The 72,089-nt window shown below is 36.7% G+C and overlaps 3 protein-coding genes and 1 long non-coding RNA gene across 9 annotated transcripts in view; 2 read left to right on the forward strand and 2 right to left on the reverse strand.

The window, feature by feature from the left end:
* The first annotated feature begins 23,102 nt into the window (after window positions 1-23,102).
* LOC113304442 (elicitor-responsive protein 3-like) lies at window positions 23,103-25,187 on the forward strand. Its single transcript, XM_026553565.1, has 5 exons — window positions 23,103-23,290; window positions 23,795-23,860; window positions 24,220-24,346; window positions 24,617-24,734; window positions 24,883-25,187. The coding sequence occupies exons 1-5, from the start codon at window positions 23,224-23,226 to the stop codon at window positions 24,934-24,936; spliced, it is 432 nt and encodes a 143-aa protein (XP_026409350.1). The 5' UTR covers window positions 23,103-23,223; the 3' UTR covers window positions 24,937-25,187.
* Window positions 25,188-25,222: 35 nt separating this feature from the next.
* Window positions 25,223-34,126, reverse strand: LOC113304441 (methyl-CpG-binding domain-containing protein 13-like). Of its 5 annotated transcripts, none has more exons than XM_026553562.1 (11): window positions 33,905-34,126; window positions 32,823-32,949; window positions 32,000-32,069; window positions 31,018-31,100; window positions 30,500-30,619; window positions 30,233-30,322; window positions 29,704-29,829; window positions 29,433-29,528; window positions 28,868-29,014; window positions 28,524-28,749; window positions 25,223-28,058 (listed from the first exon to the last, which is right to left on the reverse strand). In XM_026553562.1, the coding sequence occupies exons 4-11, from the start codon at window positions 31,093-31,095 to the stop codon at window positions 25,444-25,446; spliced, it is 3,498 nt and encodes a 1,165-aa protein (XP_026409347.1). In that variant the 5' UTR covers window positions 31,096-31,100; window positions 32,000-32,069; window positions 32,823-32,949; window positions 33,905-34,126; the 3' UTR covers window positions 25,223-25,443. The 5 variants fall into 5 exon arrangements, with proteins under 5 accessions (XP_026409347.1, XP_026409349.1, XP_026409345.1 ...); XM_026553564.1 differs by having other exon boundaries at window positions 25,223-28,052; window positions 32,808-32,949; XM_026553560.1 differs by having other exon boundaries at window positions 32,808-32,949.
* Window positions 34,127-37,918: 3,792 nt separating this feature from the next.
* On the forward strand, window positions 37,919-41,276 carry LOC113306799. 2 transcript variants are annotated; one of them, XR_003338842.1, is made up of 8 exons: window positions 37,919-37,969; window positions 38,731-38,804; window positions 39,196-39,313; window positions 39,579-39,719; window positions 40,011-40,089; window positions 40,193-40,243; window positions 40,568-40,742; window positions 41,215-41,276. It is a non-coding gene; the product is annotated as an uncharacterized LOC113306799 (long non-coding RNA). The 2 variants fall into 2 exon arrangements; XR_003338841.1 differs by lacking the exon at window positions 40,193-40,243.
* Window positions 41,277-71,298: 30,022 nt separating this feature from the next.
* Window positions 71,299-72,089, reverse strand: part of LOC113306613 — a 2,240-nt gene continuing 1,449 nt past the window's right edge. Inside the window, exon 5 of the mRNA XM_026555537.1 lies at window positions 71,299-71,630. Within this exon, the coding sequence (XP_026411322.1) occupies window positions 71,595-71,630 (36 nt within the window). The 3' untranslated portion in view covers window positions 71,299-71,594. The remainder of the gene's footprint in view (window positions 71,631-72,089) is intronic.

The raw sequence follows: 72,089 nt of genomic DNA on the forward strand, positions 1-72,089 counted from the left end.
TTAAAAATTGTTTAAATTTGAGTAAATATATAGTTGGCGCAGTTCTGTTTACTTGCTTTTTTTTTGCAAGCTATTTTTTGCAGTTCTGTAATGGACACTATTATTCCGCTATGACTTCAGTAGATATTTTGCAAGCTATTTTTCCTGCAGATACTGTTAGCGGGTGATGCCAAGATATGGTGATGTAGTTACTAATTAGTATTAGTTGATCGGTCTACATATGGTTTTCAATATAATGGAAACACACAAATGATGAACTAGGTTGTTCTAGCTGTGGTATAACTAAAAAAAATTAGGTCATAACCTCTTTGTTCACATTGAAAGTGTAATTTCTTTAATGCACAATTCCTAAAGATGATGGAAGCTTAGCTACATTTGTTGGATTCAGGGTTCGGCGTGATAATTCTCGTGGTCCAATGAAAGGAGGGATTCGTTACCATCCTGAGGTGATTACGCGTGTTTTCACTCAAAAGATTCATGATCTAATTGGGGTTCACCCGGACATTCCTGCACCTAATATGGGAACTAATGCACAGGTATATACGTGTATGGGAACTAGTGTATGACCCGTGCCGTAACGGCCCGGGATTTGATTTGTTCCCAAATTGCACAAACGTCCTTTAATGTCGATTTAGAGACTCCACGAAGACATTGTGTTTTATCGTTATGTGGCAGTAAGTAATAATGTTTATGTATGTAGGTAATTATAAATCACCAAAACATGATTTCTACCTTAAGTTGAGGGATCACCTAGAGAAACGATGAATCACCGGATTCCGGAGACAAAGTTCAGGAAGTGAAAAGTACTTGCATACGTTGTCATAGAATATCTTTATATAACTGGCCCAAGGACAACCCTCTCTAATATAACCCCAAGCTAAAAGTAATGTCGGTGCCTAAAATAAGCTAACAGTTTGTCAAGAACTTTGTTTTTTTTTAATAAGGAGTTTGTCAAGAAATCAGTATGTACATTCACGAACTTTGACCTCTACTAAATTACACAAATCTATTAATCTTCATCTTTTCGCAAGCGTTTAGGGAGTTACCACTGCCAACATTTCAAACTTTGATTTAACCATGCGAATGCAAACCTCTAATACCCCCATATTCGGTAGTAGTTGACCTAATGGAATATAAGTAATGGTTTTTCCTTCCCGAACATCGAGGCCTTTTCAACACAATTGGTTCCAGAGTTGGCAGAAAATTCTGCAGTTAACCGTGCTCGGGAGGGAGAAAGCCAGGGATGGGCGACCAGGGAAGTTGTTGCTGGATGACCGCAGCGATGCCCGTTGAAAACCCCACACTGCCGGATGACCGCAGTGGCTAAGTGGGGACATTATCGGAGGAAGGACGAGTCATTACAAATGGTATCAGAGCTGGCGATGGTTCACCTGCCGAGGGTGGGAAGGTACGCTGGACCGGGTTTGTCTAGGTGCTTCTCATGAGGGGCAGGAAACGTCGGAGATCTGGGATTGTATATATATTCCGGATCCGAGGACGACTCAAATTTAAGGTGGTGTTATTCTAATACCCCGATATTTGGCAGTGGCTGGCCGAACGGGATATAAGTAATGGTTTGTTCTTCCCTAACACCGAGGCCTTTTCAACACAATTGGTTCCAGAGTTGGCAAAAAACTCTGCAGTTAAGCGTGCTCAGACGGGAGAAATGCAGGGATAGGTGACCTCCAGGAAAGTTGTTGTTGGATGACCGCAGTGATGCCCACTGAAAATCACACACTGTCGGATGACCGCAATGGCTAAGTGGGGACAGTATCGGTGGAGGGAAGGGTCATTACAAAACCTGTGAACTCTGAGAACACGGCTACATCCAGGCCCGACACTACCCTTACTGCATGATAGCTGTGATCTTGGTCGAATTATTGCTTTGCTATTGAATTGCAGAATGCATCATTTTTAAGTTTACCTTGTTGTGTTGAAAGATCTAATAGTTTGTAGGAGACCTTTAAAATGAACCATATACCCGCAATTCCACATTGTCTGTTGAGTTTATGGATGGGTCAAAACAATTTGACAACTTATTAATTGGTTTTTGAGTTTTTTGAGTTGATATGTTTTCTACTACGGCAGGCGATGGTTTGTGGGTAAGGTAAGCATAACATTTTTCTTAGTCAACAATCTCATATAACATGGATAATTTTAATCCATATGTGAGATCCTCGACATTAAAGTGCTTAACAGTTGGCAATTTATATAAAATGGAGCTTGACGAAATTCTGTTCCACAACATTCGGAAGTTCTAAATAAAGGTTAGCCACCTTCAAACTGAAACATGGTACGTCACAATCAGTAAGTATCTTTGTAAGATCATGTGTTACAATCAACGAATTTTGAGTTCTTCATTTGCCCACTTGATGGTAGCTATTGCATCTATACTCTCAGCCACAATGGTAGAACCTGATGTTAGATATAATTTAGACCCATACGCTAATTAGGTGATAACGAATTAATTATCTTCGATCAGGTCTGTAAAATACCACCATATCTTTCCTTGGAGATGGTAACCAAAATTACATTGCAAGTTTAAAAGATAACAGGATTGATAATTCTTAGCTTTTGTGAACAACTTTGTCACTGAGATGCAGGACTCTAAGTATGTCTTCGTGAAAATCTGTTGAACAGTAAAAAAGTAAAATCATCCTTAGCAGCTGACTTGAACCCGGCAAGCAAATATAGAAGTTGGAGAATTATAAATAAAAGGAAAAATATAAATAAGAAATTGAGAAAATACTAAGTTATAAAAGAACCAAAAGCCAAATATGTGAAACTACTAAGATATAAAGGTATAAATATTGAATCTGGCAAGCAAATACAGGTGATCACGTAAGGTCATAATAATTCACGAAATAAATATAAAATTGAGAAACTACTAAGGTATAAAATAACCAAAAGTCAATTATGTGAAACTCGAAAACTTATGTCATAGCTTGCAATAATGAAGATAAAAATACAAATATCGTCGCCACATTTTACAGTGACCATCCAAAATTGCTTTACCAAACAGAAATCCACTAACAACAAAACTCAAGCACAGTAATTCATAAGATGCAACATGGTTTTGGACTAACTTAAGGTCTGGGTCATAGAAGATGCAGTTGATGCATTAGGGTCGTAGACTAACTTTGACCGTCTGATATCTTTACCAGAATACCCTTATCAAATGATTTAATGACATTAAATCAAAACTCAGTTAAGAGACAAATTGTTTAAACATACATTTCACCGAACATGTTACCTGCATATTCAAACATGCTCATTCAATAATGGAGACCAATTTATGGACGAAAGGTAATATCAACACTGGCACAAAGTATGAAATATCAAATTTCAGCTTCATCCACTACTATAAAATTGAAGTTCGTGGTGCAGCAATTACTGAAATGTGTAATGACATATTTCTCTTAAATGTAGAACGATGTAGATGTATAAGGAAACTTATGTTTAAAAGAAAAGCCATATGTAACCTTTATTTAACCACCCATTGGTATCCATCTGGAAATATTTCCCACACACCAAGATCAACATGATTACCACTTCACCAAAGAAGTCGAAATCGGTCTCCTCGGCCGAGTACTCGGCGAGTACTCACTACAAGGTAAATGAGCGAGGCGATTTCTGAGTCCAAGGTCATTCCGGTGAACAGTCGAGTGATAGGCACATTTTTGTGTCTTATATAATCTCAATTGTATATATTGTTAGTGATCGATTTTATATTTATTATGGCTTTTTATGTCCCTGCAGGTATTTTTGGAAAAATAAGCTTTTGCGGCGAAATTGGCTAAAAAAAGTGGTTTTTGCGCTCGTGGGAGAAAATTACTATACGGACTCTCACTTTGGATAAGGGGTAACCTAATTACTAAGGGGTGATCCATTTCCAGGCATCTGCTAAAGGGAGACCGGAACTGGATAGGGGGAGGTCATCTTCAAAATTCAAAACAGAAATTGGCGGGAAAAAAAAGGCAACAACGACAACAGTTTTTGAGCAGAGATTTGAGCGACTTAGGAGGAGATTCAATGGGCATATTTGGTACCTACGGACTCTAGAAGACATTACAAGCCCAGTACAATCAATTGGACCCGGAAAATTGGGCTGGAATACCCTTGAGAAGCAAAGAATGGGAAAACAGAGTACGTGTTCTCTGTTGGGTTTTTAGAATATTTTTGAGAGATTTCTGGAGGACTTTGACGCTGGATTAACATGTACATGGTCCTATTCAAGATTATGGAAGAGTTTGGTAGCTATTTTATAGCTAACAGCACGTTAAAAAGCTCAACAGAAGCGATTATCGTTTCAACTGCATGAGAAGAAGAAAAAGAATAATCGCATATTTAGTCGAGATTTATGGATCTATTGGGCTATATAAGTGTTGGTTTACATCAAAGAAAAGTTTAGAAAAAGTTTAGAGAGAAATAGGAGAGAGTTCAGAGCCAAAACGAGGAAGACACCATTGATTGTTGCTGCTGCTGCTGCTGTTCAAGGAGGAAGACGAAGAACGAAGAATAGACGCTTCTGGAGCGTCGTTCTTCAAAAGTAACTACAGCAGAATTACTGCGTCGTTATTTTGCTGCAGTTCAGAAGTATCGTTTACAGGCAGTCTTATTCGAACATTGTAACAGTGACGCTGTAACATTTATACAGCGTTGCAAAAATTCTGTTAAACACCATATCATCAATAAAAACATCTATTGAGCCATTTTGATCAAGTTTTTGATATGAGGAGCTAAACCCCTTGGCCAAGGCGACGGAGGAAGCCATTGTTTCATATTTATTGGTATAATTCTAACTTTATTATTTATTTGCAATATTTTTACATGATTATTTGCATGGAATTTATATTGGATAATTGATTTTTATTGAATAATTGTGATTCGTTTTGATGGAGCATGCTTAGTTTAAGACTTTTGATGTTTCATGCTTGGTGTTTACATTTATTACTTCAAAAATCTACAAAAGGCATAAAATTAGAATCACTCTAAAAGAAAAATTGCATGAATATTAATTATTAGAATTTATCAAATAATGGGTCAATGGTGGAATCCAAGTCTTGGTGTTTTTCTCTATAACTTTGAACAACTCTTTTTATTTGCTTGTTTAATTTAAATCTAAAAATTATTTTCTTCACAAATCTGAAAAGACCCCTTTTTTTACCACTACAACTACAATCACTTTTGAAATACCATCAAATTTTTGGCACCGCCGACGCGGGTTTGTGTTTAGGTAGCATTTTTTTAGATTTATTATTATTATTTTTTTATTTTTTTGTTTATTTTTATTTGTTCCTTTTTACGTTTCTTTTTGTCTTTGATTTACAGGTTTTAAGTGAACACTAAGGACTTGGAAAAAAAAAAGCTTAAAGCGTAAAGCGTAAAGAGAAGACAAAAAGAAGAATTTTTTTTTTGTTAGGATTTAGTTTTATTATTATTATTTTTTAGAATTGTATTAGCAAATATTTTGTAATTTACTTTTTGTTTTTGCACTTTATTTTTGTGGACTGTGGACTTTAAACTTTGGACATTTTTATTTTTATTTTATACCCTACGGAAGGGTAGTTTAAATACAAACTGTTTGCAGGGAAGGACGACGATTACGATATCGTCTCGGACCCTCGGGTTTGCACACTGACAACGGACTCGGTGGCCCGAGTCGACTTCAACGGTTCATCGCCCGTCTGGTACGGGAGGTAAGTCCAATCGAAACACTCGCGAATCTCCTGCAAGCGGGTTACTGTATTCCTTAAGGTGATAATTGTTTGAGGACGAACCGGACTGTTTTTATATTCCTAGTTAAGGGAAAGGCCTGGCCTAAACAAGATAAGGGTTCGGATTTCATCACCGCTCCCTTCTTGCCCGCCTTAGGAAAACGAAACCTAAAGCGAACCTAAGCCTAAAATTTGGACTAGAAAGAGACCTATAGGGTATCGAGCTTAACAGGACAATCATTCGAAAAATATTGGTTACTCTTTTAAGCACACCTCGAAGTTCTTGACGGTTTCTGTGAGTTGAATGCGTGACTGCGCCGCATTGGATCGGTGAGGTTTTGGGTATCAAAGCTCCACTGAGCTTCCCTCGCCTCGATTCAACTTGCTTTAACTCGGATTGATTCCAGAGGGGTTTGCTTAAATTGTAACGAATTCCCTTTCGAAGGATTAGAAGCTTGTCTAGAAACAATCTAAGTGGAGCCATCATGCTTGTTGTTTGCTAGAAATCTTTAGGTTTGCTGTGGTAAAGTCGAGTCAGTCTGCTGTGTGATTGCTAGAACCTTCCTGTTAGGATTTTTATTTCTTTTTGAATTCTTTTTCGTGTATGCCCGATTTTGTTAATAGGGCTTGGAAAAGAGATACTCTAGGTCGATTGATTAGCGAAAAACCTAGTAGTTCTTCTGATTTAAGCAGGGAGCTCGAAGACTCTTCTTTGGAGAGCCCTGTTTTTGGAAACTTCAGTTTTGAGAATTTATCTCTGAGTGATAAAAGTACCCCTAGTACTCCAGTTGTGCCAACGATGGCAACTTTGAAAGATTACATGTTCCCAACTAGGACCAACCGAGCTTCATGCATTAAATTGCCAGCCACTACGGCTAATTTTGAGATAAAACCTAGTATTCTTCAGATGATCCCTATATTCTTAGGAAAATATGATGAGAACCCTTATTTCCATATTAGGGACTTTGAGGAAATCTGTGGGACAATTAGAATAAAAGACCTTACTGATGAAGTCTTGAAACTTAAGATGTTTCCCTTTTCCTTGAGAGATAAAGCCAAGACCTGGCTGAACAACCTACCATCTGAATCCATTGAAACATAGCAGGAACTTATTGCTGCTTTCTATATGAAATTCTACCCTAAGCATAAAACTGCAGCTGTTAGGCAGAAAATTAGTGCTAGTGTGCAACAAGAGGGAGAGTCTCTTTATAGGTTTTTAGAGCGATTCAATGATCTCCTATCTCAGTGTCCTCACCATGGATCTGATAATATGAAACTCGTACAGATTATTTATGATGGTTTAGACTATTCGACCAAAGCCATGGTTGAGTCTATGTGCGCTGGTGAGTTCACTAGTAAAAATGCTGATGATGCTTTTACCTTCTTAGGAGCTATCGCTGAAAAATCCCAACAGTGGGAATCTTGTGTTGAACCCCCTAAAAGACTCTTGGTCAATAGAAGTAGCACCAATATGGTAGATACGAGTTTTGCGTCAGATGCTAAGTTTGCTGCTTTGTCCAGAAGGTTAGAAGCTTTAGAAATGGGTCAGTCTAAAAATAGGTCCCTTGTTGAACCTAATAGAGCCTCTCAAGTCTCTAGTTGTGGAATAGAGCCCGATAATTCATTTTGGGAAGGTCAAGTTAGTGAAGAACAAGCCCATGCTGTCAATAACAACTCTAGGTTTGAGAACCGTCAGAAGTTTGACCAATACTCAGAAACCTACAACCCTGGTTGGAGAAACCATCCTAATTTCTCTTGGTCTAAGGGCCAGAATCAAGGCCAGTCTAGTAATTCTCAGCCTCCCCCAGGTTTTGGTTATACTAAGAACTCTTCAGGTCAGACCCAGAACCCATCTGAGAATATAATATCTAGCTTAGAGGAAACCCTTAGTATATTAAGGAAGAGCCAGGAGATGCTATCACAAAGCCAGGAAATGTTAGTAAAAAGCCAGGGTAATTTTCAAGAGGAAACCAAACAGAATTTTAAGAATAGTGCCCAGTCTTTTGCTAAATTAGAGCTTCAAGTCGGCCAAATAGCTAAGTATATCAATGAGATAGAAGAAGGAAGGTTCCCTAGTCATACTGATCCTAACCCCAAAGGAGAGAAATCGTACAATCATGTGAATGCTGTCACAACCCTGAGGAGTGGAAAGAAGGTTGACAACAAGGTTGCCATGCCTGATAGTGAACATGCTGTAGTTCACCCTGCTGAGCCAGAGAATGAAGAGACTGATAGAGTCTCTAAAGAGACCAATGAGGGTACTGATGAGCCCGGCTTTGTTCCCAGAGCCCCGTTTCCCCAGCTGCTAGTTCCGACTAAGAGGGAGTCCAACTTTAATGATATATTGGAGATTTTTAAGCAGGTTAATATCAACCTTCCATTATTAGATGCAATTAGGCAGATTCCCTCTTATGCCAAGTTCCTTAAGGACTTGTGTACGCGAAAGCGTAAGCTCAGTGTCCAGAAGAAAGCCTTCATAGCTAGTCATGTGAGTTCTATTATTCAGAATACCACTATTCCTAAGTATAAAGACCCAGGGTCCCCTACCATTGCTTGTACAATAGGTAAGTACCGTGTTAAGAAAGCTTTGCTTGACTTAGGAGCCAGTGCGAATTTACTTCCATATCATGTGTACCTTAAGCTAGGACTTGGTGAGATGAAACCTACCAAGATGACACTTCAGTTAGCTGATAGGTCCGTTAAAATTCCTCGTGGTGTGATCGAGGATGTTCTCATAGAGGTTGACAAGTTTATTTATCCAGTGGATTTTGTTATACTAGATACCCAACCTGTCCCTGACCCAGAGAACCAAATACCAGTGATTTTAGGTCACCCGTTTTTAGCTACATCCAATGCGATCATTAACTGTCGAAATGGTATTATGAATTTGTCTTTTGGTAATATGACTATTGAGCTGAACATTTTTAATATTAGTAAGCTACCCTCTGAACTAGATGACTCGAATATAGAAGAGGTGAACATGATAGGAACATTAGTCGAGGAGTCATTACCAAACACTTTGTTAGAAGATCCATTAGAGAAATGCCTAGCTCACTTTGGAATTGATTTTGATGATAATAATGTGATTAATGAGGTGAATGCTTTGTTATATTCAACCCCTTTTTTAGATACTAGTAATGGATGGAAATCTAAGTTCGAACCACTACCAGTTTCTAAGTCTACCCTAGTTCCTTCTTTAGAAGAGCCTCCTAAGTTGGACCTAAAACCATTGCCAGATACCCTAAAGTATGTGTTTTTAGGCCCGTCTGAGACTTTACCTGTGATTGTTTCTTCCGACTTGGATAGAGATCAGGAAAGTAGGCTATTAACCGTCCTTCAAAACAACAAGGAAGCTTTAGGGTGGACCATAGCATACATTAAGGGTATAAGTCCTACTGTTTGTATGCATCAGATCTATTTAGAGGAAGACACCAAACCTTCTAGGGAGATGCAACGTCGACTAAACCCTAATATGAAAGAAGTAGTTCGAACTAAGGTTCTTAAGCTATTAGATGCAGGCATTATCTACCCTATTTCAGACAGTAAGTGGGTCAGCCCCGTTCAGGTTGTTCCCAAGAAATCTGGTATTACTGTAGTCCAGAATGATAACAATGAGTTAATCTCGACCCGAGTGACTTGGCGTGTTTATATTGACTATAGGAAATTGAACAAGGTCATTAGGAAGGACCACTTTCCCCTTCCCTTCATCGACCAGATGCTAGAGTGATTAGCTGGACATAGTCACTACTGCTTTTTAGATGGCTACTCTGGATATAATCAGATCGTTATTGCACCAGAAGACCAGGAGAAAACCACTTTTACCTGTCCCTTTGGTACCTTTGCGTATAGACGCATGCCTTTCGGGCTATGTAATGCCCCTGCGACTTTTCAGCGTTGCATGATGAGCATATTTTCTGACATGGTAGAACGTTTTTTAGAGGTCTTTATGGATGATTTTTCAGTGTTTGGTTCGTCTTTCGATGAGTGCTTGCATCATTTGTCATTAGTTTTGACTAGGTGTAAGGAAAAGAATTTAGTGCTTAATTGGGAGAAATGTCACTTTATGGTTCGTTCAGGAATTGTTCTAGGGCATATTGTATCTTCAAAGGGTATAGAGGTGGATAGAGCCAAAGTTAACCTTATTAAAACTTTACCGGTCCCAAAAACCATAAGAGATATTAGGTCATTCTTAGGGCATGCTGGTTTTTATCGTCATTTCATTAAGGATTTTTGCTTGATGTCTAGACCTCTTTGCAATTTGCTTGCAAAAGATGTTAAGTTTGTTTTTGATGATGCTTGTTTAGAGGCTTTTGAGAAGCTTAAGTCATTACTCACTACCTCCCCCATAGTCCAGGCACCCAACTGGAACCTACCCTTTGAGATCATATGTGATGCTTCAAATTATGCTATTGGTGTTGTGTTAGGTCAGCGAAAAAATAAGTTACTTCATGTGATTTACTATGCTAGCAAAACTTTGAATGATGCCCAGTTGAACTATACCACTACCGAGAAGGAACTATTAGCCATTGTGTTTGCCTTAGACAAGTTTAGACCCTATCTCTTAGGTTCTAAGATCATCATATATACTGATCATGCTGCTTTAAAATATCTTTTGTCTAAGAAGGATACTAAACCTAGATTGATTAGGTGGATTATGTTGTTGCAAGAGTTTTCTCCAGACATTAGAGACAAAAAGGGTGCCGAAAATGTTGTAGCAGATCACTTGTCTATGCTAGTTGTTAGTTCCCAGATGATTCCCTTCCTATAAGGGATAGCTTTCCTGATGAACAATTGTTCTTTTTTACTCAATTACCTTGGTATGCGAATATAGTGAACTATCTTGTTACTGGTCGAATGCCCCAACATTGGGGTAAACAAGATCGTTCTAGATTTTTAGCTGAGGTTAAGCACTTCTTTTGGGATAATCCTTATTTGTTTAAGTATTGTCCTGACCAGATTATTAGGAGATGTATACCTGAGAGTGACCAGTCCAGTATTATTTACTTTTGTCATGATCATGCTTGTGGGGGTCACTTTAGTGCTAAGAAAACTGCTGCTAAGATATTGCAGTGTGGATTCTATTGGCCTTCGTTGTTTAAAGACTCGCACAGTTACTGCGTTACTTGTGAACGATGCCAGAAATTAGGAACCATTTCCCGTAGGAAGATGATGCCCTTGAACCCTATTTTAATTTCTGAGGTCTTTGATGTGTGGGGTATTGACTTTATGGGTCCGTTTCCTAATTCTCTTGGTAACCTATACATCCTTGTCGCCGTAGACTATGTCTCTAAGTGGATTGAGGCGGTTGCGTTTAAAACCAATGACCATAGGGTTGTGATTGAGTTCTTGAAAAATAATATACTTACACGTTTTGGTACACCGCGAGCTATAATTAGTGAAGGAGGGTCGCACTTTTGTAATGGGACTTTTAGGCTTCTGATGAAGAAATATGGTATTACACATAAGGTATCTACCCCGTATCATCCACAGACTAGTGGTCAGGTAGAGGTTTCCAATAGGGAGATAAAACGTATATTAGAGAAAACAGTTAACCTTAATCGGAAGGACTGGTCGTCTAGGCTTACTGATGCCTTATGGGCTTACCGTACTGCGTTTAAGACCCCCATTGGAATGTCGCCTTATCGGCTTGTTTATGGAAAGGCATGTCACTTACCTGTTGAGTTAGAACATAGAGCTTATTGGGATGTTAAGCAGCTAAATTTTTCACTTGACGAGGCAGGAGCCCATAGGAAACTCCAGCTCAATGAGTTGGACGAGATTCGCATAGATGCTTACGATAGTGCGAAGGAGTATAAGAACAAAATGAAACTTGTGCATGATAGAAACATTTTACGGAAGTCATTTTCTCCAGGTCAAAAAGTTCTTCTGTATGATACCCGTTTGCATCTTTTCCCCGGGAAACTGGGCTCTCGGTGGACCGGTCCTTTTGTGGTCCAAACTGTTTTTCCTCATGGCGCTATTGAGATCGAGACACCGGATGGTATTATTTCTTCGAAGGTTAACGGTCAGAGATTGAAGCCCTTTTCAGAGCCTTTTCCTACAGGTGATGTTGAGGAGGTCCCTCTGGAGGACCCTGTTTACCCTTGATTGACCATCGAGGCGATTTGTATGTTGTATAATTTTTGTATTCAGTTTTTGGTTTCACTTCACTCAGGTACTATCTTTCCGAACTCTCTCTTTACTATTTCCTCATGTTACTTATTTTTTTGGTACTGTACTTTCATGCGAAACATTGAGGACAATGTTAGATTTAAGTTTGGGGGTGGGGAAGAAACTTTTTTGTTAGCTTTTAATTGCAATAAATAAACTCCAGAGCCTAGAAATTTATGCATATAAAGGATGGTGCTAACCAATCTAAGTGGATGGAAGCATTTTGATTGTAGGAGTTGAGGAACCAATCTGATTAGATGGCAACATCTAAAGAGTCTATTCATAAAAGCACAGAGCTCAGGTGTTAGAAATAACATGATAGTTTCACCATATCTCGTTGAGTCCTTTTCACTTCTATTTTTATTTTATTTTATTTTAAAACCATGTTTCTCTAAGTGATTAGGTGGGGCTCACGATTCAAGTTGTTACCAATGCTAGGGTGAATTAGAGTGATTGAGATACCATAAAAAAAAGTTGAAAAAAAAAAGTTGAAGAAAAAAAAAGTTGAAGAAAAAAAAGAAATTGAGACCAGACCATTTGACCAAAAGGAATAAATTCAATAAAGTCGACCACTGGTACCCTTGTATATGCCGGTGTGTTGATATTAGTCAGACTAGTATCTCAATCCATTAGGATAGGTTCATTTTGGCGGAGGCCTTCAGACATATATGGGAAACGCCGTTCACTTATTAAACATCAAAACCATCTATGTTTTTCTATATCCATCTTCTTGATCTATCCATGTGATTAGTTTTGACTCCGGATATTGATGTCCATAGTGCGACTATCTGAGTAGAGCTCTGTCACTTTATATGAATTTTAGTATGCTTGAGTGCAAACTCGTGTACATCAATTGGAATTTCGCATCAGGGTACTTCCTCTTGTAGTCAATAAGTATGCCAACCAAGGAGATTCTTTAATGCCTTCCAAGGTTCGTTGTAGATAGCTAGGGTCTGGAGTATTAAGGTTTTGTGGGTATATCTCTTGTAAGCCCTCCCGAGACTATAACTCGGCCACTAGGGCCACCTAGGGGTTTAAAGGCTTGTTGCATACGCTAAATGCAATCGAACGATGCCTGCGACAGTTAGGGCTGTCAATGGATAAAAATCCATCGAATATTGACAATACCGATAAGGTTAAGGTTAAGGGTTATCGGATATCCGGTATCCGATAATATCCGTCGGAATTCAAAAATTCAATATCGATAAGGTTAAGGATAAGCTATCGGATATCGGATATTATTTCGTTAATTTCCGTTATCTACTCATGATACAAAAAACTTCCAATAATTTCCGTTAATATTCAATAATTTCCGTTATTTACTTAGGAGAGACGTAATCAAATGACTAAAGAGTAAACCTAAAGGGTATTAGGTATCGAAAATTTCCGAAAATTTTATGATATAGTTATACACTAACGGTATCGGATATTAACCTAATGGAAACTCCCTTAACCGGTACCGTTATGTTAATAAACGGATATCCGTTACGTTAAGGTTATCGGATATCGGATAGCCGTTATGTCGGATATTAACCTAACGGAATCCGGATATTCGGAAACGGATACCGGATATCGAATATCCATTGACAGCCCTAGCGACAGTGAGTTAGGATTTTATTTTCTATTTGATTTGCCCGAGGACTAGCAAATAATAAGTTTGGGGATATTTGATAGGCACATTTTTGTGTCTTATACAATCTCAATTGTATATATTATTAGTGCTCGATTTTATATTTATTATGGCTTTTTATGTCCCTGTAGGTATTTTTGGAGAAATAAGCTTTTGCGGCGAAATTGGCTAAAAAAGTGGTTTTTGCGCTCGTGGGAGAAAATTACTATACGGACTCTCACTTTGGATAAGGGGTAACCTAATTATTAAGGGGTGACCCATTTCCAGGCATATGATAAAGGGATACCGGAACTGGATAGGGGGAGGTCATCTTCAAAATTCAAAACAGAAATTGGCGGGGAAAAAAGGCAGCAGCGACAGCAGTTTTTGAGCAGAGATTTGAGCGACTTAGGAGGAGATTCAATGGGCATATTTGGTACCTACGGACTCTAGAAGACATTACAAGCCCAGTACAATCAATTGGACCCGGAAAATTGGGCTGGAATACCCGTGAGAAGCAAAGAAAGGGAAAACAGAGTACGTGTTCTCTGTTGGGTTTTTAGGATATTTTTGAGAGATTTCTGGAGGACTTTGACGCTGGATTAACATGTACATGGTCCTATTCAAGATTATGGAAGAGTTTGGTAGCTATTTTATAGCTAACAGCACGTGAAAAAGCTCAATAAAAGCGATTATCGTTTCAACTGCATGGGAAGAAGAAAAAGAATAATCGCATATTTAGTCGAGATTTATGGATCTGTTGGGCTATATAAGTGTTGGTTTACGTCAAAGAAAAGTTTAGAAAAAGTTTAGAGAGAAATAGGAGAGAGTTCAGAGCCGAAACGAGGAAGACACCATTGATTGTTGCTGCTGCTGCTGCTGCTGTTCAAGGAGGAAGACGAAGAACGAAGAACATACGCTTCTGGAGCTTCATTCTTCAATAGTACCTACAGCAGAATTACTGTGTCGTTATTTTGCTGCATTTCAGAAGTATCGTTTACAGGCAGTCTTATTCGAACATTGTAACCGTGACGCTGTAACATTTATACAGCGTTGCAAAAATTTTGTTAAATACCATATCATCAATAAAAACATCTATTGAGCCATTTTGATCAAGTTTTTGATATGAGGAGCTAAACCCCTTATCCAAGGCGACGGAGGAAGCCATTGTTTCATATTTATTGGTATAATTCTAACTTTATTATTTATTTACAATATTTTTACATGATTATTTGCATGGAATTTATATTGGATAATTGATTTTTATTGAATAATTGTGATTCGTTTTGATGGAGCATGCTTAGTTTAAGACTTTTGATGTTTCATGCATGGTGTTTACATTTATTACTTCAAAAATCTACAAAAGGCATAAAATTAGAATCACTCTTAAAGAAAAATTGCATGAATATTAATTATTAGAATTTATCAAATAATGGGTCAATGGTGGAATCCAAGTCTTGGTGTTTTTCTCTATAACTTTGAACAACTTTTTGTATTTGCTTGTTTAATTTAAATCTAAAAATTATTTTCTTCACAAGTCTGAAAAGACCCCTTTTTTTACCACTACAACTACAATCACTTTTGAAATACCATCATCGAGTAATCGACCGGGGAGACCGATTAACTGACCGAGGAGATCGAGTAACCGACTGAGGAGATCGAGTACTCGCCGAGTAATTGGCCATCCTGAGGTGATTACGCGTGTTTTCACTCAAAAGATTCATGATCTAATTGGGGTTCACCCGGACATTCCTGCACCTAACATGGGAACTAATGCACAGGTATATCCGTGTATGGGAACTAGTGTATGACCCGTGCCGTAACGGCCCGAGATTTTATTTGTTCCCAAATTGCACAGACGTCTTTTAATGTCGATTTAGAGACTCCACAAAGACATTGTGTTTTATCATTATGTGGCAGTAAGTAATAACGTTTATGTATGTAGGTAATTATAAATCACCAAAACATGATTTCTACCTTAAGTTGAGGGATCACCTAGATAAACGATGAATCACCGGATTCCGGCGACAAAGTTCAGGAAGTGAAAAGTACTTACATCCGTTGTCATAGAATATCTTTATATAACTGGGCCAAGGCCAACCCTCTCTAATAAACCCCAAGCTAAAAGTAATGTCGGTGCCTAAAATAAGCTAACAGTTTGTCAAGAACTTTGTTTTTTTTTTAATAAGGAGTTTGTCAAGAAATCAGTCTGTACATTCACGAACTTTGACCTCTACTAAATTACACAAATATATTAATCTTCATCTTTTCGCAAGCGTTTAGGGAGTTACTACTGCCAACATTTCAAACTTTAATTTAACCATGCGAATGCAAACCTCTAATACCCCCATATTCGGTAGTAGTTGGCCGAATGGAATATAAGTAATGGTTTTTCCTTCCCGAACATCGAGTCCTTTTCAACACAATTGGTTCCAGAGTTGGCAGAAAATTCTGCAATTAACCGTGCTCGGGAGGGAGAAAGCCAGGGATGGGCGACCAGGGAAGTTGTTGCTGGATGACCGCAGCGATTCCCGTTGAAAACCCCACACTGCCGGATGACCGCAGTGGCTAAGTGGGGACAGTATCGGAGGAAGGACGGGTCATTACAAATGGTATCAGAGCTGGTGATGATTCACCTGCCGAGGGTGGGAAGGTACGCTGGACCGGGTTTGTCTAGGTGCTTCTCATGAGGGGCAGGAAACGTCGGAGATCTGGGATTGTATATATATTCCGGAGCCGAGGACGGCTTAAATTTAAGGTGGTGTTATTCTAATACCCCGATATTTGGCAGTGGCTGGACGAACAGGATATAAGTAATGGTTTGTTCTTCCCTAACACCGAGGCCTTTTCAACAAAATTGGTTCCAGAGTTGGCAGAAAACTCTGCAGTTAAGCGTGCTCAGACGGGAGAAATGCAGGGATAGGTGACCTCCCGGAAAGTTGTTGTTGGATGACCCCAACGATGCCCACTGAAAACCACACACTGTCGGATGAACGCAATGGCTAAGTGGGGACAGTATCGGTGGAGGGACGGGTCATTACAAAACCTGTGAACTCTGAGAACACGGCTACATCCAGGCCTGACACTACCCTTACTGCATGATAGCTGTGATCTTGGTCGAATTATTGCTTTGCTATTGAATTGCAGAATGCATCATTTTTAAGTTTACCTCGATGTGTTGAAAGATCTAATAGTTTGGAGGAGACCTTTAAAATGAACCATATACCTGCAATTCCACATTGTCTGTTGAGTTTATGGATGGGTCAAAACAATTTGACAACTTATTAATTGGTTTTTGAGTTGATATGTTTTCTACTACGGCAGGCGATGGTTTGTGGGTAAGGTAAGCATAACATTTTTCTTAGTCAACAATCTCATATAACATGGATAATTTTAATCCATATGTGAGATCCTCGACATTAAAGTGCTGACCAGTTGGCAATTTATATAAAATGGAGCTTGACGAAATTTTGTTCCACAACATTCGGAAGTTCTAAATAAAGGTTAGCCACCTTCAAACTGAAACATGGTACGTCACAATCAGTAAGTATCTTTGTAAGATCATGTGTTACAATCAACGAATTTTGAGTTCTTCATTTGCCCACTTGATGGTAGCTATTGCATCTATACTCTCAGCCACAATGGTAGAACCTGATGTTAGATATAATTTAGACCCATACGCTAATTAGGTGATAACGAATTAATTATCTTCGATCAGGTCTGTAAAATACCACCATATCTTTCCTTGGAGATGGTAACCAAAATTACATTGCAAGTTTAAAAGATAACAGGATTGATAATTCTTAGCTTTTGTGAACAACTTTGTCACTGAGATGCAGGACTCTAAGTATGTCTTCGTGAAAATCTTTTGAACAGTAAAAAAGTAAAATCATCCTTAGCAGCTGACTTGAATCCGGCAAGCAAATATAAAAGTTGGAGAATTATAAATAGAAGGCAAAATATAAATAAGAAATTAAGAAAATACTAAGGTATAAAAGAACCAAAAACCAAATATGATATAAAGGTATAAATATTGAATCTAGCAAGCAAATACAGGTGATCACGTAAGGTCATAATAATTCACGAAATAAATATAAAATTGAGAAACTACTAAGGTATAAAAGAACCAAAAATCAATTATGTGAAACTCGAAAACTTTATGTCATAGCTTGCAATAATGAAGATAAAAATATAAATATCGTCGCCACATTTTACAGTGACCATCCAAAATTACTTTACCAAACAGAAATCCACTAACAACAAAACTCAAGCACAGTAATTCATAAGATGCAACATGGTTTTGGACTAACTTAAGGTCTGGGTCATTGAAGATGCAGTTGATGCATTAGGGTCGTAGACTAACTTTGACCGTCTGATATCTTTACCAGAATACCCTTATCAAATGATTTAATGACATTAAATCAAAACTCAGTTAAGAGACAAATTGTTTAAACATACATTTCACCGAACATGTTACCTGCATATTCAAACATGCTCATTCAATAATGGAGACCAATTTATGGACGAAAGGTAATAGCAACACTGGCAAAAAGTATGAAATATCAAATTTCAGCTTCATCCACTACTATAAAATTGAAGTTCGTGGTGCAACAATTACTGAAATGTGTAATGACATATTTCTCTTAAATGTAGAACGATGTAGATGTATAAGGAAACTTATGTTTAAAAGAAAAGCCATATGTAACCTTTATTTAACCACCCATTGGTATCCATCTGGAAATATTTCCCACACACCAAGATCAACATGATTACCACTTCACCAAAGAAGTCGAAATCGGTCTCCTCGGCCGAGTACTCGGCGAGTACTCACTACAAGGTAAATGAGCGAGGCGATTTCTGAGTCCAAGGTCATTCCGGTGAACAGTCGAGTGATAGGCACATTTTTGTGTCTTATATAATCTCAATTGTATATATTGTTAGTGATCGATTTTATATTTATTATGGCTTTTTATGTCCCTGCAGGTATTTTTGGAGAAATAAGCTTTTGCGGCGAAATTGGCTAAAAAAAGTGGTTTTTGCGCTCGTGGGAGAAAATTACTATACGGACTCTCACTTTGGATAAGGGGTAACCTAATTACTAAGGGGTGATCCATTTCCAGGCATCGGCTAAAGGTAATAGCAACACTTTTATATATCCGCCTCCTCTTATTTCAGCGTTCATCAGATCATTGTTGTGTACCGGATCTGGATTTTGATCTGTTCTCTTAAACACTGTCTTCATGTTCTTCTACTTTCTACTTGTTTGGTTTATTGTCGTCGTGATCATTTACTGGTGGAATGTGCAAGATCGAACCTGAGAAGATGAAGAACATATTCTTTGAATTTGCGTTAACTGAAGTGAGATGTCTTCGGTTGAATCTCAACACAGATCTGCACAAATCTCTTTTTTTCTGTGCTCGATGTGAACACGCCTTTAGATACAGATTAATGTTCGGCTCGAAGATGAAGATATGAGGATATAGAGAAAGATGCAAGATCATTCTATATGCATCTTCAAAATATGTACGATGATGAATCCAGATTCAAAGTTGAAGCCAGATTTGGATTTAGATGTATTCTGACAAGTATAGATAATCTTCCTGGGATGAAGGTATCTGAATCAAGTGTATCAGTCAGACACTCTTACCACCATCACACACTGGTTTCGATCAATGTGAAATGGCGATGAAGTTGGGTCTCAGTCTACACTTAGATAAAATCATCTTATTTCTTTATTAGTTCTTCACTTCTTCCTCTTTAGTTTATCGTCAGATTATTATTATTATTATTTTTTGGATCTGATCTTGTACCCTTCAGATGAGTAGTTGTTCATGATGTACATTGTTGTAGATGAAGATCTTGTAAATTTTTCATTTGTGAATGAAATGTTTTGTTCTGGTGGTGCGTTTGTCCTTAGTTTGACTTGCACTATCTTCTTAGATCGCTGCTGACTCCTGTGGAGAAGTCTTAACTTAGATCCTTCTTTCACAAGTATCACTAAACAAAACTGAAGAGATTAATTAGACAAAACTTATTATGGTAACTTGAAAACTTTGCCTCAGTTACCTATTTGGTATGTGCATGACACGGTATCATCCTAAGGATTTCATCATCGACAAATTTTTTTTTCAAAAACAAAACCTTTGAAATTTATTTTCTTTTCTTTTTCGAAAATAAATAAAAAAACACATTTTTTTTTTGTTTTTTGTAATGACACACTTTTGTAAAACATGCACTTTTTTTTTTTGAAAACAAGTTGATGAAGTAGAAAATGATGATCAAAATAGCGGTAAGTGTTGACAAACCAGTTTATCTTTTGAGAGGATGCCGGGACTATGTATGCTGGAATGTTTCCTTGGATTAGGCATAATATCTCTTGAGTTGATCTGCATTCTTGGGCCTTGGATGTTCTTCTCCATCTAGTCCATCAATTGTACTGCTATTCCCTGAAAAATATTTTTTAACAATGAACGGGCCTTCCCACTTTGGCTTGAACTTGGCCCTTGGGTCGGCATGTTTGATTGGACGAATTTCCTTGAGCACTAGATCTCCTTCTTTGAAGTTGCGTGGTCGCACATATTTGTTGAAAGTGCGTGCAATTATGTTCTGGTATGCTTGAGAACGGTAGGCTGATGTTAACCTCTTTTCATCAATAAGATTTAGCTTCTCAACTCTTACTTTTACCCATTCATCTTCGGGTAACTGACTCTCTTTTAGAACCCTTAGAGAAGGAATTTCCACCTCTATGGGATGCATTGCCTCCATACCGTATGTGAGCGAGAAGGGTGTAGCCCCAGTTGCGGTGCGAATTGAGGTTCTGTACGACTATAAAGCATATGGTAATTTCTCACTCCAGTCTGTGTATGTCTCTGTCATTTTCTTCAAGATTTTGACAAGTGTCTTGTTGGCTTATTCTACCACTCCATTGGTTTGAGGACGATACGGTGAGGCTAGATGGTGCTTAATCTTGTACTTTCCAAGAAGTTCTTCGGTTTCTTCACCGATAAAGTTTGACCCATTGTCTGATATTATTTCATGTGGAACTCCATATCTGCAGATGATGTGGTTTCGAATGAAATCAACCATCGGCTTTCCTTTAAAACTTCTCGTCGAAATGGCTTCAAACTACTTGGTGAAGTAGTCAATTGCAACAAAGATATACTTGTGTCCATTGGAATATGGATTGATTTTACCTATGAGATCAATTCCTCGGGTAGAAAATGGACATGAAGATGATAGAATATGAAGTTGAGAAGGAGGTACATGTATAAGGTTCCCATGTATCTGACATTGGTGAACTATCATGACAAAGTTACAACAATCTGACATCATTTTTGTCCAGTAGTATCCCAGGCGATCTATCTTCCTACTCATCATGTGTGCATTCATGTGAGGACCACATTCACCACTGTGTACTTTATCTAGGATCTTTCTTGCTTCGTGTTCGTTCACACATCGCAACAAGGTTCCGTCTCTTGAAACTTTGTAAAGAACATTTTCAAAGATGGTGTACTGGCACGCCACTCTTCGGATGTATCTCCTTTGTTGTTTTGTCGACTCTTCCGGGTAAGATTGATCTTCGAGGTACCTCCGAATATCAACAAACTAAGGATCATCGTCTAATTATTCAGCGGCAACTTGAATGGCATAACAAAATGCAGGTTCATCTTTTTGGCTTATTTCGATGGGTTTGACCGTCATTCCTTCGGAGACTGAGAGCCAAGAAGCTAAAACAATAAGAGCATTAGCACCATAATTTTTGTTTCTATAGATGTGGTGGAACTCAATGTGATCGAATTTTTTGGTGAGCACTTCAAGGTATGTATGATATTGGGATAATTGTTCGTTAACCCTCCATTCCTTCTGGATTTGCTTGATGATCAGCAGCGAATCTCCGTATACTATGATGTTTTTGACATTGATTTCAATAACAGCTTTCAGTCCAGCTATGCATGCTTCATATTCTGCAACATTATTAAAGCATGGAAAACATAGCCTGATAACAATAGGTGTATGGATACCTTCTGGTGACTTAGCAGTACCCCTACAGCCCTTCCTTGTTTGTTGCGGGAGCAATCAAAGTACATCTTCCATGGACTATCTTCGGCTATATCAGCGCACACCATCCATTCGTCCGGGAACTTGATCTTTAACTTGGTATTATTTAGGAGAGGATGTGATGCCAGATGATCCGCAATTGATCTTCCTTTAACAGATTTTTGTGTGATGTACGCAATATCAAACTCGGAGAGCAACATCTGCCATTTTGACATTCTTTCAGACAGTACAGGCTTCTCGAACAAGTATTTGATAGGATCCATCCTTGATAATAGTTGAACCTTATGAGACAACATGTAATATCGAAGACGTTGGGTTGCCCAGACAAGTGCCAAGCAAGTCTTTTCCAGCATGGTATATTTTGACTCGTACCTTGAAAGAGTTTTGCTGATGTAGTATATGGCCCTCTCCTTGCCGCTGTCTTCATGATACTTCTCCAACATTGCTCCCATAGAGGTTTCGGTGACCAAGAGATATAGAATCAAAGGAACACCAGGGGTAGGGGAAACAAGTACTGGTGGATTAGTCAGATATTTCTGGATCTTTTCAAAAGCTTCTTGACATTCATGATTCCACACAGTAGGCACATTCTTTCTTAGCAACTTGAATATTGGCTCGCATATGGGAGTGAGTTGATTTATGAATCGACTTATGTATTGTAGTCGACCCAAAAATCCCTTGATTTCCTTTTCTGTTCTTGGTGGAGACATATCGATGATAGCTTTAGACTTTGATGGGTCGCATTCAATTCCTCTGTTGCTGACGACGAAACCTAGCAATTTTCCGGACTTGGCGCCGAAGAAACATTTGTTGGGATTGAACTTAAGATGGAATTTTTGAAGACATTGAAACACTTTTCTTAGAACATTTACGTGATCCTTGCTATGTGTGGATTTTTCCACCATGTCGTCGACGTAAATCTCTAGCTATCTATGCATCATGTCGTGGAAGATGGTCGTCATGGCTCGTTGGTATGTGGCTCCGGCGTTCTTCAATCCGAAAGGCATGACCACTAACAAAATATTCCCCACCGAGTGATGAAGGATGTTTTAGTCATATCTTCTTCTGCCATTCTGATTTGGTTATATCTGACGAAGCCATCCATGAATGAAAGACATTCTTTCCTAGAGGTGTTGTCGACCAAGATATCAATATGTGGTAATGGGAAATTCTACTTAAGTAATATATCTGCTTCCTGTTTAAAAAAAACAAAAAAGAAAAACAAAAAAACTAACCAAAATCACTTTTTCACACTATGTACAGCCTTTGATTTGTTCAACTCCCCAAACTACAAAACTCACTAGCCAAGCTAACAATGCCATGCCAGCCAAATTGATCAAATTATCCTAGACAAAAGACTCGGCCAAAAATAAATAGCAAAATGTGAAGCCTCGGCCTCGCTATCAGATGAAAAATGACCTTCCCGTTGACAAGAACATGACCAGTCAAGGTCAAGCAGATTCCATAAGGTCCCACCCCAGTTGAACATAATTGGACTCGAAATGGAAAAGGGAGGACATTATTTCCTATATAAACAGGCCAAAGCTGAAATTTTGCAAAAGTTGTGAAGAAAAAACTTCTGCGAATTTTGTCTTTTCAACAAAAGCGGAATTGGATAAAATATATATCGAATCAAAGACAAAATTTTGCAGAAATTCATTTACAAAGATGCCTTCAGGAACCTTGGATGTAGTTTTAATCAGTGCTAAAGGTCTTGAAAACACTGATTATCTATGTAAGTTTTTTCTTCTTTTTCCCATCATTTTTATCACTCTGAATGTTTGATTCCCACATTAGATTTTATCACGAGATCTTGATTTTTCTTTTATGAGATCTGTTTCTTGCTTTGATTATTTTCATCAGATCTAAGTTATTTATGTAATTGAATTTTGATTGGATCTTTTGAGTATTATTGTTTTGGTCTTTGGTGGTTGACTTGCATAAAGTATGATCATTTTTCTTAAAAGAAAAATTCTTCGCAATTATGATGGTTGAACATAGAGTTTGATGAATTTGTGGTCATGATCAAAGGGCAATTAGAGATAACATTTTTTCTTTTTTGATCGGTAAAGAATTAGAGATAACATTTTGATTATTATTTTTCCCGAAAGAATCGAATGTAAGAATCCATAGTTACCTTTAAAAGTGTTTTTTTGGCATCAAGTAGACCTGTGCTGGCGCTTGAATTTTTATACTACTTGGTTGCCTTGCTTATGAGATTCAATTGTTTATTGAGCAGGTAACATGGATCCATATGCTGTCCTAACTTTGCGAACTCAGGAAAAGAAAAGCAGTGTTGCTGCTGGTAAACTTCCTAGCCATCTAGTTCTCCTTTGTGCTCTCTTTTTCATTTGACGTGCGTCACGTAATTGTGGATTCTGTATGACAATGTAAAACATCCAAACGAAATTGCACGTCTGTACTTTGAGGCCGTAATGTGATGGAACTATAGATATGAATATGAATTCAACAGATTTGGCTATCACGACTCGTCCTGTGTAAAACACTCCCTAGTAATTTTTAAAATTCACGTCTCGTGTAAAACACTCCCTAGTAATTTTTCAAATTCACCACTATGATTACACTGGTGTCGAGGTTGGATTTGTTTTTTCATATTTAGAGGTCATGGGTTTAAACTCTTTGGCATTTTTACTTGTGATGCAGGGAAAGGTTCTGACCCAGAATGGAATGAAAGCTTTGTCTTTACTGTCTCAGAAGGCGCATCCGAGCTTGTTATCAAACTATTGGACAGTGATGCTGGTACTGAGGATGATCTTGTTGGAGAAGCAACGTGAGCATTACCATTACATGTGCAGTAAATTATCAGTGTAAATGCTTATACATAAAATTTCTCGACACTATGATCCAAATAGAATTTCCATCAATTATCTGTAATATCTGTAACAATTAAAATTGATGCGTCAAGAGATATCTGCAGCTGAGCATATGGAAATATGAATTCTTTGTAGTATCGTTATCGCATATAAAATCAAAACTATTATGAATTCTTTGTAGTATCGTTATCGCATATAAAATGAAAACTATCATATGCCCCTTGCAGCATTCCGCTTGAACCGGTGTTTGAGGGAGGAAGTGTGCCAGAAGCTGTTTACAATGTGGTGAAGGACCAGGAATATTGTGGGGAGATTAAACTCAGCCTCGTATTCAGATCCGAGGAGGTTCTGCATCTCTCTCTTTCACACACTGACACACACAAACCCACAGTTGTTTTGGCATGGCAGAGTTCAGAGTCACCTACTTTCCTATTATAAGATTGGACATGCCCATTGTGCTTATAAGTTGTTTATTCTCTATTTGCCATTTCAGAGCAGGGGAGTTGGTGAAGAGGAAGAGACTTATGGAGGCTGGAATCAGTCTTGATAGAGAAAGAGCCAGCACATATTGGATTGGATTGTTTGACAACATTGTGTGCATTTTCTTCCTGTCCAAATGGATTTGATCGTTCGATGATACTGTGTGCATTTTGGGTTAAAAAATCTTTCTTGTAGAGTTAAATTATCCGTGAGGAAGAACTTGTTTGAAAAGCGCCTATTGATGCCGCTTCTTTATCCTGAGTTCATTTATAAGAAATGATTTTAGTAACAACCGATTCATTCAGTCTTTTTCAATCATTGTTTTTTGTTTTTTCTTTGCTGCACAACTCATATACGTACCTCAAGCTAACCACAACTCGTAGTTTGCTAATATGATTACGATCTCTGGCTTACATCCGAGTGGTGAGCAACAGTTGCATCTAAGAAAACATGGTTAAAGGATGAAGCTCCAAAATGATACTCAATAGTTCATCCGAAACACCCTTGCCATTTGTACATAATTCTTTTTTCCTACATTTGATTTACAAAAAAAGAAGAGACTATTTTGTTCACTTTACCTGGAGTTCTGTCCACTACCAGCAATATGTTTTTGCTGGAACCCATTCTTTGCTCCATAAGTTAACCTATTTGCATTACCTTGGGCCGAAAACCCTGGATTCTTCTGCAACTGAAGCTGAGACGCTGACTTTTCAGGTGGATCAAACCTGAGCTGATTGCCAATTTGGCAAGACCCATTTACTCCATTGTCTCTTGCATTTGGGGTTTGACTTGGATGGAAATAATCTTGAATTGTCAAATCACCTTCCATGGGAAAATCCCCTGTAAGCGTTTTGAATGCAAACTCTAAGCATGGATCAGGCCAGGAATCGCCAAATGGCAAGTTCAACGAACATTCTGGTTTCTCTTTGGTCTTCTCCATGTCTCTAGCTGTGCAGGTTGCTTTTTCACACTCTGACTGAACTTCAACACTTCCACTACCTGTAGATATTATGGGTTTGGATCCTCTTGTAAGTGTTTCGAATGCGAATTCTAAGCACGGATCAGGCCAGGAATTTCCAAACAGCGAGTTCATCGAACATTCTGGTTTTCCATTGGTCTTCTCTGTGTCTTTATCTTTACCTATTGCCTTTTCACACTCCAACTTATCTTCTCCACTTCCCTTACCTGCAGATATGGTTTTGGAATCCCCTGTAAGAGTTTTGAATGCAAATTCCAAGCATGGATCACGCCAGATATCTTCAAATGGCAAGCTCATTGAACATTCTGGTTTCTCATTGATCTTCTTCATGTCTCTATTTTGATGGATTGCCTTTCCACACTCCAACTCAACTTCTCCACTTTCATTAGGTAAGATTTGGGGATCCCCTGTAAGAGTTTTGAATGCAAACTCCAAGCATGGATCAGGCCAGGAATCTCCAAATGGCAAGTTCATTGAACATTCTTGTTTCTCAATAGTCTTCTCCACGCGTCTATCTTTATGGATCTCTTGTTTACACTCCAACAGAGTTTCTCCATTTTCCTTGCCGCCACTTAGGATTTTGGTTTCTCCTATAAGAGTTTTGACTGCAAATTCCAAGCATGGATCACGCCAGATATCTCCAAATGGCAAGTCCATCAAACAAGCTGGTTTCTCACTGATCTTCTCCGTGACTCTATCTGTACGGATTGCTTTTTCACACTCCAATTGCACTTCTCCACTGTCCACACCTTCAGTTATGGTTTTGGGCTCCAAAGCAAAACCAATTCCGTTTACCAGCTCATGAGTATTTTCCGTATTTCCATCTATATGATTTGTTCTTTGACAGTCTAACTGAACTTTTCCACTTATTTTACCACTAGTTAAGGATTTTTGTTCCGAAGCAGAACCAATTCGGCGTACCAGCCCATCGATCATCTCCGCACCTCCAACTTTACGGCTTGTGTTTTCACGCTCTAATCGAACTTCACCACTAGTTACAAATTTATGGCTTGTGTTCTCCGCACCTCCAACCTTACCTCTAGTTACAAATTTGGGTTCCAAAGAACCAATTTGGTCTTCCAGCTCATTGGTCTTCTCAGTGTCTCCATCTTTATATCTTGCCTTTTCACACTGCAATCCTCCACTTTCCATACCTCTGGTTAAGATTTTAGGCTCTACCAGCTCGTGAGTCTTCTTTGTGTCTCCATCTTTATGGTTCGCTTTTTCACACTCCATCAGAATTCTACTTTCCCTACCTCTGATTGCGGTTTTCGGCTCCAAAGCAGAACCAATTTGGTCTACAGGCTCTAGTACCTGATGATTGGAATTAGTTGCTTTACCTCCAGTTACTTCACGTACAGATGCCACCACACTCTTTCGACTGCCAACTTCCAAGTCAAGCATGGGTTCAACTTCAACTCCAGACAGTCGTTTAGAAGCCCGGAGAGGGGAACCGGATTCTTCTTTAGTTTTGCTAGTTTTAACACGATTTCTTTTGTTTTGTCTTTTTCCGACCCCGCCTTTAATTTCCTTCAGTTGCTTCTTCGGAGAGTTCTCTTGAGCAAGTGAAGCTGTACCAAGGGTTTTTCCACAACGTAACAGTCGGCCTTTGTTTAAATCATTGGAGTCTGGAGAGATCTTTGGTGCAGGTAAAGCTGTACCATGGGTTTTTCCAGAACGTAGCAGGCGGCCTTTCTTTGAATCATCGGAGTCTGGAGGAATCTCTGGTGCAGGTATAGCTGTATCAGGGGTTTGTCCAGAACATAGCAGTTGTCCTTTCTTTGAATCATCGGAATCAGGAGAGATCTCTGGTGCAGGTAAAGCTTTGCCAAGGGTTTTTCCAGAAGAACATAGCAGTCCGCCTTTCTCTGAATCATCAGAGTCTGGAGAGATCTCTGGTGCAGGTAAAGCTGTACCAAGGGTTTGTCCAGAACATAGCAGTTTCCCTTTCTCTGAATCGTCGGAGTCTGGAGAGATCTCTGATGCAGGTAAAGTTGCCACAAAGGTCTTTCCAGAACGTAGCATTCGGCCTTTCTTTGAATCATCAAGTGAAGCTGTAACATGGGTTTTTCCTGAACGTAGCATTTGGCCTTTCTTTGAATCATTGGAGTCCGCAGAGATCCCTGGTGCAGGTAATACTGTATCAAGGGTTTTTCCAGAACGTAGCACTCGGCCTTTCTTCGAATTATCGGGACTAACAGTTTCTGAACCTACAAAACAGGAAACTTTAATCCAACGCAAATGACCTCAAATAAGGTAGTCTAAATTGTGATGCTAAAAAAATCCTTTCGATCAGACTTTTCATATACCACATACGAGAAATGACAATCCAAATGGCAAAACCACTTGCCGCACTCACATCTTTTTGACTGGTTATAAAACTGGTAACATAGTTCAAGGAAGCAACAAAACGATGACTGATGTAGGATTGACCTCTACGCTAATTATCTTGTATTGCTTCAAGTTATTCTAGGAGAAGTTTTACAGAATACAGCCAAATGCTCAAACAACTCAAACTAGAATGAGGGGCGTACTGTATATTTTTACAGCCAAATGCTCAAACAACCCAACTAGAAAGAGGAGTGTGCTGTACACATCATCCTCGTGGTAATAATGGTTATAAAAAGAAGAAAAAGAGAGCATATATTTTTTCCCCTTCAAAAACCGTTATGTACCTTGAACTGAGGCATGATTCGAGATTGGTTCTTCCTTAATTGCAGGTGGGTCTTGCATCTGGTTGCTGTCCACTGTCATTTCATTCGAGGTTGGCTCTTCCTTAATCGCAGGTGGGTCTTGCATCTGGTTATTGTCCACTGTCATTTCGTTTGTACTCTGGCCTGTGAAAAGGCATCTTGTCACTGTACTGTCTTCTACTTTCCGCCGTTTGGCTGTATTTGATGGCTAAGAAAGAAAAGAGAGAAGGACATAGTTAAAGGCAAAAAAAGATAAAGACATACTATTCAAAACAATAAAATGAAACAGTTGTACTGCAAAGGTCCCGCAGACACGGCGTACTTACAGAGTCGTCCTCATCTGTTAGCTGTATGGTGTCGGAGACTCCATTATATGGTTTTGATGCATGTATTCCAATCTCCCCTGTAGCTAGATAGCGAAAAACATCCTTTCTTGAGTGGAAAATGTATCCGGTTACAGGATCTATGTAATACTGTGGCAATTAGATACCAGTTACAACATGTATTGCCGATGAAATGAATTTACACATATTTTCACTCAATAAAAGTGCCATTTAAATAAGTTTAATTGTCCACGCTTCCTGACCAGAAAAGACACTGGTTTATGGCAACTTAAAGTTCTTTTTGTTACAGATTCCATGATTTTATTAAGTGAAGAGGAAAATATTTTCACTCATCAAGGGGGTACTGGTATCTTCACTACATCATAAATTTATCACGAAATGGTAAGTATGCTTAATGTTAAACTGCAAAGCGGGTGTCTGCAGCTAGTATGAATGAAGGAACGAAACATAACCGATAAAATTCATAGAAACTGCTGAATATCATACAATCTAACAGAGACAGAAGGATGCTATTAATGAAGAAAGTAACATTCAAAGTTTTCCATACCGAGTCTTTTCTGGATTTGTCCGACTTTCTAACTTTCACTCCTGAGACCCATCCGGCTGGTAACGCGTCCCCTGTATCTTTGCATGGAGTTGTAGCCTAGAGGAAAGATGAAAAATTAGAATGTCTGCATATAATTAGGTATATATAACAGGAAAATAATCAAATGTCAAAAATGTGAAAAGGTAACATATAAATATACGAACTTGGCTTGTGTAACAGGAAAATAATCAAATGCCAAAAATGTGAAAAGGTAACATATAAATATACGAACTTGGCTTGTGGACACATCAGAGCCTCTTTCACTTGATCTTGAGCTGTTGCTGGGATCTTCAATGTTGAGAAACTCAAACACTTTTTTCCTGGCATTGAACTTCTGCCCGGATGGAGCAATGTACCGCTGCATTAACAACAAATTATATTTTTTATCCATGAAGAGTTGACTACTTTATGACGACAACAAGAGAAAGCACCGAGTAAGTCTCTGGCAACCCTTGTGATGCTTGACTATACCATAAGATAAAAAACAAAAAGAAAAGCAAATGAAGGGAAACCCCAAAGTAGAACCAGGTAATGGAGGATTACCCTAAATTACACACATGGACGATGAAAATTAGTCTAAGGAATTTAGTTATCTATGAGGTAAAGCGGGTAGAGGCAAATTTTGCATACAAAGATTCTTGAAGCACTGATGAAAAATAGACCCAAAGGTGGTACAATGAAAGGTGATCAAAGCATGACCAAAAGTGGTAAATCGATTAACAGATAAAGGTAAGTTGATGTGCAGTTGAACATGTACATACCTTATATGTATCACCATTTTGTTTCGGTCTGGTTTCCACTATCCAACCTTTTGGTAAGTAATCAGGTGATTCCTCTGTTTTCCTCGCAAGCTAGTAAAGTTAAACAACACCGTACTTTAGATAAATTTCAGAATGACTAGAACTAAGAACAAAGAAACTGGCAGATCAAATCCATTGGCATCTTTTCAGTTAACTGAGCAGAGTTAAAAATAACAAGAAGCTAACTAAATGCAAAACTGCAAAGAAGTATCAAATAAATATACGAACTTTGCTTGCAGCGCCGCTTTTACTTGAACTTGATCTTTTGCTGAGCTCTTCATTGTTAAGATACTCAAACACTTTTTTCTTGGACTGGAACTTCAACCCGGAGGATGGAGCAATATAAACCTGTATCAACATCCAACAATATAAGAATTTTTTTATCCCAAACAGTTGACAGCTTTATCACCAAAACAAGAAAAGGCAATGAGTTAGCATTTGGTCTTCCTCTTGTGGCGCTTGACTACACTATAGAAGAGAAACAAAAAGGAAAGGAAAGGAACAAAGGAAAACCCCAAAGGAGAACCAAGTACTGAAGGATTACCCTAAGTTACACAAAGGAATCTAGAAATCCACACAGTGATTTCGCGGAGCTAAATCGCGCATACAAAGATTATTTGAAGCACTGACGAAAGATAAACCCAAAGGTTGCACAAACTGAGGTGATCAAAACATGGCTAGAAGTGGTAAACATAAAGGTGATCAATAGATAAAAGTAAGCAGATATGTGACAGAATTGTTGGTACCTTATATGTAGTACCATTTTGTTTCGGTCTGGTTTCCATAATCCAACCCTTCGGTAAGAAGTCTGGTGAGTCCCCCATTTTCCCTACAAGTTGGTAAAATGAAATACCGCTGTATCTTAGAGAAAATTAATGGTGAATGAAATAAAAGAGTACAGCGATTGGCAGATCAAACCCAATTGCGAACTCCATTCATTGAGTAATTAATAATCTAGGCATGCTTTTTCTAAGCTGGCTTCTCTCATATTAGTATCATACTTCAAACGACACAAACTGATAGCTTTTGTCTGCAACTAGTAACTTATTATTTGATCGATGGCTTCTATCTACAACTGTGACTGGACGTATTGTATCATTTTTCCTCAAACTTCGTACAATCTAACTTCCTTACTATGATGCAAATTAAATCATCAAAGAGTGTTGCAGAATAAATAAGTCTTAAGCTAACATATTGTGATCATTTATAACCAACACATCCGCATCTGTCGTGAATCAATAATCGATGTACTATGTTTAGCAAAAGCAGTCTTTGAATAATATGAATTTATTGAACTACATCAACCCCACTTGAAGAAGATCTAGTTGAGTAAGAACCTTGGCCACCAACCTAAAAAGGACATTCATGGACATTTTCCCTACCACCCTGGTCAAGCAACCAGGCACTCTGATTGAAAAACAAACATCTCGCACAGATGGAGGTGAATCATAAACACCACATCAGCATCGTAAAAACACAAGTACATAAAGAAATACTGAGCACAGAATTTGTTATACACAATATCCTTGCTTAGATAATGATAACTGCAGGCACCTTAAATAAGGAATGTTTATTATGGCAGTTCATTTGACATCCATTTGATTCATAGGGGCATACAGTTTCACTATCGTTGAAGCTAGATAAGAAAACCAATGAATTCTAACCACTCCTACATTGCAATTTTATGCCCTCAACAGAAACTTCTCAACTCTCGAAACTTTAACGTACCTGTCTACACGAGCCACCTTATTAAGAAGGCCAGCCAGATAAATCCTCTTTGTTCTTGATCACAAAAACTCTGGAATCAGCGAACAGCACAATGAAAAAAGTATCAAAGGATCATCCTCATAGAAAGAAGGACCTAATTCTTCATCTAAACAACTGATTGAAGGTAAACAAATGTCGCAACATGTTGAAAAAGCAATAGCTAGATTTTTTTATGCAAATATGTTATTATGATGCAAGAACAAATGCTTTTCCTAATAAACCATATCTATGTATTTAGCCGTTCATCCACATCAGTAGTTAAAGGAAATATGTTATTATCAACATGTATAGTGGAACAACGAGCAATTTTCTGAATAAGACTTCTCTACGTATTTAGCTGTTTATCATCAGCAGTATCTATGATCCCGAAGACGACATTCTGCATAGGCTTGATGATACATCCATACAGGTAAGGAGCTATCAGATATAGGAAGTATATAAGCCAATTTTGAAGTGTCTTTATAAATTATACAATCAGTTCTGAAAGAAAAAAGGCAGTGATTAAAGAGAAAAGGAAAACAAAATGACAAGGAGCAAAGGAGAGATAGAGATGAGAATACATGATACTGCTAAAGTATGACTGCATGAGTTACGTTACTTTTCGTTACCACAACCAAAAGTACAAAACCCATACTGATCATAATATTCCCACGTATGGATACTGGTTTAGTTTCGACAGAATAATAAGCTCACAGTCAACAAGAAAACTTCAAATGAAGTTTCCAATCAAAACAAGAAATTTAAGAACCATAAAAATAAGCCGCCTTACAGTAAGCAGCCATACTGTGCGGTAATAGCATCCACGTGTTCATGCAGAAAAACATCCACGTGTTCATCTATACCGGTAATAGCAGAAAACGACCAACTTTTCCAAGTGGCGGGCCTGATTCGGTACTTTAATAAGTCGTTATCTGTCAGAGATAATAATTTCCCGCATTAACGGGATGAAATCTTTAGTAATTATAAATAAGCAATTTTCTTCTCTCAGAGCAACCGAACTTTCCTAAAGTAAACAATGAACAAAACTCCAATCTACGTGATCAAATCCATCTACCAATCATAATTCCATGATAACACAATGTCAACAGGGTTAGTTTCTTAACCGGTATATTTCACAAGAAGCATCAAGGATCCACAATTTCCTCTTACATCAATCCTAAAGTAGACGCACATTTGTTCAGCTGTCAACACTAAACTAGGAGGAACGGCGTAAGATTATCATTAGTTTTCCATAGTAAATCCTCCCACATCCACGGAACAAAAACTTCTATCCTAAAAGACTAGTGAAGTATTTACTCCAGAGCTACTCCATCCTAAAACCAACAACAAATCTCCCCTCTCAATATCATTGAACAACAACAACATCAACACAACCAATATGTCCATATATCCAAGGATCCATCATTACAAACACCCAATTTTGACATGCAACAGTTGAATTTCACTCAATTAACATGCATGTCTCATAACTAACCCTAAATCATTACCATCACTAACAACATGCATCCCTCAATTCATTCATCAACAGAAAAAATAAAAAAAAACCTCTCAATTAGAAAAACACTTGAACACGAGACTAATCAAAATCCATGATTTGAACAGATCAAACAAGTAATTTTTACAAATCTAGCTCAAATATTCCTATTCATAAACTATATTCAGTAACCCAGTAGTGACAATAAAAATGAATCAAATGATAAATTCTTGTCTCTAATCATCGATACAAACAAGAAACAATCACAGTTTTTATCACTCCAAAACTCAAAAGAAATTGGACTAAAAATGAACAACAATCACTATCAAGCCTAAAATTCTCCAAAAAAAAATGCTAAAAAAAAATTCTGAAAAAAGAAGCTGAGAATTTACCTAATCTTTGTAAGAAGATTTAACTTGTGAGAATGATTTGAAGAAGATCACTATCTGATGTGTTGTTTTTAGAGAGTGATTTACAGTGAAGCTAATTTCGGTAAAGATCTGAGTTTTTCTGTTATGTGATTGAGATATGAATAATTGCTTAGTGTATATATTTTTTCAACCTAAAAAAAACTACTTTCTTCTCTCTCTGTATTTGATGTCCACAGCCGTTAAATATAATGAAACTGTACTACTTTCTCACTTGGGCATTGCATCAGGCAACAAAAGGAACTCAAAATTCACTACCACGTGTTCCGGTATTACTACACGTGAAACGTGTCGGACTTGTTGCTAAAATATTAGAAACGTATAATTGGCGGATGAGTGATCTAACCAAGATAGCAGTAGAGTCAACTTTTTACATGAGATGTGATCTGATCATCAAGTTCTAGATCTGTATGCCAAAAGATGGATAAGGCATTTTTGCAAAGTTTTAGTACTTTACCGGTGAGGGTGCCTCCGTATATGACGAACTAAAAACGGCTTTGTCCTGTACACAATCCTATATCATACTTTTCTGCAAACTGGTACTTCATTAGTAGCCATGATCATTGAGATGTATTTTTAATTTTTATAAATTGTCAAATTAATCGACAATACGTTGCGGATTTGGTATATAACTTTGCCGTTCCGTTAGAATGAGCATGCTAATGGGTGTAGACTGGTGGTCCTCCGGTCCTTGGGGCACAGAGTATCAGCTCTCTCTCTAACTGACTATCAAGGTGTAGGAAGACAATTATATCCTTAAGTGGTAAAACAGGGGGCATCACGTGTTCATGAAAATGAAATCCTCGAAGTAATCAAAGGAGTAAATGAACAAAAGATCCATTATTTTCACCGCGGCTCAGAATTTCTAACCAATATAAATTCGACAGCAAATATCGAGCCCCAGAAGTACTCTCTGTCTTTCTGACCAGGCAGTACTTTACAAGTAGGTGAACAGAAAAAGCACTCTTGGAGTTGACGTCCGTATACAATAAAAAAATAATTTCAAATGAGAGCCAAATGTGGATAGGATCTGGAGTGGAGAGTAGTATATATTTTGTATAGTGAATAGCTAAAGTTCCCTGCAGCATTATGCTTGCATTATTGAGCTTCATTCAACAAAACAACTCAAGACATAGATAATAGATGCCCGGCAACTTACTAGGTAATCTGTGTACACCAACAAAACACGGTAGATGCGCATTTTTGGAACCAGAAAGATAAATTATTCTAATTACATAGAGACGAGAAAGTTGACCTTTACTAAGCAAGTGGCCAAATGAACTGTGCTTGTGTAGGTTTGGGTAGCGTTTGAGCTACATAGTATTATTTGGCTTTTACTCATCGTATGTAAGCTGTAGATGCATGCAGCAGGCGTTAAGAATGTCTCAGTGTAGAAAAGATACCATAACCATAGACACCTTTTCTCATTAGTCTTCACAGACGACCTACCCAAAATGCTTTGAGCAGTCCCTATCAACGACAAGTCGTGAACAAATTTTAGTTGACTCTAAAAAGGAAAGTATTAATCTGGTCTATGATTTCATGCTGCATAAATAATACAGAAATTCAAGATAGGACTGGAGGTGTCGAAAATTCATTTGCGAACTTGAATCAGTATTTGTCATGACCAAGACCAACGGAGTTATCGGTTGTACACTGACTGTACTACTTTGTAGTATTGAATGCTCGACTCTTTTGAGGTATCTTTGAATGTTGTTTTCTCTTAACTCTGAACTCTGAAGGGTTTTGGAACATATACAATCGCATATATTTGGGGTCTTGGGAGAGGTATTGGCTGATTAAGAGTAAAAGGTTTGTTTGTACAATTGATTGTTTTAGTCATATGATTTGGACTTGACGTTACAGTTATGTCATTGTCCTCCCTTTGTTGCATGCTGTTTGGTAATTGGATCCATCCCATGTTTACTTCAAAGTATGGTGGAGTGATTCCAAATATACTACTCCGGTACTTGGAATGTGGATAGGATCTGGGGGAGTTCAATCTGGATACTGGACTAGTATAAAAGAGTGAAACAGCCAAGGGCCGCAGCATTATGTTTGTTTGGAATACACAGCACAGCTTGATTCAATAAAACAACTCGAGACAAATACCAAAACATTTACTCAGCGCACCGATTGATGACTACTTTGAATTCCTGGCAGCATCATAACTAATCATTTTACGTATGATAACCCTTGACTATAGGATCCTGCCATTCAAATCCAAACCTTAAAGAAACGTCGACTCACCCCAAAATTTTCTGCATTTTGCCGAGAATTGATGTTCATTTGCGTAGAGATGGCTATATTGTACTGGTTTGCACTAACAAAACACGGTAGATGCGCATGTTTAAAACAGAAAAAATGAAAAATTATTCAAAGACGAGAAAGTTGACCTCTCCCGTGGAGGTTTGGTAAATATGAAGTTGCCTTGTCTAGCTGTACAGGTTTGGCTTTTACTCGTCCTATGTATAAGCTGTTAATGCATCGCGTAAACCTTTTCTCAGAAGTCTTCTCAGACCTACCTGTTGAGCAGTCCCTATCAACGACAAGTCGTGAATTAATTTTTGTTGACTCTATGATTTCATGCTGCATGGGACAGAAATTCAAGTTAGGCCTAATGTAGAGGTGTCAAAATTTCATCCCCTGACTTGAATCAATGTTAAGGTTAATCAAGGACGTCAAGACAAAGACCAAGACAGTTATGCTAGAGTGAGAATGGTGCAGGTGACTATACGGGGCGCATTCGAAACAGCATTACGCGAAATTTCAAGAATATGAATAATTTTACATCTCAAAAACAGCTTTTGGTTCAAGTTGGCCACACTAGAAGTACCCCATTCCAAAACTAGGATACTTCTCCTCTATCAACTGTATCAATGATGAGTTTGATAGGTTCATTCGGCATTTGTTTTCGAAGAAGTTAATAAAAATGCAGAACGGATTGGGGTTACGTGGTGCTACTGCTAGGTTCGCAACATGTCGCTTTAGTAGAAAACTTCATTTACATTATAGCACAATGTATTTGGATAAGTTTATGTAATGCCGGTAGGACAACGAATGAGCACTAAAGATTTACTACGAATTGTTGCTTGCTCAATTGGTTGAAACAAAATATAGCATTAGCCTTGCGAGGCACCACTGAATCTGTAAAGAAAGTGGGGGCTTTATATATCAAGTTCATGCACATATCGATGGTAATGGTTGAAAGCAAGTTTGTGATTAAACTGAATCATTTCATGCAGAAGTTCTCATTAGACGTTAATGATGGGCAAATTGTGGAGTGTCAGCCATCACAAAAACTTTATTTTTATAATTGCCTTGTGATTTGTATGATGATATTCATAAAGCCAAAAAATTGCCATCGTCCAATTATTCTCTGCAATCGTGTATAAAAATTCGAGATATGATTTTAGGTTTTAGATGGTAAAAAGGAAAAAGGAGCTGGATTTTGTTTTATATCAGATAAATCAAAAATTAAACAATGTTATAGCTTGTAACTGTTTCTTCTTTTTTTTTCCCTCGGTAAATAAGTTTTTTATTGATGGATGAGTTAGTACAAAATACAAACTCCCAAAGAAATGTTTCTCGCTTTGGATAGTAAGAAACCCTAGTAACAATGCAACTCCCAAACAATTAAAGAGAACCCACATACACGGTGTACGCCCAAACACTTAAAAGAAAGTGAAAAATACTATAACCCCCTACTACATGGGTTCAACACATAGAAACCCAACAAAATGGATCCTTCATTGTCAACTCCATTCTTTCACATTTTGATATTTTTAGGCCCAGAACTTTAATTTTTAGGGCTTGATAATAAAGTGACATTTTCATAATGTCAAATTTACCCTTTTCAATATATACAAGAGAAAAATCATAAGATCCATTCATTTCTTCATTTTCTTTCTCTCTCATCTCTCTCATCTCTCTCGCTCGGTTGCAGGTTGCAGAGAAAAAAGTTTCAGGGTTTGCTCTCTCTCAGACGAAGAAACAGGCCGAGAACACGATTTCTAATCGAAATTTCCAGTGAGTAATGATTTCATAACTTAGATCTGACCTTTACAAAAAAAGATCTTGATTATCTAAACATAAATTCGAAATCAACATCAGTTATTCTTCGGAGATTCAATGAAAATTCATCAGCATGAACTGAATATGAAGATTCTCGTAGAAAATCAAATCCAACAGGAAAAATTTCAATTCAATCGGTTGATTTCGTAATCTGATTTCATTTTTTCTGCAGAGATTTCGTTCTAATTTAGTTTTCTGTTTGAAGATTCATATAAAGTTTCTAGGTTTATATTTCTTTCATTGATTTCATTTTCTTTTTTAGATCTGGAAGAATGATAGTAAATCATCTGCGTGTTTGTTATTAGAAGAAGAAGATCTGTTAGAAACGATGATAAATCGAAATTTTATTCTCGGTGTTTTGGAATTTTGGTGCATTTTTGGAGTTCATCCTGGTTATGATGTAGTTATTTAGAGATTTGAATGGATTTGATTCAATAGATAAAATAGTTGAGCATCAAATAATCTATGAATTCGAATCAGTCAAATATTATTTCAATTTTATTTTGAATCTGAAATTAAAGCTTGTGAATCTCAAGTTAAGGTTTCATCATCTCTTCTCAGTCTCCATTCAAGTCAGAAGTCTTCTACAATCTAATTAGTTATTGTTTCATCTCTTTCATTTTTTTCAAGGTTTTTTTAAGTTGGGATTTCCTCTTCTTTGTTGTTTTTCATGTATGTAATGATGTTTTAAACCTTAGGACTTACTTATTGTGCAGGTTCAACAATGGAACTATGAAGATCTTCAACAACAACAGAAATAAAGAAGATAACAACTAATCGTCATTCACAGGTGATTCAAAATCTGATTCTTCTTTTGCTTTGGAAACAACTAATGAATAAGCTGTTAATAGTAATAATTTTCATCTGGAGATTCGGTATCACCAACATCTGATAATTCTGTTTTTGAGTTCTAAATGTTTGATGAATTGCTTCTGTTGTTTGGTTTTATTGATGTTGTTTAATTTTTGTAATTTAAGGATACGAAATGTAGATGAAGTATTTGGATCTGGCATTTAGTATGTTTATTTACATATTCTCAGTTTTTACTAAACAAAATTGTTACAAAATGTGAAGAAGGACACACAAAACCTTTTTTGAGATCTTTGCTTCTTTCAATTGCTAATAAACCCAGTATGTCCATCCTTCCATGTAATGAAGTTTTCTACACTTCCTTGATGCAGAACAACTTTGGGTACTGGAATCTGTACCTGGAGATGTAAATCCTGAAGAGAGTGATGGAGAAGTTGAGAAGGTTTTCCAGACCTTGCAAAGTTTACCCTCAGAAATCCCATCAAGAAAGTAAGAGTTATTCTCCTTCATTTTGTTGTACTTATGTATACTACAGTTTTCATTTGTGCAATTGGGAAGTTGATATATACATTCAACTACACTACCATATATATGGATCCACTGTAAAGGTGGACGACTTTTGGAGTTCATGAACTGCCAGTGAACAACACATTTGGAAGTGTTTTCTTCTTTCATGGAAAATCATACCTTCGTAAGAGAATTGACGTTAGTAGATCAACTATCTAACATGTCATATTATGTTTCTAAACCTCAGGTGGCTTGTAGATTACATGATGGAGCTTGGGTTCTTCAAATCACTTTCCCAGTGGGTTGGCAATAACCTTATGAAATCTGGGGACCATGAAACATGGGCTTTTGATCTCCAAGGTGCTGTTGATATGTTCAATTCATACAGGTATGCCCGATTATCCTCATTAATCTGCTGGTATTAGCTCCTGTTTGTGCTTTATTATGGATGTGTAACTCTCAGTTACACAAGCTAAGTGGATGTGTAACTTCTAGTTACACAAGCTAAATATATGTGTAACTTCTAGTTACACATGCTAATTAGATGTGTAACTTTTACTTACACATACTGATTGAATACAACAGCTGAAGGTTTTTAACGCTTGGAAACAACTTATTCATGATTAAACCTAGGTAGTACTTGTCATCTTGTATAAGAACTCCAATTTGAATGATTCAGGTTTCAGTTGGTGATATTGTGGTGACTCCAATTTGAATCAATCAATTTATTCCAATTTGTTCTTTTGAAGCTACTTCAGGTAACGTTTTTGTTTTGATTCAATATGATTGACTCATTTAGTAGTTCTATTTTCTTATTTAGTTTGATTAGGTTTTGATTCTTGTTTTGGTTGTTCTATTCAGGTCAGAGCAGAAAAATATAATTTTTCTGGAATCAATGAATTTTGAATCTAGGTACGTTTAGATTGTTGTTATTACTGTTGATGTTGTTGTTTTAGGTTCAATTTCTTGGTAATACTAGTTGAATCCAATCATCTAAAAACGATGAACTCTCATGATTACAATGGATTCAGTTATTGACTTGTATCTGTAGATGATAAGATGAAATCTGATTGTTAAAACATCTGTAGATGTTGGGACTTACACATGCTTGTTTAGTTAGTTGATTATACATGCTTGTTTTATGACTTTTGGAGGCTGGCAATATTGCTTTTGCATCTAGACTAGTTTGTGTATACAATGATTAGTTTGGCTGATATTTTTATGTTTCTTTTACAGGAAAATCAACACTTGTGGTGGTGTTGATGGTGGAGGTGCAGGTTTTGGAGGAGGATGAGGAGGCAGTGGTGGTACTGGATCAGATTTGGAAGATAATTTGTATTTGGAGTTAGTGGTGGTGTTTTGGTATGAAGCTGAGAGGTTTGGTATGGATGTTAGAGCTGTGTTAGACATTGTAAGTTGGATCTACTTTACATTCTGCTTGTCTTAGTGGTGGTGTTTTGGTATGGATGTGTAATTTTTAGTTACACAAGCTAAATAGATGTGTAAATTTCAGTTACACATGCTAATTAGATGTGTAACTTCTAGTTACACAAGCTAAATAGATGTGTAATTTCTAGTTACACATGCTAATTAGATGTGTAACCTTTACTTACACATACTTTGCTTTAGGTAACTTAGGCTTGCAAGTTCATGATAAATGGCATATTCCATATGCAGGTGTAACTCCTAGTTACACAAGTCATATGCATGTGTATCTCCTAGTTACACATGTTATATGCATGTGTAACTCTCAGTTACACAATTCAGATGCATGTGTAACTACTAGTTACTCTAGTCAGATGCTTGTGAAACTGAATATACATTGTTGTATGTACTGTTCATTTTGATCTTATAAATACTGATTGCTTGTTGTTATATTTCAGGTTTCAGATAACTTCATAAAAGCTAATTGCTTAAACGTGGTAATGATCTCGCTGGAACTGGAGTTGACGCTGAATACACAAGTCAGATGCATGTGTAACTCTCAGTTACACTAGATAGACACATATGTAACTCTCAATTACACTAAACAGATGCGTGTGTAACTTCTAGTTACACATGCCAAGAAATTATTGTAAATGAATATTAAAGTAATAACTTTTTTTTTTGTGTTTTTTTTTTGATGTCTATTTATTTGCATATATATACAAGTGTAACTTTGCATTACACATATCATAAGGATGTGTAACTTCTGGTTACACATGCCATATGCATGTGTAACTTCTGTTTACACCTTCGCACTGTATTTTAATAATTTCGGGCCTAGATTTAATAATTTTGGGCCTAGATTTAAATTTTATTTAATTATGGGCTTGACAATATGCATAAGGGTATCAAGGTCTTTTAAAAACTCGGGGCCTAGATTTAAACTTTTTTAAATTAAGGGCCTCATATTATGGGTTATCCATGGGTTGGGCCTGAGCCTAATTTCCCCGAAAAGAAAACCCACAGCCCCACTACTGGAAGGATAAAAGCCATAAAAGTGTGGAAAACCCAAACCCGCCAAGAGTCCGAGTGAACCTTCACGAGTGCCTGAATCTTAGTTCCAATTCTAACTCCGACCAAACTTCGCCGCTCATTCACCAGACCCCTTGCTCTGATCGATCTCATAAACTAGAAGTCTCCCACAACCAAATCACCAACAAGATATCCGTCGTGACTTCGTTCATCAGTAAACAAGCTTGGATCAGTAGATCTGACCACCAAAACCACCATTTAAATCGAAAATAGATCGGACTAGAAATCAGTGAAAAACTAGTCTCTTGAACCCCATAAACTTCATGATGCTGACGAGCAGGAAGAAGGTCGAAGAGAGGATGAAAAAAGAGAATCTGAAACTCGCGAAGCCAAAGAAACCAAATTAGCAAGCTAACCCAACAAACGAAATCACCAACAGCGCAAGATCGCACGCAGAATCACCACTAGGATGAAACCACCAGAAAATGCAACTTATAAACCTAGATCTTAAGTTGGAACTTTACAAGCTAAGGTTTAGAACCCAGAAAACATAACGAAAGGAAACAGCAACAATTAAAACGAGATCCGAGCTCGAATTTCGAGCTCAGACGGCTGGCGACGGCTAGGGTTCTGAAAGTTCAGAAAGGGAAATGGGAGAGAGGATTGTAACTGTTTCTTACACTGAATTGGAAAACGTTTCTTATATCGAATGCTATAAAGTGCAGATATTGGCAATGCTGCATTGATCGTCAGTTTTTCCAGGAAAAAAACTCTCTAATGGAGAAGGGTCGTGGTTATGCTGCTGCTCTAGCTTTTGGATATGTACAATTAAAAATCCGGGCGAGATTGGGGTATACCCAGATTAATTGGGGTATACCCAGATTTATATGGATATGGTGCCCTTACTAAGGGGAGGCCAAATATGGGTGTAGTTACAATACTATCCACACCCTATATAATTCGGATTACCCTAAGGTTATGTCCTATGGGCTAGATTGAGTTGTTAGATTGGCAGTTAAGTGTTGCAAATAAAAAAAAAGTGTGGTCTAAAAGTTAACACTAGTTCTTGTAACAGGCGTATTGCACGACGCACGTTGTAAACCACCAGACCAATACCCTGAAGAATATCCCCTAGTTTGTGACATGTTTGATATCTCGAGTGTTTTCATGGAAAACATGTAGCACTTTGCTACGTGTGGCAAGTTAAAATCAAGAGGCTTGCCGTAGAAAAATAGCATGCGATGCTATTAGGCTTATCTTGGCTGGTCGTCTGAAACTTGCCACAAGCCTGCCGGCTCGGTGGCGAACTTTGATGGATGAGATTGCATCTCATGATGAACTGTAGCCGTAGATTATGACTACCTTCTATTGGCGCCTGGTAATGGCGCAATGGCACCTTTGGTGCATGCCAGCTGTATTGCAGCATGGCTGGCATGGCTCGTGCATGTCAGTGGAACCGGTGGTGCAAGTGGCGCCTGTCGTAGTCATGGCCACTAGATTTAGGCGGCGGGTCGCCTAAAAGTTGCCACAAGTCTGGTAGTTTGGTGGAAAACTTGGATGGCTGAGATCGCATCTCATGAGGAAGGGTAGCCGTTGATTATGGCTACCTTCTGTTGGCGCCTGGTAATGGCGCAATGGCATAGCTGCTGCATGCGCCTACGTCATGGTAGCATATCCGTGTCTGTGGCGTTGTGGCATGTCCAAAGCTAGGATTTGGCGTCGTGTCCAAAGTTAGGGTTTGACGGCATGTCCAAGGCTAGGGTTTGGTGCCGTGGCCAAAGTTAGGGCTTGACGGGATGGCCAAGGCTAAAGTGGCTCGCGGTATATTGTGGATTATGACCAAAAATTAGGGTTTCGGCTAACGCTACTGAACCAAAAATATTGTTTCGATCATGAAATCCTAATTGGAGTCCGTTATGGCATTGGCCACGAACAAAAAGTGGATTAGCACGTAGTGGCGTCATTTGTGGCACATTGGCATGTTACTGCGGCAGAGTGGCATGTGGGCATGCCGATTAATATGTTGTTGTGGCAGGGCGCGTTTGGTTTGCCAGTTAGCATGGTGGCGCGGCAAGGTGCGTTTGGCCTTTAATGTATGTGGCGAGTTTAAAGTGACTTGATTGGTCAAGAAAAGTGGTCGGACAAACATAAGGCACGGCCACACCACTAGTGCTCGTGGCGCATTTTAAAGTGACCTGATTGGTCGGTAGAAAGTAGAGGGTCCGGTCAAGCATGGGCATGGCTACACTCCCGGTGTGAGCGTGGCATATTTAGAGCAACCTGATTGGTCGAGGGAGATGGGGGCCGGTTTAGATTGAGGCGTGGAAAATGGAGCTGATTGGCCCAAGGCATGGCCACGCCTCCCTTTGCTGCTGCTCCTATCCTGCGGCTCTTTGTTTTCTGATTCTGGGCAAGATTTTGCATATGCTAATCCATGGCAGTTTAATTACCTATTTTTCCTAGGCTTGATTTCGACAAGCAAGGTCTGATATATTGCGCAAGGCGCAAAACCCTAACTTTTGAAAATTAGTCAAGATAATTGATTGAATTCTATGTGTTGACACAAAGTTCTTTTAAGTTAATTGCCAGAGAGCATCATGCTTTTTGATTGAATACCTTATGCAAAGACCTTATCCTTGCTACTTGGAAATTCGTGCTATTCTGTTACGAGTGAACACAAATTGTCATGTCGTATCAAGATTAAGGGTTCAGCCGGGGGACATAGCACATGAAACATTCAAAGAAACTTATATTAATTGAATGTAGGCAAGGTGCAAAAATTTACAGAATGCCTGGGATTGTTGCTACATGCACCATTCTGGGTAAATTTCATAAGAAAATATTGAGTTGCTCAATAAATGTGTCAGTGGAGAGGTTGACACTCATGGCTCTGTTTCCTTGCAGAGTGACGTCACATCAGATGTAAGGTTTTACAATTTTAACCCTAAGATAAAAACCACCATCAATATAAATATATCGAAGAAGAAATTGTTGAAGAAGAAGAAGAAGAAGAAGAAGGAGAACAAACTTTAGCTATTGTTCAACAAACCCAAGCTTCAACTTCAACTGAAACCAGAAGACCGAAAAGGGTTATCACTAAACCAGCTGATTCCCACATGCCTCCCCGTCACTTGATGGTTAGAATGAAACCAGGTGAGCCTCCAAAGGGGACCCCAAAAGATGGTGGAAATGTTCTTTTTGGATACAAAGACTCATGGGCATGTACGATCCATAATACTATCGTAAGTAATCTCAATCCGTCTTTGTTTTTTATTCAAGTGTGTATCTATCTTAAATTTGCGTCAAGTATTTGTATTTATTTTCATTTTGTTGACGAATGCATCATCAACATTTAACTTCGTTCAGTTAGCTTCAGGAGGGCTCCACTTAGGTGTCACCTTAAAAAATTGCAGAGTAAGCGTAGGTTGTTCCTCTTCTGGAAGCAGTGGAAGAGCATAATTGTACCAGTAAACTGCATTTAATGATAACTATGGATGGAATTGTTCTTTTTATTAAACACCTTATCATTCCTATTTTTCCATAGAGCCCACAACACACTACTGCCCATACTGAATATCTCACACTTCCTCTTCTCCATTAACCAACTGGCAATTACTTTTTTACAACTCATACCATTATAAATTTCAGTTATACAACCTAGAGGAGAACCAAAGAAGCTGGTAGCAGCTACATGGCAATGTAAGAAAATATGTTCAAGGTCTTCGACTGCAGAGTCTGCATTCTTTGTTGATACCTTTTACAAACTTTCTTAGGTTTATAAATATGGCAATACCGTCATGCAAGGATCTCCATATAAAGGTAAGAATTTTAGGGGAAGGGTCTTTGATATTCCATAAAGTTTTCCACGGGAAAGTGTCACTAGAAGAAGAACTAGGTTGTTTCTGTTTCAAGTACTCTATAAAATATTTGCACGAAAACGTATCGCTAGGATGTGGTTTCCATATGTGCTAAGAAAATAAATAATTTTATGATCTAAGCAAAATAATATGGATGTCAAGGAATATTGGAACCTAAAGCAATGACCTCTATCCCTGCTGGCTTGGTACAAATCTCTCTCAATCAGTCCATGGAAATTCTTGTGAGGTAATCTTGAATGAAGCTAGTATACGAAAACCTTATCCCGGGAATTCAAATCCAGATCTTAAAAGACATATACTGCAAAAAGTCCTGCAGTTTGTTGGGCCAAGAAAACATGGTATATGATCTAAGTCGAGAATAATTTTAGTTGACTCTTAAAAAAAGTGAAGAGTCTGGTTTATATAATTTTGCTGCATAAGACGATATTTCAAGATAGGATTAGAAGTGTCAAAGTTTCATCCGCGAACTTGAATCAGTATTTAGGCAAAGGATGTCATGAGTCATGACAAAGACCAAGAGAGTTATGGTGGAGTGAACATGTTGTAAGTGACTATCAGACTATGGGTTGCATTTGAATCAGTATTTCGCTGGAAAGTCTGTCGTGTATGCCTATATGTTATTCCTGGAATATTGGCATATGAGTTTGGCACTTTGGCATACCCATAGTGGGTGCATATATGCCAAATATATGATTTTGGCATATGCATAGGAATAGGCCTGATTGTTGTAAACTGGTGGTCCTAGCCTCGTTGGTCCTTGGTTCCTTGGAGCATATCGGCACAGAGTATCAGCTCTCTCAAAGAACCCTGATTTTGGGCATACTGAAATCTTACTAGGCATACTGCATAAAGACAAAAAAGATTGTGAAATAGCAAAATCAGATTACCCTTAACCCAAATTTTAATGACAAATCTTTCCTTTACGTATTAGTAATATTGATTAGTGATTAAACATTTTTTTAGTGATTAAGATAATTTTCAGAATTATAAAGGTTGTTTAGATGATTTTTTGGATCATGGTTCGGCGAAACAAGTTGAGGTTCGGTTCACATCTATGAGCCGAATCTACCAACTGATGAACGGTTCGGCTCACTGAATCTGTTTACTGCATGCGCCGAACCTATAATTTTCAATTCCAACCCTTTTGCTAGACACTAGTTCGGCTTATATGAAAGTTTCATAATAAGCCGAACAACATCCTGAATAGCCCGGAAAAAAGATAATTATTGGTTCGGCTTATATTTCGAAAATCGTATGAGCTGAACATCAATTTGTTATTTTTGGGTTAAAATATTGTTATTGGTTCGGCACATATTAAGAATATCGTAATAGCCGAACCTCGTAAATGTGTTAGGTTCGGCACATATTATGATTATCGAATACGCCGAACCCCTATGCATCTTTATCTGTGACTAGGTTCGGCTTGAAATTTCATGCCGAAATGTTCATATACACTTACAGGAAGCTTTTGTGAAGAACAGTTCGGCTAAAAACGCAACTCAATTTTGAGCCGAACCCAACACTGTAACCGTCATTTAATCGATGAAAAACAGCAAATAGGAGATTGGGTTTGTAAAACTTACTTTCTTATCCTCATTTCCGGAATTGGAGATGCAGTTGGTTCAATTTCTGGTTCAATTGGTGGTTGATTTTCAGTTTCTACACCTTCATCTTCAATTGGTTCTTCTTCTTCAATTGATGGATTAGAAGACGATTTGGTTTGCCTAGTCCCTGCTTTTTTTTTGTACGAGTCATTATGTGGTTGATTTTAATCGACGATCAAATTTTTACGAATCGATAATTAATCACGATGATGAATTATTTTTTTTGCACAGGAGGGGGGAAGAGTTCGGATAGAGAAGGAGGAAGAAGAAGAGATGTTAAGGGAAACTGATTTTGATTTTTTAGAAAATTGATTTAAAATTTTTATATGAAGGGTATATAGGTAATTGAACTACCCATAAGATATTCCTTGTAAGATCATTCAAGATGAGACTATTGTTTTGTATGTCGAGAAAGATTTAGGTATGCCCAAAATGAGTGTTCCTCTCAAACTGACCATCATTTGAGCGCCTGAAGGCCCAGAACTCTCTCTTTCTGGCAAAGCAGTTACTCGCTTTAAGTAGGTGAACAGCAAAAGCACTCTCTAGTCTTGAGTTAATATCCATCCATATTATATTTAATTAATTAATACCATAAAAAAATACTATAATTTCTCAAATGAGTGTGGAATGTGGATAGGATCTGGGGAGCCAAGTATAAGAGTGAAACAGCCAAGGGCTGCACTCACCAGCATTATGTTTGTCTCACACTGGATGCGCATTATTGAGCTTAAAAGATAAATATCATCCCTCTAGGAAAAAAGATAAATTCAAAATTTAAGAAACGACGCGTCACCCCAAAATTATCTGCATTTTGCTGAGGATTAGTGTTCATTTGCCTCGGGAACTCGGCTATGCTCGTTTACATCAACAAAACATGGTAGCAGATGACTAGATGGGCATCTGAGAGAAACTATTCAAAGACCAGAAAGTTGACCTTTACTAAGCATTGGGCAAATGCAGTTTACCTCCAGCTGCAGGTTTGCTAGTACTGTTTTGAGTTGCAGTATTTGACTGTTACTCATCCTAGTCCTAAAATAAACTGCCGATGACAATGTCTCAGTGATGAAAAGATACCTGCCATAGACATATTTTCTCGGTAGTCTTAGGCTCAGACGTACCCGAAAAGCTTGTGAGAAGTCCAGAACAGTTTAAAGTTGACTCTGCAAAAACAGTTTGGTCTGTAGTATTGTACCTGTATAATACGCAATTCGCGATAGGTGTCGAAATCTCATTCACGAACTCCAATCAATATCTAGGTGAAGGATATGTCATATGACAAAGACCAAGAGGTTTATTGTAGAGTGTATATGACAAGAACCGTCTGGAATTACGTAGTTCTTGGATCCTCGAAATGTTTTTGCTCACTCAAATGTTCGAAACACGAACATGCTTAGCCTTGCGAGCCAATGCACAACCCTCTGACTAGCATCGTTTCTTAAATAACAGTCATCTCAATTCCAACCGGTGCCTGAGCCACAACCAAGGTCGTCATTAATCTGTAGAAGTATTACGCAAAAAATCTTGAAAAACATAAAAGTGTAACTATGTATCACAGGAAAATCTGTATGGCATGCTGTTTACAATGGCTATGAAAGCTTATGACAATGTTTGGCTGCTATCAAATATTGATAGCCAAGAAATTGATGACGCACAGCTACCATTTCAAGGGATTGAACTGCCGCCTGGTATGACACTGTAATGAGATCGCCAAAGGTGATTGTCAAGAATTCAACCTTCATTCACGTATATAAATCAAATATTGAAGAACTTAATTTGCACATGCTATTTGTGATCTAAATTAAAGAATGTTAAAGACCCAGAGAGTTACTATCTGGCTGTTGAAACGTTAAACTCTAAGTTCATGGCGCTACATCACGTCACCGCAGGACTGGAATTGAAAAGAAAAGGTGGGCTTATATATCAAATAATTGAAGCCTGGATTTCTTTAGATGGCATATCATATCATTTACCATATGTCAATTTGAAAGAACTGTGGATGTGAAGTGTGAGCCATCACAAAAGCTTCATTTTCCATTGCCTTGTAATTTGTATGATAAATTCAATCGCCAAACAAACTGTTACTAATTGTACAATTATTTTCTCTGCAAATGTATATAAAAAACTGTGATCTTAGAACTAAACTATGAATTCTTTGGTTTTGGATGGTAGAAAGGAAGAAAGAGTTGGATTTTCGGATCGATTAAATATAAAACAGTTGAGATGTTGGAGTAAACTATAAAGCCATAAATTATGACTGATAAGAATCATTTGATTTGACGGAATGGAAGTATATGGAGTGACCGTAGAAATTGACATGCATTCTAACAAAAACTATTATTTGATAAATTATAATTAGAAATATCGATCTCCAACCGCAACATGCTGAGTAACATATTGTTATACCAGTTTTGGTTAATCATAAAAGAGTGGTATTAAATGTGATTGATCCAAACACTTTCCCTATTTTGTAAATATCATGAACTGGAACTAACAGTAAAAGTATATTGATCTTATGATAGACATTTTACGGTCTCTTAGAAATTTATTCAATTTAATTATTTTAGTATTTCAATTATCTGGTGTTGAGCGCATGACTAGTATTTTTGAGTTAAAGATACACTACAAGAAAAACTAGCAAAATTCAAGCAACAACCTGGGAACTGCCAATCCATTCGATCAAGTATCAATGAAGATCGAGCAGGAGGATCGTCTTCATCATCCAAGTCATTACCACCCCATATCAGTTTCTAGAAAGCTAATTAACAATGGGGTAGCTGCTAGCCAATTTGATGTACTGTTGCTTTTCAAACTACTTGTTGCAAAAGAAATGACTACTATGTTGTTGGTTTTTGGAATACGCACTATTTCTATTGTCTATTAAAAAGAAGAAAAAATTTACACAAAATTGGTTATAAAGACCAAAACCAACAATTCCTGGGTGATATAGATTTGTACATTTTGATACTGTTTATATGGACATGAATCAAAAAAATATTGTTCAATTATCCATTTTGGATATTTCACCCAGAAATATTTAAAAGGTGTAATAATAACTAACCAAAATGTCCCTAAACAAGTTTGTATCGTACTTTTAAGACTAAAATATAAACTAAAAACAAGTTGCGGTTTTGAAACGCAGATCTGAAGTAAACGAGCTTCAACTTCTTTATCCATTCGACGTCCGAGTTCGGATTACTATCAAATTCTTAATCTTTGTTCGATCATGGTAAGTTTTATTCTAATGATTCGAACAAATTTTGATTAGTTTGATTCTAATTTTATTTAATTCAAAACTGATTTTGTCCAATTTTGATTTCGTTTTCGTTTAATTGAAAGTTTGATATAGATTTTAATCCTTTCATTCATTACAATTAGAAGTTTCAGTAGTTATTGATGATGTGGGTTTTTGTTGATTTTCTAGGGTTGTCTAAATTCAATAATAAACTAAGACTAATTGTTCAACCTTAGCTTTGTTTAGTGTAATTTAGTTCATCAATTTTAAGTTTAATAATAATATGATTTTCAATTGTTTACAAACTTATTTAATTTTCATATTTGTTGGGGTGGTTGGTAGTGCCTGAGTGGTAGTGCTGATGGGTGGTAAGTGATCAGTGGTAGTGGATGAGGGTGGTAGATGTTGTTAGTCAGTGGTAGGTGGTGAAGATGGTGAATTCTACTGGTGGTCAGTGTTCTCATTAGTAACTAAAACCTAGATAAGAATGGAATTATTAACACTGATATACTTGAATTCATCTTGTGTTGTGAAGGGAGATTGCCATGTTGGTGAGGTTAGTAAATGTGCAAGTGGTGGATAGTGCAGTGGTGAGTCTTGATCGGTAAGGATGTCGAGTGTTAAGTGGTGGGTGATAATTGGTGTGGTTGGGGAGGAAGATGCTGGCGAGGATGGTGGATTGTGCTAATTTGTCTACAGTGGGTGGTGAAGGTAGTGGAATGTGCTGGTGGTCAGTGTTTGAATGAGTAAGAAACCTAGTTAAAAATGAGATTATTAGGTTAATTCGTAAAAGGATTTGAATAGTAGAATACCTTTGTGTATCTTGAGTGTGAATTTAGTAGATGTTTGACGATAAGAACTTTTGATTCTTCTTCGGGATGGATTTATACTTCGAAACTCTTTGTGGGGATAAAGTGTTTATGATTGGTGTTAATTTTTCATAAGCAAGAGCCTTTTTTGACAGTTTCTAAAAATACTATCACAGATCTCTAAAAGCCATACTTTGTTTTTGAAGCATCTAGAAGCCATACTTGGTCTTAAACTAAGGTAACATTCCCTTAACCCAACCTTCTTATTTTAATTAGTATGTGAATATGTTCTTACTTGTCCGTATACTTGTTTGTGTGACTCGCAGATATTAGATATCATCTTATTACAACTGATTGCAGGCAAGTGTGCAACATGATTTAATAGTTAACTTCTTTCCTTTGCATGAACAATAACATATGATGGGTTACGTTATTTTGTTTGACGAAAATGCTGAATTTGTGCTTGCTAAGTCATGCCTAAGTCAATTTTTTAACGGTATCATCGACGAAAATGTATTTCATAATCGATATTTGGTCTATCAAGAAGAGTATGTTCCATTTAGTAATGAAATCCAGTCAATCGCACTGGAATATGTACGCTACTGCTACATTTTTAAGGGAAATGTATTTATGAAATATATCATTTTGTGGGATATTTGATAACTTTGTAAAAATATTTTTTTATTTGGTTGTATTGATTGATAGATAAACCTTGATGTCTTTTTTATTTTTTCAATTGCTTTACAATTTTTGTGGTCAAACTTCAATGAATACAGGTGCATCATGAATAATACCTTGACGAAACTAGTTTCATCTTACATATTCTGACGAAAGAACAAGTTTGTTCAAGATGATACTGGTTTCATCCTGTAAATTCTGAAAAGTTTCATCAAGATATAACTGGTTTCATCTTCTATGTTCTAACAAAAAATATATCTTTTCTTCAGGATGTAATTAGTTTCATCCAACATATTCTAATATAAGATTATAGGGAAAGTAGTCAAATTAAAATATACAAATAAAAATTTAAACAAACTGCATCCATAACTTTACCGTACAGTTTTCCTTATTTGAGGCTATAACTGCATCAATAAGGCTATAACAAACATCAATAACTGCATCAATAAGGCTATAAGCGCCTTGCTACATTCCGTCTTGCATAGTTTTCATTCTTTGAGCGCACTTATCATATTCCAAAATTCTATCTTCTTCCATTTTTCCACGTGTTTGGCTGTGATTTCCAAACCTTACTTTGCAAACTCTTCATTAGTTTCCCAACCACCTTCAAATCATTCATGTGCTTCGTTCTTAATTCATTAACGTCCTTCACATCACGCCTACTCTTTGTTTTTATTTCAGTACTCTTCCCACTTTTGCTTCCTACAACAATATCAAATAATTCAATTCATGTAAACTTGGATGAAACAATATATGTCACCAATTAAACCTGAATGAAACCAGTTTCATCTTTGTTTAAACATGGATAAATAAAAACTCAGCTCAAATTGATACGCGATGATACCTGTTTTGTCCTAGTTTAAACTATGATGGAGGAAAATTCAACTCCATGCAAAACAAGATGAAACTGGATTTATCCTAATTTAATTTTGGATGAAAACACATTCAACTCAATCTAAAAAAAGATTATACTAGTTTCATCCCTGTTTAAATTAAACAAAAAACTCTTAATACGCTAAATGAAACCATTCATATCCTAATTATTAACCACAATATTTCTAACAAAAATTCCATCCACATTTCAATTCATCAATCATAGCCCATTTCACAATAACCATTGTAATACAGGATGAAACAATATGCTTCACTGATTAAACCTAAATGAAACCAGTTTCATCCTGGATGAAACAATATGCTTTACCGATTAAACCTAAAAGAAACCAGTTTCATCCTAGTTTAAACATGGATGAAAACAAATTCTGCACAATTTAAAACGCGATGAAACTAGTTTTATCCTAGTTTAAATTTGGATGAAGACAAATTTAACTCAATTTAAAACATAATGAAACTGGTTTTATCCTAGTTTAAACTCGGATGAAAAAAAAATTCTAACTCAATGTAAACCAGGATGATACCGGTTTCATCCATGTTCAAATTGAACAAAAACTCTCACACAAGAAGAAAACAAACTAAAATTGAATTCATTTGTAATTATTTTTTAATCACAATCAAACAACACTTCAAACCTAAATTTTATCCACATTTCATCGTTTTCCATCTAAAAAAGAAGTACATAGCTATATCAAGGTCTAAACTAGGATAGATTCAGGTAGTTATGCGTATACACATGTGAAATTGATGAGTTCAGAAAATATAATCAAAAAAGGAATTAGGGTTAGGAAACTTACAATCCCTTATGTGTGAAATTTATGGAAGACAAAACCCTAGATATCTTAGTTTCGATAAAACCAGGGATAAAGATGGTGGTGGTGCTTGTGATTTTTGTCGATAATGGTGGTGGTTGCGTTTATTGTCGGTGATGGTGGTTTTAGTTCACGGTGTAGAGAAATGGAAGATGTTGATGATGGAGGTGGTGGTGCCACTGCTGTCGATGGTAGAGAAAAGAGATTTCTAAGTGAGAGTGGTAATAGAAAGAGAAACTAGGGATATTTATGCCAGTTTGAATTAAAAGATTCTCCTGTCCATTTGACCCAGGTGGAATGCTTACCCGTCCATTTGACCCAGAAAAAGTACCCTTTTGGCTAAATAGTTCATTTTCTGAAAAATTTAATAGACAAACTCAACACATGTGTCATTATCTAATCTCCCCAGGGTCATTGCACCAGTCATTAGTATATACTCCTTCTGCTTATGAAAAAGAGATACTTTCAATTTTTCATTTAAACCTAAAAATAGGACAAATTAAAATAGTGAAAGTATCTCTTTTCCAGAAATGAAGGGAGTGTATTTTTTTTCTCCTTTTATCCATAGCTAGATAATACTTGTCATTGTCGAGAAATTTGTGCATTTCTCTCATGGAAATTATTTTGAGACAATCTTGAATCTAGCTAATATATGAAAACCATTATTACTGGCATTCAAATCCAAACCTTAAAATACGTACCATCACCATCGAAGTTTCACGCATTTTTCTCAGAATTATTGTTCATCTGCCTCTGAAACTTGTAATCATGGCTTTACCTACTAAGTAAACTGTAATTAGTTAGTAAGTTCGCGAATGATTCACGAATCATTCACGAATTTTTCCGTATCACAAATTTTATCGTCTTATTTGTGTACGTTTGCAACTCCGAACTCAAGTCGCGTATTATGTGGCATTCCCGGATTATTCGCGAATCGTTCACGAATTTTACGTATCCCGAATCCCGAATGATACGTCCGTTTAATTCACCATAAATTCTTTAGCTTTTACGTTTTCAAAGGCCCCACTTTTTGGGCTTTACTGCCTCCCGAATATACACCACCCAATATTAGACGTTGTTTTAATTTTTATGAAATAAAAATGACTGAAGAGATTTGAATGTGAAGGTGAGAGAGATCTCAGACTTACTAACCAAGCATCTAAACCCCTATACCACGTCCTCTTGGATGACTAATGTTATATATATTATTAATATCATCATATTAAGTTTATTTTTTCTTTAAATAACTCACACATATGTATAAAAATTGGTCTATAACCTTATAAATACAAATTATTTAGTATATATAGATACCGAATTTTCAGAGCCGAACTCACATTTATAAATCGAATTATACACGTACGTATGCCGTTCCGAATTACTGACGAATCACGTCTCGTTGACCGAATTTTGGGCCGATTCTGGATTTTACAAAATCGTATAATACTCGTATGTTTGTCGTTCCGTACGTTGCCGAATCCCGAATTGCTAACTAGGAACTGTATTGGATTAAACCAAAAAACACCAGAGAGATAGAGACGAGAAAGTTGACCTTCAGAGTGGAAAACTGACCACGTGGCTAAATGAAGTTACCTCTAGCTGTAGGTTTGGTAGTGTTTTGAGTTATAGTACTGTATTTGGCTTTTCCTCTACTCATCCAATTCATATACATAAGCTGTTGACGCACGCGTTAAGAATGTTTTAGTGTAGAAAAGAAACCTTTTCTTAGTAGTCTTCTCAGACCTACCCATAATGTTTTGAACAGTCCCTATTAATAAGAAGCTATGAACACATTTTAGTTGACTCTAGAGAGAAAAGCATTTGATCTCTGTCATGACATCCTTTATGAATGATATAAAGCATTTTCGAAGAGAGTTAATATAGGCGAACATGTTGCAGGTGACTATGGGTCGTATCCAAAATAGTATTTCTCGAAATTTCAAGAATACATATGAATAACTTTACATGTCAAAAACATCTTTTGGTAGTTAGATTTAAATCAGATGAAGAAGGTTTGTGGTGAGCCATTGTTGTGAGTTCGCTGGAAGATTTTTGTTGTTGGGAAGTAAACAAACAAATGATATGTTGTGGATATCAATAGAAACTTTGTAGTTTTTGTTAGATATTTTCAATATTGTTGGCCGTTATCCGGGGTAGCCCTTCCCAGCTGTGTTCCCATAGGATTTTTTCAAGAGACACCATTAATGGATGCTCGTTGAAAACGTCTGTTCGTGATAGAAAGACATCACGAAAAGGCATGAATTCCTCTTTAAATTGTGAAGGCTTTCTCCCATTTCAATCATCAAAAATCTCTTTCTCTCTAAGCATCTTCAGAAACAAAATATTGTGTGTTCTTGGTTGGGTCAAGGCAGTACAAATCTTGAATTCAACAACGTTGTTAGAGCTTTATTGTATCCTGAAGGCAATATTTCACTGACCAATTGTACTCGTCAATTATTTGGGAATGGTCGAAATAATTGCTGAAAAGAATCCTCTAATACCGTGTAATTTCCATCAGTTTTTGTGTTTAAGTTGTGTTTAAATTTGAAATATGCTTGGCTGGTTAAGAGTGTTTGGATCTTGATGGTGACAATATATATAATGCAGTGTTTATAGTAGCTGGGTTAGTTACAGTTTTTGGGTTCAGACATAGATAATAGTTGACTGTACTTTGTAATATTGAATGCTCAAATCTTTTGAGTAAATTTGAGGTAGCTTCGTATTTGCTAGTAGTATTATATTGTTTTCTCTAAAGGGTTTTCGGAACAAATACAATTGCACATATTTGGGGTCTTAGAGCAACTGCAGTGGTGCGAGTATAACCAAAGACCAAAGAGGGAAAAAAAGATCAAATTTTGGGTTTAGTATGGTGTGTGACGTTACGGTGGAAAGACTAAATTTGGTCAGACGTACATTATACGTTCGCCTGGTGTGGGGTGTAGACTATACCAACGCCTGATTGGGTAGATCCTAAAAAAAAAATGAAAGAAGTGGGGCGGAGGTATAAAGCCCGCCCCACTAAAATGGTTTTGAAAACAAAGAATGGGGCGGGGGTATAATGCCCGCCCCATACAAAATAATAAAAAAAAAAAAATGGGGCGTAGATTTTACGTACGCCCCATGTGGAGCGTAAAATATACCAACGCCTGATGTGGGGCGTGGAATATACGTCCGCCTGATGTGGGACGTGCACTATATGTCCGCCTGGTGGTGGGGCGTGAAGTATACCAACGCTCGACTATATTTGGGTTTAGTCTTGGTCCCAGACCAAATATACTCTGGATTTTAGTCGTTGATCAAAATTTGATCGATAGTACGTTTCACTACGTCTGTTCAAAAAACGAAATATTTGGGTTTACTCTCCCACCGTGGACGCTCTTAGGAGAGGTATTAGCTGATGATGAGTAAAAGGTTTGTTTGTACAATTGATTGTTTTAGTCATATGATTTAGACTTGACGTTGCGGTTATGCTAGTGTCCTCCATTTGTTGCATGCTGTTTGGTAATTGGCCATATCTACTTGAGTAATTCCAATTATCCCAGTAATTCAAAATACTGTTTACTGGTATTTGGTGTTGTAAATCTTACGGTGTATTGCTCGAGTAAAAGGCATATTTGAAACCAGAAAATCTAGCATCTATGCGGCTATGCTACAACAGAACTGGAACCAAACCGTAATTGGCTAAGAAAAATAATCATGGACGTCAAGAAAAATTGGAACCTAAAGTCAATGGCCTCTATCCTTGCTGGCTTGGTACAAATCTCTCCAAATCACTCCCTGGAAATTCTTGTGAGGCAATCTTGAATGTAGCTAGTATTTGAAAGTCATTATCCCGACATTCAAATCCAGACCTTAAAAGTCCAGCAATTTATTGGGATTCTTGGGAATTACTCCCTCCGTTCTTTTTTAATAGGCCAGTTTTATTTTTAGCAAAATTTAAGGAAATTAAGAGAACTAATCATTGAAAGTGGTCCTCATGACACTTGTCAATAAAATAAGTGAAGTGAAATGGTCCCTATGACACTTGTTAGCAAAAGAAGTAAAGTGAAGTGGTCTACATGACACTTGTCGTCAAAAGAAGTTAAGAGAAAAGTGGTCCCAAAAAATTAAAATAACATTTGACTTTCCCAATTAGGAAACTGGCCTATTTTTTGAAATTTTTATTTATAGAAACTGGCCTATTAAAAAAGAACGGAGGGAGTATATATATATATACTAGCCCTTAACCCGTGCCGCAATGGCATGGGTCATGATGTTGGTTCATTTTTAATACATCGTATAATTTGTGTCCCGAATACTTATCAACTCCTTTTGACTTAATATGGGTTTGTCATAAAAATAGTTGGGATTTTCCTATCTTTTTTTCTTATTTTTTCCTTTAATATTTTACCGCTGGAGATTTGCTCAAATGAAAGATTTATAATCTTAACTTCTAGACATTTTTTTATTTAGGTTCATTGCTTATAATGAGATAATGCACTACATAAACATGGAAGTTTAAATATTTTTTAGAAATATGTCGTCAGCAGCGCTCATCTCAGTGAAATCAACTAATCAATATTGTCCATAAAAGTCTCCCCATGCTTTTATTTCTCTCCAGCTGACTCATCTATCATGGTCATGTTGTCGATCCTCCAAATAGGTAGAGAGTAGTATTTTTTTGCATCGAACGGATGATACAAACTCTCCAATGTGACATGATTTTCCTGTAATTTTTCAACACCCATTAGATGACAATGTTTAAAATGTGTACCCATTAACTTTTCGAATGGATTGTATATATGCGAACCTCTGCCATTAAATCTTCAACAAAGTATTGTGCCCAGCAGTTCGTCTTAACGAAGACTTTGGTAACTTCAAAAGTCTTGGACATTTTGTCACTTCCGTATGTTCCTACCTTCACTTGGAACACAATCTGGCGACACATTACCTCATAAAGAACCTTGAACACATATTGTACTCCCTGATCCTATTTCAAATTAATAGGTTGTCAATAGATCCTTTACCAAAAGTTGATATCTTCTACGTTGAATATTTATAAAAAAAATAATTATGGTATTGTGGATCATTGCTTTCTAAGATTGTAGTTTTCAAAATTGGCCACTTCAAGTCCCGAGGCTTCTAAGTTTATATATCTTGTTTGTTTTTAACATTTTAGTTAGCCATATTATGTTTATTACTAACTTTAAACTTGGTGTCATCTTCTACTGTGAACTTTATGTGATTTCAGAATCGAAATAGTTATACCTCTTTCGTTCGTATCAAGTAATCCGTTGTATATCCCACCAATTATTCTACAACAATTCCTTTCTTTTGCCATTTCCGGACCATCGGTAGCCATTATTGTCAAACGCAATCTGTCTAATTTTTGTTGATGTTATGTATTTTCAATGTTCATTTTTCTTAAATAAATAGATTGTGGAAAAACTAAAAAAAAAGAACATAAGTATTACATCGGATCTAAGTTACTATATCCAAAATACTCCGGACACTGCTTCTAGTGCCTTGTTTCCTCAAATTCCTCGTTGCATTCTAGACAGTACATGCAACATCAATCATTTGCGAAGTGAGCTATTTGCGCAAGTGTGGTCAATGTATCCCTTGCCTGTAATAATAATAACAACACGTCAATTTTTTTCAAGGCATCCAGTTGTAAATGATATAATCTAATATATTTGAATTGTACATCAATCTTAGATATCACCTTCTTCTCACATAACATAGCAATTGAGGAAAGACAAATCTTGACCACTCTTTACATAGGCAGAGTTAGCCAAACTATGTTTTGCAATTGTATTACGTAGAAATTATTATTAATCCATATTTTAGTCGGCTCCTATCGAAGCCGATCTAATTAGTCCTATAGAAAGTTAATCTTAAAATTTTGACCATATTTCTTGACCAAATTATTAAAGTATGCTCAGTCATGTTCTGCTTTGTGTGATCTACCCATCTGTGTCTACTCTACCTTCTATCCCAGTGAATGAGACCTATACATATTGATCAGTAATTTGATATTGTTGATTTGTAATCAAGAGGTCGCATGATTTGAGAATGTAAAATATAAAAAATATTCTGTAAACATCGGAGGCGAAATTTAGATTTATAATTTAGAGATTTTTATGATGATATTGATGAACAAAAATAATTTTCAAATAAATATTTTAGAATGCAAATACATTTTCCCGTTCAATAAGGTTTTATATCGGGAATTTGAGTGAAAGTTGTTGTCTTTGTAGGTAGTTGTCGCAAACAACTTGACATTATTGTCTTTCAGGAAAAAGAATGTAATAGTACTTGAGAGAGCGATAATGTTCTCTTACGCGGGGTACACCAATTTCCTTTATATAATACGGATACCGTTTCGGTGATCCAACAGTCATGATCATATTGTCTTATATGTTCCGGTATCATCCTCGAAATATTTGGTTTTTGTCCTTATCAATCGTGCTAAAAACAACCAATTACATCTTTCACAATACAATGTTGCATGTTTTGTGAAGATTATTTTTTTACTTGGTCAGTAAAACTCACTAAAAAGCAAAAACTATTATTATCCACTACTATTACCAACACCCACCACCATAAAAACCATCCACCGCCACTATTTCTTCCACCAATAGTAATGTTAACGCCTCCATCATTCACAAACGCCCTCCACCGCTTATACTGACCCTACTTCCACTACCACCATTAGAATTAATATGGTTTTTAGTAAAATTATTTATTAATAAAATTATGTATTTATGTTAGATTATTAAAGGGACATTTATAATAGAAATTTAATTAATCATTATGAAAAATCAATGAGACACTAATTAATAAAACATTTAAAAATGGTTAAGTTGAACAAACCTCAACGGTAAATTTATCTTTGCCAAGGACAAATACTGACCACTCTTTACATAGACAAATCGATAATAAATAATTTCATATGTTCTGATCTTGATTCGTGTCGTTCGTTTAGTTATTACATAACATGGAAATTGATTTCACCAATTTTTTAAAATGGACATGTGTTTTATCGAGTTTATTTTAACATTAGAATGACTAACCACATTTTATACTTTATAATATAACGATACACATTTTGTGGCGTTACGAAATTAGCATAATATGTTTTTGTTCACCAATACCCGCCACCACCATAAATCCATATGAATCCATTTTTTTATCCACCACCACCCAGTGGCAGAGCCAAGAGTTGACTAACCTGGATCTAACCCCTTAAATTTTTATAATTTTTTTTAGTTTATGTTATAAATAATACTTTTTCCATATATATTTATGGTTTAGTCCACCGAAGTTTACATGTTTCTTTTTTTTTTTTTAAAGTAGGCCTCCTCAATGTCAATTTTTGACTCCACCACTTCCACCATCATTGCTGCCCATCCCATGTAGGTTGTTGGACGCAATTGTAATTTTCAATCACAAATGCCATGTATGAGGTTTAGATTGAACAAAATGTGCCAATTGATTAGTTTCATTATTTTTTTTTCCGTGCATATATTCTTTTTTGTATTGCAATCAATTTAATTTTAACATTAAAAAATCATGATTTATACCATATAGTACCAAAGATAACAAGGGTACCATTTGGGTGATCCAACTATGATCATGAAAATATTGTCTTGTATGATATCATCCCTGAAATATATGGTACATTCCTTTATCAAAAGTATTAAAAACAACCAACCACATCTTCTACACTACGATGTTATCGATGTTGTAACAACAACATAAAATTAATATTGTCCATCACTACTCACCAACACTCACCGTCACTACTTCTTCCACCACAAACCAGGGGCGGAGCAAGGATTTTTAGGAAAGAGGGAGAAAAATTCTTGGGAAGTTGGATACATGTGAAAAATGGACTTTGTATCCCATTTTACGATAAAACAACAAAAATAAATATAATTGTGCTTGGCTCCGCCCTTAACCACCACTAATCTATAGGCCTCCACCTCTTCTACTACTCATTGGTGCCAAAAATTCCTATTGATATTATTTATCAAAATTACTTTTTAATAGAAATAAATATTATAATTAATTAAGAAAACATTTATAATTAAAACATGATTAGCCATTTATTATGAGCAATAACACTAATTAATAAAACACTTCATAATGAATAGATTATTTATTATGTGCAATTAGTGAAACACTAATTAATAAAGAAATTATGGTATTTAAGTTGAACAAACCACTACCGTTGATTTATCTTTTCTATTAATTCCAACCAAAGTGGAACACTGGTTAGAGGCCACTCTTATGACACAATACGTCATGAGTTCGAACCTCCCCGTTATAATTTTTGAAAATCCATATTTTGACTTGAGTATTCATTTTTCATTCATAATATTGGATTTAATGCCACGCGTGCGAGTTGTAGGGGGTGGTCAGGAGAACCACAGTCCTTGATTTATCTTTGTCAGGACAAATCCTGACCACCACTAACGCAGGCAAACTTAGCCTAACTTTTTTTTTGTACTAATGATATATATATTGTTCATTTGCCTTGGAACCTCAGTAATATGGCTATGTTACTGTGTAAACTGTGCACGGATGCACCAAGAAACCATGGTAGATGACAAAGTTTTTTTTTTGATCGGTCAATAGGAAATATATATTTTTTTATAGAAAAACTTAAGGCAGAAACACCTTAAGAAATCATTACAACTCCATCAGAATCAACACCATTACAAGGACCATTACAGATATAGCGTATGCAACAAAAATTACAAGGGTAATATGAGAAACTACAATTACAGATGTGATGTAAGAAACTTGAGCAGACTTGACTAATATGGACACTAACAACTCTAGAGACATAGCTAAGAGAATCACCCAATAATACAACTAGAATCCTTTCCTTGTGAAGTTTAGATGGTATTATCTGGAAAGAACTAATTTCTTCCAAATCAATTAACAATTTTTCACAGGGTAAAATTGTTACGATCCAAAAACAGATCCATCTATCTCTCAGGGTTTTGGGTGTGTGGAGATGAACAACCACACATATCACTCCTTTCCCGGTCACGAACAGGAGAAGCAGAATCATACAATGATCTACTTTTTTGTAACATAATAACTGTAAGGAGCCCAATACAATTAGTGATAGAGTCTTGCTACTTCGTCTCTTTGAATCAGATGTTATGTTGATTGATCTTAGAGTTGAGTATGTGATTGTTGTTGTTGTTTCTATGATTCCTCTTAGTGATTTTATGATTGTTGTTGCTGCTGTAGTTGAAACTCTTGTGATTGCTGCTGCTATTTTTGAAACAAGTGATTCTGTTGCTGCTATTTGTCCTGATTTAAGAGATGCTGAAGAAGTATTGAAACCAGAAATATTCCTCCGCAAAGAAAGAAAACCCATCAATCCTAATAATCAAATCTACACAAACCAGAGAAGAAATAAACTACACTGATCTAGAACTTAAAGGGGAAGAAAACCCAACTAGATTTCTCAAAGAAATCATCCAGATTTAAACCAAAAACTAACCTAAAAAATTGAAATCAAAGCAGTAAAAGATCAAGAGGCAAAGGGGGGAGATGGTTTGAGCTTCTCTTGCTCAGATCCGCTCTGATGGAGCAAGATCTGAGCAAGAAAGGACTCAAGCGGTGCTAGGTTTTCGTTGGGTTTTCAGAGAGAAAGTTTTCTGGAGAGAGAGAAAGTTTTGAAGGTTATTAGGAAATATATATTAAAAGGCACGCAAGCCATGTACAAGCTCATACAACTGAAGAAGGCTGAAAAGCCTAAGAAAAAGTAAAAAACAAAAGCAATACTAATAGAAATAGAGAACCTAAGTACGTAAGAAGACCAACAAGAGAAAACTTGCGTACCTAAGGACGTTTCTTAGCTGCATCTTGCTAACCATCATAAGAAAGCCAACAACTATCCGTTAGAGATTCCTCCACATCTTCAATGATTAAGCCAACATGACTTTTCGCAAGATCACCATACATTACTTGACGATCTTTCTTCAGAATTGGAAATTCTAATCCCATAATGGAACCCATATCTTTGAGACCAACAACTGAAATCTTATTAGGATCACTAAAAGTTTTTGTAAGGTTCTTCTTTTTTGAAGTTAGAGTGCCAGTAGGAAAGAATCCCGTTGCTTTTGAATTCAATTTTCTTATAGATCCTAAAATGGGTTCCGACGAAGACGGTTTTGAAAAGCTACTCCCAGAAGCTTCAATTTGTAACTGACTTGTCACAACTTCCTCTTCTTCTTCCAACCCTTGGAATCTGTTTTGGATTTCAAATCATGAAGGGATAGTAGGATCAGTTGATGTAGAGCTTGCACCTTCCATTACAGGTTTATCACTTTTATCAACATTCAATTTCAGAACTTCTTGATTTTCTTCGACTTCTTTGGTAGATGACAAAGTTGAGAACAATTTAAGTTGACTCTAAAAAAGGTGAAGACTCTGGTCTATCTTGCTACATAAGACGCTATTCAAGATAGGCCTAGAAGTGTCAAAGTTTCATCCTCGAACTTGAGTCGGTATCTCAGTAAAGGATGTCATGAGTCATGACAAAGACCAAGAGAGTTATTGGGTGAACATGTTGTAGGTGGCTGACAGACTACGGGTCGCATTTGAATCATTATTTCGCGAAATTTCAAGGGTATGAACAATTTAGTGTACATCTCAAAAACATCTTTTGATTGAAAGACTATGGGTCGCTAGAAGAGTCCCATTCCAAAAATTACGAGTATAAATGCTTCTCCTTTTTCAACTGTATTTGAAAGGCTCATTTTACATTTTTTCCGGAGAACAGATCATGGCGCTTTAGTAGAAAATTTCATTACATTATAACGACATGTTTGGATAATTTTGTGCATTGCCGATAGGACAATGAATGATCAGTGACACTTGCCTACGAATCGTTGCTCGCTCAATTGGTTGAAGTACAATATGGCATTACACAAAATTGGGCTTCTTTCGATGACATATTATTTCATGTATATATTAATTTTTTCTTAATACCATGCATATATTGATTTGAAAGTAAATTTGTGATTAAACCAAATCACGTTAGTTATTAATGATGGGCACTGTGGAGTGCGAGTCACCCCAAAAAAATTATTTTACATTGCCTTTGTAAATTGTAATTTGCATGAATGGTCAACAAATTGTCAAGTTCATGTTATTTCATTACATTTGTATATAAAAAAAAAAAACTGATATGTTAGAAGTAAAATGAATTTTAGGTTTTGCATGGTAGAAATGAAAATGAGTTGGGTTCATGTTAGATCATATAAAAAGCAGTTAAGATGTTGGAGTAAATTGTAAAGAGATAAACCGTGTCTTTAAAAATTGTTCCTCTTCAATGGATAATGTGTTTTAACTTGCAAAACATCCATTTAGACTTAATCTGCATGCCAAAAGCTTTCTAGGTTGGTTACAAGAAAGCATAGACACTACTGTTAATACATTGTAGGTTACTTTCCTGGTTAATCATAAGTGAACTAGATTAAATGTAATTGATCTATAAATTTTTACCTTTTGTATAATAAGAAGTCTAAATCAAAGGAAAGACATTTTACTTATCTCTTAGAACGTTGTTCAAGTTAACCATTTTAGTTCGTAGTATTATGAGCGAAAGATGGCACCGGAAAAACAAGTGGCAAAAATTCAAGCAGCCACAAGTTATATGCCAATCCATTCTACCAGTATACTGGTATCCATTAGTAGCCATGATCTCGGTTGGGATTTTTTTCCATTTCTTTTTAACATGATTTCATCTAGCCTGCAAATGTTATAAATCACCGGCTTAATCGACACTGCAGTGTGCTATACAACTTTGCCGGCTGGTCGTAATGAGCATGCTAATTGGTGTGGACTTGTGGTCCTGGGCCCTGGCTTCCCTGTGGCACAGAGTATCAGCTCTATTCAACTGACCATCAAAATTAAGACAACTATATGGGAAAATTAGACGCAGGTCCAAAAAATAATAATATTCTTATTGTTAGGCCCAAGATTATTTTTAGTTTCCGTGACACCCATAATTATATGAAATTTTGAAAAATGTATGCACAACAGGTTATGCATCCTAATTTTTCAGGGGTATAATTGGCAATGCAACCTGGATATAACATATTTAAAAAACCGCGCCTTGGAATTTTACAAATTTTATATCGTTGGAAAGCTTTTTAAAAGAGCTGCACAACGAGTACAAACAACAATACTAAATTTAAGTTTTTGCGAAAAAACCGGAGACAATTGTTCTTTTTAGCAAAATTTTCGAAAATTTGGTACATAACCATTATGCGGCCACCAAAAACGATGCATAACACATTATGAACACACAACAAAAGATGCATAAAACGTTATGCAACCAGTTTTTGGTTCATGCATCTATTAATTTATGCATAATATGTTATGCATCCATTTTGTTGGATGCATAAAAGATTATGCATCAATTTTTTTAATTCAGTGCTTACAAAAATATTGTTGCATAATGCTTTATGCATCCATTTTCTCGACTGCATAACATGTTATGGATATATTATTGTAGATGCATGACAAATTATGCAGCTTTTTTTTTGTTGGTTTCAATACTAACAAAAAATTAACTGCATAACGTGTTATACAACCATTCTCTGAACTGCATAACAAGTTATGCAATAATTTTTTGTAGATGCATAACAGGTTATGCAACCAATTTCATAGCTGCATAACAGATTATTCAACCATTATGATCAACACCAACATCACCAATACATCCGCGACTTTCCAACCAACACCAACTCCTTTATCTAACCATTATCTTCCGCACGTAGCTTTGAAAACAACATAAGGGATATGCAGATACCAACTCCACGGAAAAACATGATCCTATTCCTATATGAGATACTTTAAAGTATTAATGGTTATAAAAAACGCCGAGTAAGTACGTAAAATGAAAATCTCTCACCATCAACCCAAGCGACAAAAAATTTCCAACCTTAATCTTCCCTTCCTTATGAAAAATAATAGACAGCGTACATAATAATGGTGGACTCTGCAACTCAGTAGCACACTCTTTCACATCTCAGACCACTAATATATAACATACAACACCATTTCCTGCACCATCTGCAACTTCATCTCCACTTCACTGCAACAAACAACAGCAACCACGGTGCACACATCAACTGCAGTCCAACTCAGTAGCACACTATCTGCGGCTTCATCTCCCCTTCACTGCAACAAGCATGTACTCCAATAAAGGCTTGAACCTTTTTCTATAATACAAGTCTGAAGAAAATGTTATAAAAGCAAGCACACACTGCACGAATAAAGGCAACTCCAGAACATCCAGTACATTTGAAACTTCTTTGCTTTCAAATGATTATTAGAGAAAGAAAGTCGTATGGCAACAACTGCAAGTGCTCAAAGAGCTCCACAAATCCTTTTAACTCCCAGAAATTAAAGGAAAACATTATTACACCCCTCTATAGCATTTAAATGAAATCCACTAACAAAAATATAAACCTTTGGCATTCCGCATAAGCAAGCAGCAGGCATTGCATCTGGAAACTAGTTTTGAGTTCCAATTTAAAAGAATTTTTCTTATCTTCAAACCAAAAACCAGTCTATAGATTCTCCACCACTCATCTTTGGAGCTGATTTAATCACCCTTATTTCTTCACATCCTTATCATCCCATTTCAGCAAATCCAACATGCAAAACCTCCGTTTCAAACCTAGTAAGTTCAATGAGTTTATAATCATAGCAAAAGCAAAAGCTTCCAAATAATTAGACCCATTCTTTTTTTTTTATATATAACCTCTCTGATAATTATTATCTTTGATTACAAATGAGTAATCTCGGGTACCCAAGAATTCTTTAGGGATATTTGTTCAAAGAGATTTATATAGACTAATACAAAACTATGTTACGAGATGGGTTTTATAAAATAATTCCAAAGTTTGGAATGTGGATAGGATCTGGGGAGTTCAGACCGCTAAAGGCACCATTATGTTTGTTTGGAATACGCATTATTGAGCTTGATTTAACCTCTGTAGCTATGTATTGTAGTGTTTGAGCTATAGTATTTGGGTTTTGCTCATCCTATGTAAGCTGCTGTTGATGCACGCGTTAATTAAGAATGTCCCTCAATGTAGAAAATATACCATAGAGTCATAGACCTTTTCTAATAAGTAGTCTTCTCAGACTCAGACCTGCATGCCCATAAAGCTTTGAGCAGTCCGGCCCTTCCCCCAAGAACAAGTTTAATTGACTAAAAAAAAAAAAGTAAACAATTTGGTCTACAATTTCATGCTGTATAATGCTAAATCCATGATAGGCCTGGCATATAGGTGTCAAAATGGCACTCACGAAAATTGAGTCAGACAAAGGATGTCATCCAACCGGTGTAAATAAGGAAACCCGGATTCCTAGTTGAAGTTGCCTTTCTCATCTTGTATAAATAAGACCATATACAGAAAGAGAGTTTATATCACTTGCAATGGCAGATCCTTGGGGCATACAGGATATGAATGATAGGTTAATAGATAGATTGGATGAGCTGGGAGATTTCGTTGGACTAGATTCGATTTATGGCCCTGCTTTTGATATAGTGATATTACAAGGAGATGATGATGATATTATGTATCAAAAAGAAGAAGACGTCAGAAATCATCTGAAAAAAATCGTTGTTTTAGATGATGCCGAAAATTGTTCAATTTGTCTTCATCGATATATGAATGGTGGTGATGGTGATGCTGTAGTTTTGAAGTGTTGGCATGTTTTCCATGAGAAATGTACTCCAAAGTTTTTCTTTCCGCATATCATGTCTACAAACGGGACAATTAGGTTTTCGCTTCGACCATTCCAATATACTCAAAAGGTAATAGAATTTGGTCTGTAGTGTCATGTTGTACTGTACTCAAAAGGTAATAGCCAAGAAAATGCCGAGGCACAGGCGCACAACTACTATTTCAAGGGATTGAGCTGCCGCCAGATATGACTCTAATGCGATCGCCAAAGGTGATTATCAAGAATTCAACCTTCATCTACGTATATGAATCAAATATGAATATGCCATTTATGATCTAAATTAAAGAATATTAAAGAACCAGAGAGTGTATATATCTTGCTGGTGAAAGGTTAAACTCTATGTTCATGGCGCTATACACGTCACCACACGACTGAAATTGAAAAGAAAAGGTGGGCTTATATATCATATAATTGAAGATTGGATTTCTTTGGATGGCGTATCATATCATTTGTATGTCAATTTGAAAGTACTTGGGTTTCACGAAGAAATTTACTTAGGTTGTTAATGATGGGCAGATTGTGGAGTGTGAGCCATCACAAAAGGTTCATTTTTCATTGCCTTGTAAATTATATGATAAATTCAATGGCCAAACAAACTGTCATTAATTGTATATTTACTCTCTACAATTGTATAAAAGAAAATTGAGATATTAGGACTAAAATGTGAATATTTTGGTTTTGGATGGTGGAAAGGAAGAAAGAGAGTTGGGTTCTCGGATCGGTTAAAAATAAAACAGTTGAGATGTTGGAGTAAACTATAGATTTTTGTTAGAGAGAGAGTAAAAAATGATTCGAGCAGAGTCAAAACCGAATTCAACTCGTTAACTCATCGTTTCATATATTGAGTATTGACTCAGACAATAGTACCCTTATTCACACACGTTTTCCTCACATGTTGACGAATCAAAAACTAATTTTAGAAATCAGAACTCCTCCTTCCTTCCTACATATCCAAACCCTAGTTCACATTTGTGTTTCCCAAATCCATATTTCACGCAAACTTAAATGTATGGAAACAAAATATACATTCAGTTTTTTATGCTTCCCCTTCATTTAAATGGAGGTGAGCACAACAATTGTCCACTGTGTCTCAAATAATCGCGAAGAGGTAACAAATTAAGTTCGAGTATTTTTTCCTTCACGTTTCTATATAAAAACAATGAAAAGTTGATTTCACCATGTTGATTTGACGTGAGTTAAAAACTAACGTCCAAAGCCACAATCACATATATAGCTATGTTGGTGGTACACTGGTAGTAAATGATCAAACAGTTATATGTTGGTGGTAGTAAATGATCGGACTAATGCTTTGAAAAAGAAAGTTAGTGTTAACTGTTAACCATATTATCTTCTAAATCTTCACAATCTGGATATTCATCATTGTGGAGGAATTCAAATTTCAAGGGAGCAGTGCTGAAATCTTGGTGATGTTGCAACAGAAGAGTTATAAACGACACTTACTGTTTACTGGTGATTTTATTGCCGATCAGAAACATGTATACTTCGATTTGGTTTCCCCCTTTCTATCAGACCTTGGCAATCAGATAGGTAGGGTTACTAGGTGCGATTAGATTGAGGGATATTTTTGGTCCTAAGAAAAATAATGTTTGAATCACCGTACGAATGGGCCCAGTTAGCGAGTCGACCACTATTTTTGTTCTCATCCAATCCATTTTTGCTCTCCCTCTGACAAAAAATCAAACTATAAAGCTAGAAATTGTGATGACCAAAAATTTCTTGATTTGACCAAATTGAAGTATAAAGAGTGACTATAGAAACTGACGCGCATTCTAACTTAGAGAATTCTTTAATAAGTTATATTTAAAAAGATTGGTCTCCGACAACAACATGCTAAGTAACATATTGTAATTTCAGTTTTGGTTAATCATAATGGAATGACGTTAAATGTAATTGATCCAAAAACTTCCCCTTCTTTGTAAATATTATAAATTGAAACTAACAATTAAAGTATACTGTTTATGTGCTAGACATTTTACCGTCTCTTAGAATTTTATTCAACTTAATCATTTTAGTTCTTCGATTGTCTAGTATTGAGCACGTGACTAGTATTATTGAGTTAAAGACGGCACCGCAAGAAAAACTAGTAAAATTCAAGCAGGAACCAGGAAAATGCACCAACAAAACACCATAGAGATAGAGACGAGAAAGTTGACCTTCCGAGTGGAAAACTAACTGGTAAGCAGCTAACTAATTAATTCTTAGCTCTATTTCTCTGATGATCGGGTAAAACTGAGTTTAATTTTTTTTAAGAATTCTCCTTCTTCTATGAAATTCTATCACTGTCTTTCAATCTTTTGATCCTTTTGTTCCATGTTTTAGTCAATTGTTGCTTATGGTTTTATCTGAATAGTTTTGTTCTTCCAAAACTCTTGTAGAAGGTTTTAGTTCCCTAGTTCTCATATTTTGTGAGTCGAAAATTTGTTTGTTTATATATATAAGTAGTCTCATATGGTTTTAATCTGTGCAGGTTTTCCATAGTTGTCTGTGTGTAGTTCCCAGTGGTGGTTCTTGAGATCAGGTTGATTCTGAAGATTGTCACAGTAGTGTTTCCTTATAAGAATAATGGTGTATTTCTGGTTATCCTCATTATAACTGCGAGTTAAAAGTCGTTTAACCTCACTGGTATTCCATTCTGCTATTCTAATCACTATTACTAGATTGTAAAGTCAGTAGAGTTCCATTCTTCCATCATGATATCCATTAGATCTGTTTTCAGCCTCTTAACTTAGAAAACTAAGCTTCATGAATCGGTTAGTAATCATTCCCGTGATTATCGCTCCATAAGTGGGAAAGTTTCAAGAATTTTCAAATTCAAAAATATTGTCAATTTAGTCAAAACGGAAAATCAGCAGTATAACAACCAAATATGGTAACAAAAATATTTCCGTATATCACAAAGGTTTTATAACCCCATTAGGTATCCAGAATACATCATAAACCCTAAATCCCATATAAACCTTGTGAGGCAATCTTATCTTCTCAAAACACAGTGTTGTACTATGTCTTCTCAGGGTAGCAGACTAGTTGAAAATATCAATTTAAGAATGCAATATGCAACTATTGGTCCCGTTGCACCAAGGCCTCTAAGAAGAATTGTTGCTTCTGCTCAAGTTTCAACTGATGGAGCTGATGAGTACTTATTCTGTTTGCTTGGAAAAATCATGTGCAAGAAGTCATTGAATCATGAAGATGTGAAGAAAGAAATTAATAATCGTTGGAGAAGTTACAGGAGATATGATATAATCACTAAAGGAGCAAATCTTTTTCTCTTTCGTTTCCAAAGGGAAGAAGCAAAAAATGGAGTTAAAGCTAAAACATGGGATATTTTGGGTCATCTGCTGGCTCGTAGTCCTTATGATTCTAACATACCAATAAAATATCATGTTTTTGACAAGCATATCTGGTGTATCAAGCTAAGGAACTTAGGAAATATCATCCTAAATGAAACTTTGATTGAAGGAATATGCAAGGGCATCAGAAGGAAAGTTGTTCCAGAAGGAAGAAGAAGGTTACCGAGAGGCTGTGTGAAAAGCACAGTGTATGGAGAAGTCAAACTAATCCATCATCATCAACTACCAATTTATTTGAAGACATACTTAAA

Source organism: Papaver somniferum, chromosome 8 (assembly GCF_003573695.1).
Source record: "Papaver somniferum cultivar HN1 chromosome 8, ASM357369v1, whole genome shotgun sequence".
In the NCBI taxonomy this organism is placed as follows: domain Eukaryota; kingdom Viridiplantae; phylum Streptophyta; class Magnoliopsida; order Ranunculales; family Papaveraceae; genus Papaver; species Papaver somniferum.

Coding starts and splice junctions, on each gene's coding strand:
- LOC113304442 (XM_026553565.1), top strand. CDS start 23,224: ATGCCTTCAGGAACCTTGGATGTAGTTTTAATCAGTGCTAAAGGTCTT. Junction 23,861..24,219: donor GAAAAGCAGTGTTGCTGCTG/GTAAACTTCCTA, acceptor CTTGTGATGCAG/GGAAAGGTTCTGACCCAGAA. Junction 24,735..24,882: donor TCGTATTCAGATCCGAGGAG/GTTCTGCATCTC, acceptor TTGCCATTTCAG/AGCAGGGGAGTTGGTGAAGA.
- LOC113304441 (XM_026553563.1), bottom strand. CDS start 31,095: ATGGGGGACTCACCAGACTTCTTACCGAAGGGTTGGATTATGGAAACC. Junction 30,620..31,017: donor AAAATGGTACTACATATAAG/GTACCAACAATT, acceptor ATGTTGATACAG/GTTTATATTGCTCCATCCTC. Junction 28,750..28,867: donor TAACAGATGAGGACGACTCT/GTAAGTACGCCG, acceptor TTTCTTTCTTAG/CCATCAAATACAGCCAAACG.